We start from the raw sequence: 72,089 nt of genomic DNA on the forward strand, positions 1-72,089 counted from the left end.
TTTTACAGTAAGTACAAAATACAAAATTTCAATTAGTGCCTCCACCTAAACGTTCTAATATAAGAAAGGAAAGCTAAAAAAGAACAGCTTTATTCATCCATCCAAATCAGTCTCACCAATCATACTATTCATACATGCTGTTTCTTGCATACAACACACAAAAAAGATCATAAAAAATCAGACAATCAACCGAATTTACAAGAGCCCCCACAGGGGATATTGTTTAAATGTTATACACAAATGTCAGACCCAAAGTTTTTGTCATTTCTTATCCTTCTTTTGGGGATCCTTCTCAGTTGGATTTTCTGTTGTCTGTAAGTGGCCAACGTACGTTTTGGTGCAAACATAAAACTATGCCACCTTCATCAGGGCCAATAAATATACATTGTTCTTGGAGGTAGGGGTATCTTCAGTCTATTTATTCCGAAGTAACTATAATGTTGCAGGTTACATTAAGGGTTTGTAAATTTTTATGTCACCTGTTAATATTTAGGTGTCCAGGCCAGATAAATATTTTTAACTGCTGTACTCAGAATTTGCAGTATTTAGTTCCATGTGCCAGGTACCTGTATCTTCAGAGTATCAGGCATATCTATTTTCTTCTTCTATATATATAGTTAGAGAGATTCTTGTAGGTATAAGCTGTCTCTCGAGGTGGAAGATCCTCTTGCTAGATATCAATGAGGTGTTTTTTTTTCACAAGTCATTACATTTTCCAAGAATCAGTCAAAACCTCATGCGGATAGAGCTTGCTTCCACTAAAGGTGTCTTCGGACCACCTGGCTGAAGTCGCAGAAGTACATAACAGCGTGCAAGCTCCACTTCATGGAAGCAATCTTTCAATATTCTCATGAGTACTTCGATCAGCAAACTCAAAGAACGCAGCAAAAGATGGACAGGAAAAAACAAGCATCAGCTAATGTGCTGTTTGCCTTGGAGAGGGTTAGCGAAAGCACGGGAATCAATGCTTCCCTGTGGGGATGAAGTGTGCGTGTGAGTATCGGCGCATGCACTATATGTACAGTCTATAACGGTTCATGTGGTTTCCTGTCTGCACATCAGTCCTACAGCTCAACTGTCCTTCGTCGCTCCTCCCCAATCGCTTATTAGTCCTCTCCCGAAGCATTACCCAGCACACCTCCCCTCAGAAATGCCAGCTAATGAGGCATCCTCATGACTGGCTGGTAGGGGACGCGTAGAAAGTTGTCAGCCTCGCCGTTACGTCTGCACTTCTGCATCACATGAAAGGACTAACACCGTGGTGGCTGCATAATGCGTTCGCCATGATCCCATTGTTCTAATAAGGTCACCCTTAGGACCGGATTTGCAAAGTGTTGTCATAAGCAGAATATTCTTGAGCAGAAAGCCAGTGGAAGGGAAGGGAAGGGCATTAAAAAACAGTTTGTTTTTTTCCTATCGTGTATCTGTTTAACTCCTTCCCTGTTGCACTCAGAGGTCCCTCCTGTCACGAGAAAACGACACCGCGGTGGTATGCTGAGATTGAATAGTGCTTGGAAATGAGAAAGTACAAAGGGCCAACTCTGCTAACTGGGTAAGAGGATGTGCTGGTGAAAACAGGGTCACAAGGAACGGGAAACAACTCAATACGCCAATACCGTGGCGGCCATGAATGGTTGGGCGCGAGGCTGGCCGAGGATGCTCAGGCTGTGTCATTTAGTGCAGCACTTTGGAAAGGAGCAGGCCACCGAAGCATGTTCTTCCCTTTTGGCCTTTAACTGAAAGCTCCCTGGTAGCGCCTCGCATTAGTCATCCGCATGGGCTGCCATCCAGTTAGCAGAATGTCCCAAAAATGAATATGCATAAAGTGCATTTGCATACATTGCACCTCGGATTGGCATTATTTTTTCTTTTCCTAGGTATCCTGAAAAAAATAAGTTCTTTTAGTGTTAAACAAATCGCATGGTATGACAGAAGTAAACCAGAAAACTCCATTTATCGAAGCAGCAAAGCAAAAGTCAAACCAGGGTTTTGAGTGGGGCTTAGTTGTAGGGGGAGGGCACGGGGGTGGGGGGTCTTGGTGCGCTTGTGTGTGTTTGTGCGCACATGTGTGTATGTGTGCGGCAGCGAGGGGGGTGTCTCTGTATGTGTGCGTGCGTGCGTGTATGTGTGCTTGTGTGTGTGTCTGTGCGCATGCGTAAGCAGGGGGAGGTGTGGCTGTGTGTGTTAGAGCTTCCCAGGAGGCAGGAGATGTGCACACGCGCACGCGGCCCGCTCCGATCCGATTATGCGCGTGGCCATCTCTTGTCTGCTGGGAAGCTGAGCCGGTGACAATAGGTCTCTGGAGTTCGCGCGGTAATCGCCACGAGACCTAATGAGTTAATAGTATACAATACATCACTAGTACAAATCAGGTAGTACTAGAGTAGACACTAGTAGTTATATGGTCCCTAGGGTCATTCTAGTCTTTGCTTAGTTAGCCCGAGCCATGCAACCATTTTACCTTTGTGTCTTTTATTTTTGCACACATGACGTTACCTCGCAGCTTGTTGTATTAGACACCTTTGAGCCCACATGACCTCATACTGCTACTGTCTAATCGCTGCGTACAAGGTCAACCAAAACATTAACAATCCACTTTTTTATGAAGTTGTGGTGTTAGTCCATATTGCTTATCCATAAAAATGTTACACTTTTTGGCACGGCTGAGAAATGCTTGCAATATACTAACTCGCGCCATTTTTCTCATTACAGACGGAAGATTCTCTTCTACGAACCAGAGCTTTGCAGAGCTTATGATGTAACAACTACCAGTACTAGGTTCTTCGAAGGTGAGGGGTCCCCAGAATTCATTCAGAGTTCTTCATTGAAAATTTTATATAAACTATATTCCTAACAAGGGGATGGTGGTGCTTCCACCACTGTTCAGTTATCATGATTTCCCTTTTTTCCCTATGGACTTCTAGTTGTTGTAACTGTAAGTGTAACAATGTTTATCATTTTAATGTTATGCATTTTCGTGTTGGTGCTACGTAGATAGCTTGTCAATTCAAAATAGAACTTTTGAACTTACATAGACTCGGTGGTATGTGGTGAGGACTTACACGAGTGAGCGATCAAAAGGAAGGTGTGCATATGCATTGCTTCCACGACTGAGAGGTCGGGTGTTTTATGTTCTGGGTTGTCTACTTGTTGGGTATCTTGGGGGGGGGGGTCGGAGAGCTATTAGTTATGACGAGACACTACTATAACTAGTCGGGCAGGGGATTGTGGTGGGTTCTGAACTTCTGATTGAGGTGTGAGGAAGGTCCAACCTCCCATCACCAACATCCTATTTTCTTGTGCAAAGTTCTGTATGTGCAAAATCCCTACAACAGTAGTAGTATGTCCTATCCTATCAAAATAGTAATAAATCTGGATAGGCATTTGTTGGTGGGAATTGTCAAAAAGCCTCAAGATTAACAAAGACTCAAGATCAATAAGACTAGAAGTAGTACAAGAGGACAACGCAAATGACTGGACTCAATGGCTAGAGCTACTGGTGAATCTGAGTTTTATTTAAAAACCTTTTAAATAAAGAGTGGCCAACTGGGCAAGCTTAGCTACTACATATAGACTAATAGTAGTAGTACAGAGAGTCATCATAGCAGAGGCATTGATAACAAGAATTTTGAAACAGATAGTACAAATCGAAGGATAATTGTTGGTAAAAAAATAGCATTAGGAAACGGCAACAATAGTTTGGAAAAAATATGGTGCAGTAAAAGTTATGGAAAAGTATGATGTACCACCTGACCTAGCCCACCTATTCCAGGAGTGCCAATTGTACATTAAGTATGCATTTCCACTTATTTTACTCCTCAATAATGCATATGGTCAATTGGAGGACACATGACTACATTTTTGTATACACCAAATCTTTGGTTGATTGATTGATGCTGAATGATGCTCTGCTAGTGCTAAGCACATTACCACTCATTTCACAAACTAGACAAGGTTCTACTAAAGACTGGGGTACCAGCAGCACGTGACGTAACAGAGGGGGCATCACGCATACCACTAAACAATTACAAACTCATACAAAGTAACTAAACCCAAGTATCAATCCGCCTCTATCTCTTAGTGACTGGACAAAGTAAGGACTAGAGTCAGTATAGCATTACATAACTTAATTTCTATAAAATAAACTCTTACATAATCAAGCTAAGCGGGCGCAAATGCAAAGTTACAAACAAGTAAGATTAGTAGTGCAGAAGAGCACATGTGTCATCATAACAATCACAGAAGACTTTTAAACGTAATTTACCTGTAATGTAAGCAGCAGCATTCTAGCTGGTTGGGAAAAAAAGATATTTGCAATATATAACACAGAGCAGAAGAACAGACACAAAGTAGTAATAATTAGTTACTCACCAAGACCCGGGACCTCCACTCCTAGCAGGTCCAGCAGGTCAGTTAGTTCTGGGTGCGCCGGACCCCAGAGCAGCGAAACACTGCCCGGCGCACCTTCCCCCACCGCTGCTGACGCTCCCAGAGCCCATACCCGGACCCAGGTCTGCCACCTGCTACCAGGGTTAAGGGGAGGTGGCGCTGCATAAAGAAGGTGGCGCCCTGTTGGGCGCCACCTTCCGCAAGGAAGGCGGTCGCGGCTCTGGCTGTCATGAGCCCTGTGGCCCTTTGCCATGGATCTGGGGTAGGCGGGAGCGGAAAAGAAAAGGTAAAAATGTATAAAGTAAGTAAAAGAAATGGAAAAAGCAGGTAATAGAAAAAGAGTGAAAAAGTAGTTAAAAAACACACAAAAAGTAGACAAAAACCAAAAACATACAAACAGGAAAATAGTCAGAGAGATAATAAATAAAATAGATCAAAAAAAGTGTCTAGAAATAAAGGATTGAAAAGATAGAGGGAGGATTCAAAAGCAGGCCCCAGAACCATGCAATAGAGTGAAAAACAAGATGGCCGCGTCCATTGCGACCACGTGGGCAAGTTCGGGCGATATTTCCTCCCGACCCCGCAAAAAGTGTCGCGAACACCTAAAAGCATTCCCGAACAGGAATTATGTATCAGGAGCGGGCGCAAGCATGCATTTCGCGACCCAGAACAGGAAATAAGCAGCGCGAGCGGGTGGGTATTAATGTCTAGAATTGCTCGTACACAGGCATGTAAATCCCAAATGTCCTGAAGATGATCCCATGATTTCCCCCTAGGAATCAAAACATCGTCGACACCTTCATATCATATGCGTCTAACTATTGTGAATTATGTTGTGCAATGGTATTCTCATACAATTGAAGTCTGTTAATTCTATGATTTGCAGACATGTTCCCCTTGCCTGAAAACCCTCCCCAATTTATGTTGTTTATCAGTGGTTGCGAGTTGGACGCACGTTGTGCCCCACTTGTATTTGTACTTGAATCCCCTTCTATGCACTTATTCAAATATTAAAATCTGTCTGACTGGGCAAAGAACATATAATCTATTCAGCATTTGTTTATTCTTTACTCAAAATCTGTAACTGTCTAGGGACCATTGTCTTTAAAAATTGCTTACACACCCAAGGTCCCTTGCGTACTGCCTTTGAGTTCACTTGTTGTTACAAATAGTAAAGCAAGTAATAGTGGCAACCCACCGAAGACGCTGGAAAAAATAGAATGAATAAATGCCGGTATTACACCAAAAATAGTTTGGAAAGAAGACACAAGGCCAGAGCCCACAACTTTAAAAAATGGGTCAAGCCTGCAGCATTAGAGGCATTGAATATTGTATGAATCAAAGCACTGAAATGGGAGGTCAGTATTAAGAAGGGCTTAAACCTCAGATTGGGTATTTGCCACATGAAGGGCGAATGTCTCACGTGCAGATGTGAGAGAAACTTCTTTTTGGGACAACAATGCTCTAATTCTGCTCAACTTATCGAAGTCCGCTCTCAAGGTCAGAATGGAAGGCCAGACAGAGTTATCGAGTCTCCCATGTGGTATGGTGGCAACAGGACATTTTTACAGCAAACCACGCGTTGCGAGACTGTCGCAATGTAAGGGATGCCAGCAAGCATACCGCAGCATTCCTCTTTATTTAAAAGCAGATAACTACTGTTTGCAAGCAGAGTGAAAGTTGGTGTAATATTGGGCACTGGAACGCCTTTCAGAATTCATGCGAGATTTGGGGCCGTTAAGGTACAGCCTCCGTGCAACTGTATATTTTTGCAAACCAAAGAATGGCCTATGGTTGAATCGCATGATTCACCAGTTAGGTAAACCTCTTTTTCATCCCACAAGCATCTCTAAGCGAATGGTAAAGACCACACCTCATGAAGGAATGCACTGCCTAAAGGTTCATAGCAGCTGTTAGAAATGGGATTTCTGGTTGGCTAGAGCTTACGCCTAAGCCAGGCAGAAATCACCATTCTAGTCAGGGCAAGGGAGTTACATGCCAAAGATAACCTCTGCTCACCCCCGTGGTTGCTTGGCACAGGCAGTCAGGCTTATCCCGGAGGCAATGTGTAAAGTTTTTGCACAACACACACACAGCAATACCGTACTAGGCACACCACCACTGGAACTCCACACAAGGTTTTATCAGAAATAGCCTTTGTATTATCATAAACCACATTGGAATAGTAATCACACAATATACACTGTGCCAACTGGCACTGGGCAATATTTACAGGGGATTATATACACATGACAGGGCCACGTGGACCACTGTCAGAACCAATACTTAGTAAACTTAGGAGATGTAGAAAATATAATAAATGTAGAGCACAACCAGTAATTACTGGCAAACACCGTACTCCGCATCATCCTGTAACACTAACAATATTATTGTCAGGACTATACTAAACAAAGGACCTTTACTTTGCACTATAAGTTCTGAAAGACCTCCATCAACTAAAAGTAAGAGAGGAGCTTCGACCTGGAACATGGCCTGGAGAAGTAAGAACTCCAAGATGGCAGACGCCTGGGACGAAGTATCGTTTTAGTCTTTTTTGATCCTGCCTTAGAACTCTGGTGGGGCGCTCAACATAGAATGTTGGTGCACTTCACCTTCGTTCGATAACCGTCTGGTAGCGTGTTCCCTTAGTTGTCCGAGTTAGAGTGTTAGATAGGGTTTTTCCTTTTCCCCTTAGGTTTCCCGGCAGTGCTTACTTGAGTCGGAGTTCGCCAGCAGTAATTCCCCTTTCTGTTCCGTTTTCGAAGAGTTTTGGTAGCGCTTTTCTCCTTGCCCGAAAACGTCCGTGTCTGACTCATGTGCAGTTTCTCTCGAGCTGAAGGGGCCGAGAGATAGCTGTGCGACCTTCCGACCTGTCTTCCTCGCACATAGTGTTTTCGTTTGGCTCATGCGCATTCTCTCTCTCTAGCGAAGTGTAACCGAGAGAAAGCAGCACGACCGGCTGGCTTGCCTTTCTGCCTACATATGAGGAGATTCTGACAGGAGAATTAGAGCACGGCGGAAGAAGAAAGAAAAGAATTGAGAAACGGAACTGCAAATCAGTCTCTAAGCTAAGCGACAAATACGATCTTTGGGTTCCTTATATTGAAAACTTATTTAACTCACCTGAGAAGGTTTCTTTTCTGTAACTGCACCTAAAAGGAAAAGAATTAATGTTTTAAGGTTAAATTACTTTAAAAGGACAAGAGAATAAAGACACACAAGGTTAGTAGGAAATATGTTTCGGAAAATATAGAAGTTAGAGGAATGTTGTTTAACAGCTAATATATTATGTTAATTTTGTGACAGAAGGAAATCAGAACACGAAAGCAAAAGTACAGAAAATAACATAGGAGAGGGGCTTATGCTGAAGGTTATACTGGTGGCTACTCATAGCTACTCATACTAAAGAAGTCTAGGTGAGAGATATTTTAAGAGTTTAGAAATAATGAATGCTGTTATTATTTCGCTCACTGAACGTTCCAACAGAAGCAAGACTAGCAGAAGGAAGAATGGAGCAGAAGCACATAACCATTGGCAGTTTCTTCTCTCTCTTTATTATTTTATCCACTCCCCCTACCCCTTATTGGGAGACATACAGGGCACTGATTTTTCTAGTTGTGCACTGGTGATTCCCGGAAGGGTGGTTTTGGGAAAAGGCATCTCTGTTCCTGCGCAAATCTGTAAGGAGGCTCTGACAGAGTGAAGTGCACATGTGCTGACTTGCGCCCGACCAGAATGGCTGAAGGCTTAGAATTGCAAGGTCTTGGTGAGGCCCTACTTTTAATACAAAAATAATTAGCAGCAGTCAGGGAGGAAAATCGAGGGTTGAGACAAGAAGTCTTAGATGCTAGAAGAGAAACAGTTGAATTGGCAGCGAAAATTACTAGTTTAAATCCAACATCCAGTTTGAGTTTTCCAGATTCAGAAGGAGAAACATTGGGTTCCACTTCTAGGGTAGCAACACATGTGGTACATTCACTATCCCAAGTAATCCCTTTAGCTCCTCCAGAGAGATTCAGTGGGGATCCACAAAAGGCCCAAATCTTTTTAACTCAATGCTCCTTGCACTTCATGTGCCGTCCTTCGATTTTTCCAGACGCACAGTCCCGTGTGGTCTTTATTTTGTCATATCTGAGTCGAGATGCGGCCAGTTGGTCTATGCCCTTGGTGACTCGAGATGATGCTCTTTATAATTTTGAAGATTTCAAAAAAGAATTTTTGAGGATATTTGATCGAAGAAAGCTCTCTCAAGCTACGGATAACTAACTTTTAGAGTTAAAACAGGGAAATAAAGAACTTGTGGCCTACTTAGCTCAGTTCAATAAGTTGGTGGTCGAAACAGACTGCCCAGAGTGTAGAAGGGCTGCGGTCTTCTATCGCAGCTTAAAGGATGAGCTGAAGGATGTTCTAGCCCAGATACCGAATAGACCTACCGACGTTTCTGCTTTGATAGAACTAGTTTTGGAAATTGACTTTCAGCAAAGCGAGAGAAGAGGAGAAAAACTGAAGGAATTTTGGTTTACTACTCCCAGGTTTGACAGAGGTAAGAGTGACTCATCAAGAAATTCGGAGGGTCAATCTGGAACTGAACCAATGCAGATTGGAGTCGTACGGGGGCCTCAATCTAAAGAAGAAAAAGAGAAGAGGCAACAAAATAATCTGTGCATGTATTATGGAGGTAGCGGCCATTATGTGAGAATTTGTTCCAAGACACCTAAGATGTGTACTAAGGAGAAGGAAAACTTCAAGAACCACCAGTAGGAGGGGTTGGACTGGTGGATGCTGAAGAAAAAACCACTCCAGAAGAACACCTCTTAGCTAACACCCTGCAGGCTTCCTCACCGCATTTAGTGATTTCTATGAAATAAAAATTCATAAATATCACCCTTACCGGAGTGTCAGACATGATAGATTCCGGCGCCACTGGAAATTTCTGCGACATCAAATATGCAACCAGTATTGGATTAAAGGCAATTTTGAAATTGAAAAGTGAGCCGGTAAGAGCTGTAGATGGAACAAACCTTTCATCTGGACCCATCACTAGCCATACAGAACCTGTGAAGTTAACATTTGAAGAAGGACACCAAGAGACGATCCAGTACAACTTGATAGATGCTCCTCGGTTTCAGATTATACTGGGTTTGCCATGGTTAACTGAGCACAATCCGAGTATTGACTGGGGAGCAAGAACAGTTAAAATGAATTCTGAATTTTGCAGAGAGAATTGTTTTAATCATGAAGAAGGAATTAAGGAATCAGGACCAGCAACCCTTTAGAGTGAACAAGAAATTTCTGTATGTGTGATTCACACAAGTGAGATTTTATCGGAATACAAGGAGTTTGAAGGCGTTTTTGATGAGATCGAAGCTGAGAAATTGCCACTACATCGACCGTTCAATTGCAGAATTGATCAAGAGCCAGGAGCCCATTTGCCGTGTAGTAGAGTAAACGCCTTGACAGAAAAAGAAAATGAGCATCTGAAGGAGTATATTAGGAAGTATTTGGCCAACGGCTTTATCCGTCCATCCCAGTCCCCGGTCTCCTCACCCTTGTTCTTCGTACCTAAGAAGGAAGGCGAGTTGAGGACTTGTATCGACTATCGGGCTATAAACAAAGTCACCATCAAGAACCGGTATCCTCTTCCTCTCATGTCCGTGCTCTTAGATCAAATGAAAGAAGCAAAAGTATACACGAAACTAGATCTCCAGGGTGCATACCATTTGGTCCGAGGACGTGAAGGAGATGAATGGAAGACGGCATTTCGGACAAACCTAGGTTTGTACGAATACCAGGTGATGCCCTTTGGGCTATGCAATGCGCCGGCGGCCTTCCAACATTTTATTAATAGTGTTTTGAGTGAGTACTTGGATCAGTGTGCTATAGTTTATATAGACGATATCTTGATTTACTCAAAAACAGAAGAAGAACATCCAGAACAAGTGAAAAAAATCCTACAAAAGTTAAAGGAGAATAGTCTGTATGTTAAATTGGAAAAATGCACCTTCAGTGTGAAAGAGGTAGATTTCCTTGGATTTGTGCTTACACCATCAGGAATTTCTATGGATACCAAGAAGATTAAGGCAGTTCTGGTTTGAAAATCTCCAAGCTTTGTGAAGGAACTTTCAAGCTTCATTGGTTTCGCCAATTTTTGTCAGAGATTTGTAAATTAATTTTCCCACAAGTTGGTCCCACTTACTCGATTGTTGAAAAAGGGGGATCACTTTGAATGGTCCGAGGAAGCTGAAGAAGCCTTTCAATCTTTAAAGAAGGAATTTACCACAGCACCAATTTTACTACATGCGGATCCTACCGAACCTTTCTATTTATATACTGATGCTTCAGACTTGGCTACAGGAAGAGTTCTCTCACAAAGACACAAGAAAACAGGACAACTTCACCCAGTGGCGTACCGATCCAGGAAAATAACCTCAGCAGAAATCAATTACACCATTACTGAGAAGGAGCTCTTAGCGATAAAAGACGCTTTTAAAGAATGGAGACCCTATTTATTGGGAGCGAGACACACAGTAACGGTGTTCACAGATCATCAAAACTTAAAATTCTTAAAATCTGCTAAGACCCTCACTCCGAAACAACTTCGCTGGTCATTATATTTTGCTGACTATGACTTTGTGATAACTTTTCGACCTGGGACAAGGAATGGGAAGGCTGACGCTCTGTCTAGAATGGACATGGAAAAATCTGAAGACAATCAAGAAGTTCAGACAATCATTCCAGAACACAAGATCAAAGGAGCAGTGAGTCAAGAAACGATCGAAGAAAAGGTGATCAAGGCAATGTCACAAGAAGAAATGCAAAAGTGGGCTGAGCAAGAACCAATTAGAAAGATTCAGCATGGGTTACCTTGGCAGGAAGGAAAATTATATCTGCCAACTCAAGAGTTACAATAGTTGATTCTGGAGGACAACCATGACAGTCGATTGGCTGGACACAAGGGCACATTAAAGACTGAGGAGTTGATAAGGAGAAACTACTGGTGGCCACAGATGACGAAGGACATTCAATCTTATGTGAAAACATGTGGGGTATGTGCTCGGGGAAAATCGGAGCGACAATCACCCAAGGGTTTTCTCCTTCCTATGCCAACTCCCCCACATCCCTGGCACACCATTACACTAGATTTAGTGGTAGATTTACCCTCTAGCCAAGGATATAATACCATATTGGTATTTGTGGATGCATTTACAAAAATGGTGCATTTTGTTGCCTTAAAGGGGATTCCAACAGCAAAGGAATTGGCAGTTCACTTTAGCATACACATAGTGCAAGCACATGGGGTACATATGGTGATTATTTCAGATCGAGACTCTCAGTTTCTGTCTCGTTTTTGGAAGGCATTCATTGAATGTTTGGGAATAGAAACAAGATATTCCACTAGCTATCACCCAGAGACTGATGGACAGACTGAAAGAGTCAACCAGGAGTTAGAAAAGAATTTAAGCTTGTTTTTACTAGATCAAGAAGGGGATTGGGCAGAGTATTTGTGGGATGCAGAGTTTGCTCACAACAATTCTAAAAATGTCTCTACTGGGTTCTCTCCTTTCTATCTAAACTACGACAGACATCCTAACTCCTCGATAATAGGTGGAGAAATATCAGTTCCCGTAGCAAAGAGAGAAATTCAAAGCCTAGCTAAGATCCATCAAACTGCCATTAAAAATGTAACTTTAGCCAAAGAGAAGTATAAAGAGTACACAGACAGAAAAAGAAAAGAAGGTCCAAAATTGCAAGTAGGGGACAAGGTTTGGTTAAATGCTATGAATTTTAGACTAAAAGGAGATAGGAAGTTTCAACCGAGATTCATTAGACCTTACTCTGTTGAGAAGATAATAAATCCAGTGACCTATCGCTTAACCTTACCACAAGAAGTGAAAATACATCCAGTTTTCATGTCTCCCTTCTGAAGAAGACATCCTCAGATCTAAGAGTTAATCTTCCTCCAAAACAAGTGCAGTTGGAGACAGGGGAAGAGTTTGAGGTTAAAAGAATTTTAGACTCTAACAAATCTAGAGGTGTTCTCTATTATTTGATTGACTGGAAGGGCTATGGTCCAGAAGAGTGATTTTGGGAGAAATGTTCTGATGTTCATGCTCCCCGTTTGCGACGAGCCTTTCATAAGAAATTTCCTAAGAAACCAAGATTGGGAGAGCCTCCTTTGCAAGGGGGTACTGTTGGGACTATACTAAACAAAGGACCTTCACTTTGCACTATTTGTTCTGAAAGGCCTACATCAACTAAAAGTAAGAGAGGAGCTTCGACCTGGAGCATGGCTTGGAGAAGTAAGAACTCCTAGTTGGCGGATGCCTGGGACGAAGTATCGTTCTAGTCTTTTTTGATCCTGCCTTAGAACTCTGGTGGGGCGCTCAACATAGAATGTTGGTGCACTTCACCTGAGTGCAATAACCGTCTGGTAACGTTTTCCCTTAGCTGTCCGAGTTAGAGTGTTAGGTAGGGTTTTTCCTTTTCACCTTAGGTTTACCAGTAGTGCTTACTTGAGTTGGAGTTCGCCAGCTGCAATTCCCCTTTCTGTTCCGTTTTCGGAGAGTTTTGGTAGTGGTTATCTCCTTGCCCGAAAACGTCCGTGTCTGACTCATGCGCAGTTTCTCTCGAGCTGAAGGGGCCGAGAGAGAGCTGCGCGACCTTCCAACCTTTCTCCCTCGCACATAGTGTTTTCGTTTGGCTCATGCGCATTCTCTCTCTCTAGCGAAGTGTAACCGGGAGAAAGCAGCGCGACAAGCTGGCTTGACTTTCTGCCTACATATGAGGAGATTCTGACAGGAGAATTGGAACACGGCGGAAGAAGAAAGAAAAGAATTGAGAAACTGAACTGCAAATCAGTCTGTAAGCTAAGTGACAAATACGATCTTTGGGGTCCTTATATTGAAAACTTATTTAACTCACCTGAGAAGGTTTATTTTCTGTAACTGCACCTAAATGGAAAAGAAAGAACGTTTTAAGGTTAAATTAGTTTAAAAGGACAAGAGAATAAAGACACACAAGGTTAGTAGGAAATATATTTCAGAAAATAAAGAAGTTAGAAAAATGTTGTTTAACAGCTAATATATTTGTTAATTTTATGACAGAAGGAAATCAGAACACGAAAGCAAAAGTACAGAAAATAACATAGGAGAGGGGCTTATGCTGAAGGTTATACTGGTGGGTATTCATAGCTAATCATACTAAAGAAGTCTAGGTGAGAGATATTTTAGGCGTTTAGAAATAATCTATGCTGTTATTATTTCGCTCACTGAATGTTCCAACAAAAGCAAGACTAGCAGAAGGAAGATTGGAGCAGAAGCACATAACCGTTGGCAGTCTCTTCTCTCTCTTTATTATTTTATCCACTCCCTGTACCCCCTCATTGGGAGATATACAGGGCACTGATTTTCCTAGTTGTGCACTGGTGATTCCAGGAAGGGTGGTTTGAGGAAAAGACACCTCTGTTCCTGCGCAAATCTGTAAGGAGGCTCTGACAATTATGCACAGTATCACATTAGGGTTGAAATATATTCTGCACCAACCTCATAAGCCTAAACATATTAGACCATAAACTCGTAAGCATAACTCGCATTAGGAACATAAATCATAGTAGAGTATAATCTCACATACATAAACCACAGTACGCAAAACCTCCTAATCATAAAACCACATTTAGAGGCATAAAACAGGGTGCGTAAATTATAGCAGATAAATCACATTTCCTAGCACCACATAAATCACATTAGGGCCTGGCGCCCTACAAACCTAACAGTGCCCCAGCCAACTGGCCTTCTCAAAGGGGCTCAAATGCCCTATGTCCAAAATTGCGTTCAAAAGTGCGCAATTGCGCATACCTAAACGTGGCAGCTGACGATAATTGCTGTGCAACTGTGAAAGAACTGGGACAGAGGAATGCATCTCACTCCTATCTCCTAGCAAAAATGCCCCCAAAGGAAAGATGGCCTAAATGTTGCAGCTGCCCACTACTTGCTAGGCTGCTGTGAATAGCAAATGTGGGCATGGGCACTCACTGTGTCCTTCGAACCAAGTGCCCAATCATTGCAGCTCTCCGCGCTGGTGCGGCGCAGGTGGGAATAACCAATACAAGGCCCTGGCACATCTGTGCCTCTTCAATGAAATTACCCCATCGCTGCAGCTGCCCTCTGAAAGGGGAGTAGCTGGGATAAACAACCTGAAGGGCCCCTGGCACATCTGTGCCCTCGGGCCCTACTGGGCTCTTAAGTTAGATTGGCCCACATCGTTGGAAAAAATGGCGCGGGCACTAACTTGCCATCTGAGTCCCACTCAGAGACTCTAAGGAAAAAGAAATGGCCCTCAAAGTTGGAGCAGCCCCCTATCAGGCGGGGGCCGCTCAGGACATAAGCAGTGTCACTCTGCCTTGATCGGCATCCCCCCCACATCTAGCCCTTCACTCACCGGCTCCTGGGGGATTCTGCTCTCCTCTCTTCGGGGTCTACGCGGGGCTTCCCTGAGCTTCACAGGAGCCCGGCCAACCAGCTGCATCACCGGATTCCTGCCGGGCCTCCTCTCTAGCAGCAGGACCACGAAGGCGTCATTTGCAGCGTTCACACAGCGCCTGCGGCAGACCTGCCTGTACGCCACCTGAGCTTCCCTCTAGCCTCCTGCAGCTACAGAGGAGGCGGAAATGGAGCCCACGAGGCTCCCTCACACATCGCCAGCCCCACCCACAGTCCGGCGGACGCGTCTATCTTCCTGGTCGCCACTCGATCGCGGAAGCCGTTTCTCTATCCAGCAATGCGGGGTGGGCACCCGCAAATAAAACAAAGTATAAGCGGGGTGGGCACCCATAATTTGAATACAAAAAATAAGCAGGGTGGGCACCCGCGAAATAAAGAAAAATTCAGTGGGCACCCGCCGCTTAGGCATCACGGGGGAATCCCTACTATGTGGATTCCCTCTTAAAGGAGCAGCAGCACAGCGCTGCACAGCCCACATGCTCTTCTGGGGAAAAGTTTAAATAAAATGCTCACAGGGCGCAGGATGCGGCACAAAGTCCTGAAGGATAAAAACATGAAGCAAAAGGTCCCAGGGGCATAGCTGGGCCCAGGGAGGCAGCCCTCCTGCCAGGTCCACCTGGGCCCCAGCAGCAGCACGCCCCGCAGGTTTAGGAACATGTCCAGAACAGCTCAACATCATAGGGTCACAGCCCCTATATTTATTCACCAGAAGTCTTTGTTCTCAAAAGTCACTAGTCACTGATCCTAGCCAGAACCAGTTTGGTGTGGTCCTGGAGCACTTTGTTTACAAGGCTGCATCCTGCCTTTCAGGAAGAGGGGGGTCTGCCATCAGACTCACAGTGGAAGGCGGAGCCATCATTCACCTTGCCAGGCACAGCCCTGCTCAGATCAAAGGGTCACCCTTCCCCATACTCCAACTGCAGATCTCTCTATTTAATCTACGTCTGGCTCAGCCTGCCCGGTCCCACCAAAACCAGACAAGCAATTCACATCAGGCAGGCAGACACATAGCACACAGAAATGCCAACTTCTAAAAGTGGCAATTCTCGCATAGTCATAATAAATCTGCGCACACCGTTGTGTAGCATTTATTCTCCCAATTTCATACATATCAGACTTGACCATACTGCTCCTCTCATAACAGGAATTACCACCGACACACACTGAGCAGGGAATCCCCCATGCATTCCTATGGGAGGGCAGGTCACTCTCACTAAATGTAACACAGAGCGCGCACACTTTACACTGGACCACTGTGCTAAAGTGCCCAGGGGCCTAAAATCACTAACACTACACAGAGAAAAAGGCTGGGAGAAATGCACAAAGTTTAGGGGTGAACCTGCAAAAAGAGCCAAGTCCAACAGCGGCCTAGGGGGTAATGCTTCATACAAGAGGTAAATTTAAATAATGGAAATGGTAAGGTTATTACCCCATGGATGAGCCAGTCAGCAGCTTTAGTTTCGGCTACAGAAAAGGGCAAAGGTTCAAATTTTTCAATGTGTAAAAGCGTGTATGTAGCATCTTTTATGGACATAAATCGCTGTTCGTCTGTTAAGTTAAATGGCATAAATAAAGATGTAGCGTTCAAATAATCCAAAGGAACCTTCCCCATCTTAAGAGTTTGTAATGTCCATGCAAACTGCATAATTGAACGCAATTGATTCTGTCCATGATACAAAACAGACACATCATCTTGCACAATATCAACAACAGATGAAATAATACTGTCCAATGTATAAATGAGGGAGGAAAGTGTGTTAATACTATTATCCACAACAGCAAGGACTTTTTCCAAAGTAGCTTGGGCTATGGCCCTTAACCAAGAAGCAGTCTCAATTTGGGAAAGCTTCCATATTTCATTATAGGTTGCGTAAATAAATCATTTCGATCTAGCACCAGCAGAGCCCTTCATAAAATCTGTCAAATCAATGTCCCCTGATAATAACGACAAATGTTGTTTCACAGAGAACAGTGTCGGTGTTTTAACAAGTTTTGATATGATTTACCAACCGAGTAAGAATTGACCGAATGGGAATTAGAAAAACGGGGATCAGGCCTATCCTGTGTACATCAAAATCAAAAAGGAGGGAGAAGGAAGTGGTTGTGATTAATTCAGCTTCCTTAACACTTAATACAAAAAATCAGAGGGGGAACGGATCACTTGTCCTGGGTCACCAGTGTTTTTGGGCTTTTCTCTTCACTGTACTGATAAAAAAACCTCAATCACGTGCCAAGGATCGGATGGCGGAATATCTTGGTTCTCCGTCTTAAAAGGTACGTGGTAGCATCATCATTGGGTTAGTTGTTATGCTTCCTCCACCCGGAGGTAAACCACTGGTTGATACAGTAGTGATCAGTGATCAATAATAGTGAGTAACAAAATAAATCAAGAAAAAGTGTTCGGGTAAAAAGCTTGAGTGGCCAGAGTAGACAAAACATTTATTAAGTCTGGGTTCATGCTCAATTAAAATGTTGGGCGTGCGTAGGAAGGGGAGTTAGGAGTCTTCCGCACTAATCTCAGTCCATAAAAAGGTCTTCTCAGGGTATTCTCAACAAAAACTCTACAACTTCTACCAGATTTCAAATGGACCATCAGGTACCACACGAACTGCAACACAACTCATGTCATTTACATGATCACCTGCCCATGTAATCTACGCAGTGGTCGAAGTGGGGAAAAAAAAGTAGGGGACCTGTGGATGGAGAATCAGAGGGCGGGAATAACCGAAGATTGAATTAGTGGGCGGAGTCAAGGGTGTGGCCAGAAATAGCAAAACATGCCAATTTTTAGTACATTTAGAATTTCACTGACCAGTTACAGCTTATAACGTTATTTAATTCAAACAATGGATAAACATGTTTATTTGAGGTCTAATTCAGGAAAAAGCAAACACTCATAGGGAATACAGGTTTATGTAAAGCGTGCAAAATATAAGAAGGAACAACATGTTACCTTAATGCTTTTACTCTGATTGTTCAGAAATCCATGATTAATTTTTGCCTCAAACATTGAGGTCATGAATACAGGTCTCCCCCTGTACACATGTGTTAAGCAGGGCTCAGAAGAGAAAGGGACTCTTCAGGAGAATCTAGACTCACGGAAACCCACAAAGGCCCCTTCACATTCATGTCAGCCAAGTAGCAGCTCAATCATAATATAGCAAAAATAATAACTAGTGGACAGAATGTAGAACAATGTCATCCTGGCCAGGTTCTCCCTGGACTGGAAACAAGCATCCTGGGATCGGTTTCGGGCTTTCAGCCCTCGTCAGCCAGGATAGCTTGATTCCAGTGGCATGGCGAACACGGGACCCACGTCTGGGCATACCCGTCCCACTCTAGGTGACAAAAGCAAATATAACAAATGATGGACAGAATTCGGAACAATGTCATACATTCACCCCAGTACAAAGATCTGGGCCTAAATCCATCGTTTTTGCACACCATGCAATTCCAGTTTGGACCCAGCCATATGCAAATCAGTCCTGATCCTGCACCCAATTGGAACAGTCCAGCCCGAACTGCCAGGCCAGGTCCTCCCTGGACTGGAAACAAGCATCCTAGGACCGGTTTCGGGCTTTCAGCCCTCATCAGCCAGGATAGCTTGATTCCAGTGGCATGGAAAGCACAGGACTCACGTCTGAGCATACCTGTCCCACTCGGGGTGACAAATGCAAAAAGAACAATTGATGGACAGAATGCATTCACCCCAGTTCAGAGATCTGGGCTTAAATCCATCATTTTTTGCCCACCATGCCATTCCAGTTTGGACTCAGCCATATGCAAATCAGTCTTGATCCTGTACCCAATGGGAACAGTCCAGCCCGAACTGCCAGGCCATATGTATTCAAGTGTCCTTTAATTCGGGAAGTAAACACAAAGCAGTACCCACTGAACTATGCATATAAAATATTGCTCTGCGCTACCTTAGATGAGTAAAACAGCCACTAGACAAAACATGCTCCCATCTCTCTCCAGCAGGTACATTGGTCACCAAAGTTATCTTTGCACTTGTATTGTTGACCGAAACCTGCTGAATATACGAAGAACTTTGCAGTGTTTTTAAAACCTTCCAGTCGCCCGGGGAAATACCTGCTCCTGCCCTTTCACTGCTCCTGTCCATTCAGTACTCCTGCTCATGCTCGATCAACACTCCTGCTTCGTCAATTCCCCGGCCCCCTCCCTTCTCCTGCCCCATCACTTCTCCTGGTGCTTCACTTCCCTGCCCGTCACTTCTCCTGCCCTGTTCACTGCTCCTACCCAGTTCACTGCTCCTGTCCGTTCACCGCTCCTGCCCAGTTACCGCTCTTGCTCATGCCTAATGACTGCCCCTGCCCCATCACTTATCTGCTTTGTCACTTCTCCTGCCCCGTCACCTCTCCTGCCACATCACCTCTCCTGTCCTATCACCTCTCCTGCCCTGTCACGTCACCTGCCCGTCACTTCTCCTGCCCGGTCACTTCTCCTGCCCGGTCACTTCTCCTGCCCAGTCACTTCTCCTGCCTGGTCACCTCTCCTGCCCTGTCATGTCACCTGCACGTCATGTCACATGTCCATCACGTCACCTGCCGGTCACTTCTCCTGCCCGGTCACTTCTCCTGCCAGTCACTTCTCCTGCCCGGTCACTTCTCCTGTCCTGTCATTTCTCGTGTCCCGTCACTTCTCCTGTCCCGTCACTTTTCCTGCACCGTCACTTCTGCCCCGTTCACTGCTCCTGCCCCATTCACTGCACCTGCCCTGTTCACTGCTCCTGCACCGTTCACTGCTCCTGCCCCGTTCACTGCTCCTGCCCCGTTCACTGTTCCTGCCCCGTTCACTGCTCCTGCCCCATTCACTGCTCCTGTCCGTTCACCGCTCCTGCCCAGTTACCACTCCTGCTCATGCCTAATCACGGCTCCTGCCCCATTACTTCTCCTGCCCTGTCACCTCTCCGGCCCATCACCTCTCCTGCCCATCACATCACCTGCCTGTCATGTCACCTGCCCATCACTTCTTGTGCCCGGTCACCTCTCCTGCCCTGTTGCCTCTCCTTCCCCGTCACCTCTCCTGTCCATCACATCACCTGCCTGTCATGTCACCTGCCCATCACTTCTTGTGCCCGGTCACCTCTCCTTCCCCGTCACCTCTCCTGCCCCGTCACCTCTCCTGCCCCGTCACCTCTCCTGCCCCGTCACCTCTCCTGCCCCATCACCTCTACTGCCCCGGCACTTCTCCTGCTCCGTCACTTCTCCTGCTCCGTCACTTCTCCTGCTCCGTCACTTCTCCTGCCCGTCACTTCTCCTGTCCGGTCACCTCTCCTGCCTAGTCACCTCTCCTGCCCAGTCACCTCTCCTGCCCCGTCACCTCTCCTTTCCTGTTGCCTCTCCTGCCCCGTCACTGCTCCTGACCTGTCACTTTTCCTGCCTTGTCACATTTCCTGACCCGTCACTTTTCCTGCCCTGTCACTGCTCCTGCCAGTTCACTGCTCCTGCCCGTTCACTGCTCATGCCCGGTCAGCACTCCTGCCCGATCACCGCTCCAGCCCCATCACTTCTCCTGTCCCATCACTTCTCCTGCCCCGTTCACTTCTCTTATCCGTTCACTACCCCTATCCGGTCACTGCTCCTGCCCGGTTACCGATCCTGCCCATGCCTAATCACCGCTCCTGCCCCTTCACTTCTCCTGCCCCATCTCTTGTCCTGCCCCGTCACCTCTCCTTTCCTATCACCTCTCCTGCCCTGTCACCTTTCCTGCCCTGTCAACTCTCCTGCCCTGTCACTTCTCCTGTCCCGTCACTTCTCCTGTCCCGTCACTTCTCCTGCCCCGTCACTTCTGCCCTGTTCACTGCTCCTGCCCTGTTCACTGCTCCTGCCCGGTTCACTGCTCCTGTCCGTTCACTGCTCCTGCCCGGTTACCACTCCTGCCCATGCCTAATCACCGCTCCTGCCCTTTCACTTCTCCTGCCCCATCACTTCTCCTGCCCTGTCACCTCTCGTTTCCCGTCACCTCTCCTTTCCCGTCACCTCTCGTGCCCGTTACTTCTCCTGCCCGTTACTTCTCCTGACCGTCACTTCTCCTGCCCGCCACTTCTCCTGCTCCACTCACCTCTTCTGCCCTATTACTTCTCCTTTCCTGTTGCCTCTTCTGCCCCGTCACTGCTCTGCACAGTATCTACTGAAAGGTATATCAGGGATGCTTACCCTTTGCTTTTCTATCATCCCGCCACTCCAGGCTGTTTCTGCAATAATTCTATGTTTTTGTGTAGTACAAGTAGGCTTTCTTCTTATCAAAGTGCCCCAGAACCTCACGCTTTTGTGATTGTGTAACAGGTGCCAAAAGATGCCAACCATTGGCAAGAGGTCTCTGCCAGGAGTCAAAGAGTGAAAAGGAAGTACAACCTGCTGCCACTCATTCCTGCTGTTGCAGAAATTATGCTTTCCTGAACAGCCACAAGGGCAAAAGAGGGTCCTGTAGCTCTACCACCACAATTTTCAGGTTCACAAGTCTTGTAGTGACTAACAGAAGAAGATGCTCGCTTCGCTACTGGATCTTCTTAGGGGAGTTTGAAAGGGGACTTTAAACTCACAAAGGTGCCAAGTAATTGTGGGAAAAACATACCTTGCTAAACAAGAGTGGAAGTAGTCACGTATTCTCCCATTGGTACTCATTAAATATGGTTACAGTCATGAAATTTATAGAGTGCACTTTCACCCGAAGGTATCATGGCTCTAATACTCCGGGGAGAGCAGACATTATGTGTCAGAGCCAAACACTTTACTGAATAGCCAAGTTTTTAAGTGAGCACGGCTGGCGCATTGTCATTCGAAAGGGGCTGATCGGCCTCAATCGGAATGACAATGGGCCTGCCCGCAGTCTGTGAGAGCTCAGGGGGGTCTGCTGCAGCCTCAGGAGTTCACAGAGAAGTGTGAGCAGCCCCTGGAATCTAATGGAGAAAAAAAAGGTGATTGTTTTTAAGGAGGACTATTCTTGCCGTCCCGGGATGCTTTTTTGAGAGTAAGTAGTAGGGGAACGGACTGGAATAATTTTTGAAGTAGGGGCACGCCGTGCTCTTCCATCCCCGCCCACTTCTACCACTGAATCTACGCTACATCGGGATGACTTGTCGCAAAGTCAAACAAAGAATAGGTGAGCATAGAAGCAATGTCAAATGCCAAAGAACGACCACAACAATGAGCAGTCACTACATAGAGGCTAAGCACACGACAAATGACCTAAGATGGGTAGTCCTAGAAACCCTGGCTACGAAAACACACAATGCGGAAAGGGTACGTTTTGAAAAAGTACAGAGATGGGTCCATCGCTTACGAACTAATGAATGCGGACTCAACTATAACATTCTGTGGTTAAGCCTCAACCACTAAAGAATCCCTATCTGACATTAACTAAAGCATTACAGGTGGATTGAGTAACTATACCAAATAATACCATGAGCATACACTGACCATCCAAGAACAGAGCCAGTGTAGGTAAATTTTTTACATTTTTTGCAAACCGCTCTTAAAAATAAAATTCTTTATCCCTCACAAAAGAGACGCCTAGTGACACCTGACTCAGGAGCATGGCGAATCAGACATGGACTATATCTACACAAATGGGTAGAGGATCCTTAGAAAGGAAGAGGGAACAAATCTACAGAATGCCCATTAAAATGACGTGGATACCTCAATAAAACGTTCCTTTTTTCTTTTTCTTCCCTTTTTCCTTATGAATTATCGGAAGATCCTGGCACAATCAGTACAAACAGTACACACTTTGCCATTTTCAGAGACATTTTTTGAAACAACAATCACAAGACCCCTTTTACTGTTATAATGCTTCTTAATTATGTAGAAATCTGGAATTACAACATATGCGGGTTCTCTCTTTATTACATTAATAAGGTCATCACTATTGATAGTGAAGAATGCACAGTCTTTTTTCTATTTTTGTCTATTGGCCTCGCAATAATACAAAAGAACAGGAAACGATCCGACAATGCATCCGGGAATCAAGAGGAAGAGACAGCACAAGTTGGGGAATCGCTACACACAAGGTAGACCTGGCCGCTACTCAGACTCACCACATCAAAACCCTAACGTATTTTGTAAATGCCGCCGGTAACTTTGAAATATGTACATGTTATTTTTTCAGCAGGCACAATTCCTTCTGGATCCACCCGATGAAGTCATAAAGCTATGACTAAGAGGTACGCGCTGAAAGGTGTAAATGGGTGTTACCTTTACGTGACTGTGAAAGTGCAACAGCCATGATTACTATCCTTTACGAGCATGTTGATACTGTTAGCCTACAATGAAACTACACCGTTACAGCTGCTACACACGTTAAAATAAATGTGGCGCAGCTCAAATTTTCCCGTAAGTCTTCCTGCAACTTTTCTGCATGAACAGCCCTCGATAAGACAATACGCCGTTATCGCTGCTACACTGGTTAAAACAAATGCAGCGCAGCTCATATTTTCCCGTACCTTTTTTGCATGAACTCTAATGTGAAATTATTATACACGCTTTACGCATGGGGAACACAATGGCTAAATGTATTTTATATTTTCATCGTTTTCTTCTAATCAAAAGAGGGGAGGTGGAAAATAGATCCATTCATTTTCCAAGTAGATATATGTTGATCAAAGGAGAAAGGATCACTTGTCCTGCTCAACCTTAAGTATACAGGACTAGCAAAGGGTGTCCCAGTAAAAAGACCCTCATGCACGTGATGGGTATGGTGGGTTCGAAGCGGTATATCTTGGTTCTCCGCTTATAGATCACGTGTGTGCATAATCATTAGGTCTATTTTGTTATGCAGCCTCCACCCGGAGGTTCTTACCCAAGGTTGGTGCAGTAGTGACCCAGAGATAAAAATTATTAAAAAACCAAAAACTCAGAGATACGGAATTTTATTCTGTCTGATTTTGGGTCTGGTAAACTCTATTATAGTGCATCTTGTGAACTTGATAATGAGTAATAGTTGCACTTAGAGTAACAAAATTGGGAAAAAAAGGGGGGTGGTTAAAAATTGGTCGACATGTTTCTGCCTTAGTTGCCTGGATTCTAGGGCTTACGGGCATTCATCAGGACCGTTAGTGAAATAACGTGAAGGACTATATAAATAAAGTGCTCAAAATGTGAAAGAAAAAGGTTATTAACCTGTTCCTATGTTTGGAGGTCTTATGGTACCTGTAACGAGTAAACACAAGTTTGCAACACGCATACAGGGAGAGGGGTGTGGGGGGACAAACGTTAAGCAAAGATTGCTTCTCATTTCTATCAATTGATAGACATTAAACAACTATAAAATGACAATACTTTACAAGACCGGTTTTCATTCATGGCAGTGTCAACTCTCTCTTGTACTTTCCTTACTCATGCAGTTGGCTATAGCATGCTTCTAGGTGAATCAGCATGCATGTGTTGGCAGACGAGCGTGAATATATCTCGGTTTGTGTAGCAATACCTGTGCAATTCAAAGGTTGCTATCGGCAGTGATTACGTCTATTTCGTCACTTATTGTGCTTTGAAGTTCACTCGGGTGGTGCAGTGAGTGAGGTAGGTCTTACTTATCAGTGCGTATTCCCTTAAGTGAGGCACTAGACTTGATGTGGGATATACAACGTGATACAAGGTGTTTATAAGTTTTAATGCGGGTGGAAAGATTGGCAGCATTGGTAACACCGCCGCTTCCCGGGTCATTTCTTTACCTCGCGCAATTATTATGCACACTCCCTTCGGTGGTAGAGCTCTTGGAATAGGCTACGGGGAGGAAAGGATAGATCAGTAATTAGAAGGGGCATAGTTTAATACTTGCGGTTTTGTAGAGGGCGTTTGCGTGGTGTATCCTCACGTTACCTGCATTAGTGACCCAAGGATCTGCACCAAGGATCTTCTTAAAAGACTTGGCATTCAGAAAAGACTGGTCTGCCATTTCATGGAAATGTACAAGGGACTATTTAGTCCTAATCATCAAAACAGCTACAAGACTGACAGATGAACTAATGGTGAAAATCCAAATCTTGGAAACAAAAATAAACAGTACGGTCAACATTACCATATACAAAACAAAATTAGACGAAATAAACAAAGAAATGAGTGACTCTCATGAGTACCTGATACAGACCAAACTACAAAAATTAGCAAAAGAACTCAAGAAATTCTCTATTGAAAAGGTACACCCTTACAGTAGCAAAGACCATAAAATTGATGATAATGCCTCTAATTATGGCTCAGATAGCAGTACCTCCAGCATCAATTCAGATCAAGGAAATTACAATTCTCACAACCCTCAACATAACCAGCAGAACAAAAGAGAAAATCGACGTGGACGCAATTCCTGGCGCCCCCCTTTTTTCCAAATGGGCAATCCAGGGATGCCCTTTCAACCTTACAATCCACATTTCCAAGGTTGGATGAATCCATATTTCCAAGGCCCCCAGATGATGAACCACCAATTGCAATCACAGGGAGGGCAGAATTTCCAACAACGCATTCCTTTTTTAGGGAATGGCCGGACATCCGAGAGAACACGGAGAAGAGGAGTGACCTGGTCAGACCAAACCAGACAAGTCCAGACCAGGAGTGTAACAAAGGCCAAAACAGGAACACCCACGAATCCCTCATCATGAATCTCACAGACAAAGTTCTGTCAGAAGATGAAACAAGTGTACTTAATAAGGGTCTGGGATATGTTCCCACTCCAAAACTAAATGTTTTCAAAACAAAGTGCTAAATGGCTGAGTTTTGCCGCAAACTGAAATTGAAAGCGTTTTTCCAAAAAGACCAACCACCTAACAAAGAAGGAGATACAACCCTAAAAAAGAAGTCGTCCTTCTGCCCATTGAACTCTCAAATACCCATAGAGATACAAACATTCGAACAGGCAGTTTTCAAGGGCATTGACAAAATAGCGAATGATGTACAGAAACCATTCCAAAACATCACCAGATCTGAACAACAGGCCCTGAACGCTCTGAAAAATGACCATGATATAGTCATAAAGCCAGCTGACAAAGGCGGAGGGATTGTCCTCCTGACCAGTACAGGATATAACCAACAATGTATGGATCTACTGTCAAATGACAAATTTTACAAGATTCTTACAACAGACCCCACATCTAGGCTCCAAAGGACCGTCGCAATGATGATAGAAGAAGGAGAGACCAACAACTGGATTTCAAAAAAAGAAGGGGACTACCTGAGGACGACCACACCACGTACACCCTACTTCTATTCATTACCAAAGACACACAAAGGGCGGGTACCACCACCTGGACGCCCAATTGTGTCCGGCATAGGTTGAATTCTTGAACCTCTTTCAGAGTTTGCTGATCAATACCTGCGACCACTTGTGCAGAAAACCCCTACATATCTCAAAGATACTAGGGACCTTTTGAACCATCTACAACACATCGATTACTCACCAGACACCATGCTCCTGGTGGGGTTCGATGTAGAAAGCCTGTATACCAGCTTACCACAAGAGAAAACCATGGAAACTCTCGAAAACATACTCTTTAACACTACCTGGCCGTACAAAACTCCCAGACATTTTGTTTTAGAATGTTGCCGACTGGCTCTTATGGAGAACTTCTTTCAATACAGAGACACCCTGTATTTGCAATGCCACGGGACTTCGATGGGCAGTACATTTGCCCCTAGCGTGGCAGGGTTGTATGTGAGCACTTTTGAAGACACATATATCTTGAACCAAACTAACAACCCTTATCATCAATGTATACTGTTTTGGAAACGATACATTGACGATATTTTTGTCATTTGGAAAGGGGATCAACAAAACTTATCAGATTTCCACACATGGTTGAATCAACAGGATGACTGTCTACAGTTTACATATTCTGCAGACAAAAAGAGCATTGACTTCTTAGATGTAACCATCTACGCTGAAGCCAACACCCTCCAAACAAGGACCTTCATCAAGACGACTGCTAAAAACAGCCTTTTGTCCTTTAACAGCTTCCACCCAAGACCTCTACGAGAAAACTTACCATACAGCCAGTTCCTCAGGTTACGGCGTAACTGCAGTAACACTTCAGAATACAAATCACAAGCTAACGATCTCTTTAAAAAACTAGAAGCTCGAGACTACCCGAAAAAAATCATTGCCAACTGTAAGAAACGGGCTAGGAACCAGAATAGAGATGCACTTCTGGAGAGCATTCCAAAAACACCGCAAGAGAAAATCCTAACATGTGTCACCACATATAGTCCAATGACAAACAACATCAAGAAGATTGTCAATATAAATTGGCGCATATTGACATCAGGCAACCTCACCTGGCCAAAACCGAGGTTTGCCAATAAGAGGAGCAGGAATTTAAAAGATATTCTAGTCCATACTAGACCAGCCCCAAAAACACCAAGAGAGAATGTTTCTCTGTGGGGCAACCCAAAAGTGACAGGCCATTACCCATGCGGCTCGTGCTCTGTCTGTGGTCTCACAAGACCAACAAAAGAAATACAGCTCTTACCAAACTTTAAATGGACTTTGAACAACCACACCAACTGCAACACGACGCACGTTGTATACATGATCACTTGCCCGTGCAAACTAAATTACATTGGTATGACATGCAGGAGAGCGAAGCAGAGAATATGTGAGCATAGGAGCAACGTAAAATGTTAAAAGAGCACCACTAAAATGGCCTGGAAAAGGGCCACACTGTATTTGATCTACAATGGGTGATTCTTGAAACCTTATCGAACAAAGATCATAATGCTGAGAGAACCCTATTCGAAAAAAGAACAAAGATGGGTACATAGACTCAAGACCGACAGCGAAGGATTGAATGACAATATACCCTGGCTGTCTTTAGCAAGAAAATAATTATCCTGTAAAGAGGCGTAACCCTCCCCCAACATTCCTAAGACTCGAGAACACCATGATTTATATCCTACATCTCTTCACTGCACCTTTGGTAGTTACACCAGGCCAGACATTAACATACTAATATACCATTGTGGTGGTAATTAAACCTTCATGTTGGCTGTTACATTTTATTGTTCTTATGAAAACCTAACACAGAGGTTTGCCCCAGGGATAAGAATAACGATAAAAACAACAGGGGGGAGCAGCCCACAAATGCTATAACGCACCTGCTGAATCCAGTCCCCCCCCCTCTTTCTATAACCAACCAGGCGGCGATTTAAGAACTAATCTGTCTAAACCGGCGCCTTACTCAATCTGCCAAGAACAACACTCGATCACTATGGTTACATAAACAAAAGGATCAGACCAATAGGAGATCACCAGCTATACAGTTAACGCCCATTAATACGACCTGGAAGCAACACCAACCGCTTCCGGTTCGGTAAGAGCAGCACAGCGCGCACACAGGGAAGCTGAGGAACGGGCGCAATAGGTAACGTGAGGATACACCACGCAAACGCCCTCTACAAAACCGCAAGTATTAAACTATGCCCCTTCTAATTACTGATCTATCCTTTCCTCCCCGTAGCCTATTCCAAGAGCTCTATCACCGAAGGGAGTGTGCATAATAATTGCGCGAGGTAAAGAAATGACCCGGGAAGCGGCGGTGTTACCAATGCTGCCAATCTTTCCACCCGCATTAAAACTAATAAACACCTTGTATCACGTTGTATATCCCACATCAAGTCTAGTGCCTCACTTAAGGGAATACGCACAGATAAGTAAGACCTACCTCACTCACTGCACCACCCGAGTGAACTTCACAGCGCAATAAGTGAAGAAATAGACACAATCACTGCCGATAGCAACCTTTGAATTGCACAGGTATTGCTACACAAACCGAGATATATTCACGCTCGTCTGCCAACACATGCATGCTGATTCACCTAGAAGCATGCTATAGCCAACTGCATGAGTAAGGAAAGTACAAGAGAGAGTTGACACTGCCATGAATGAAAACCGGTCTTGTAAAGTATTGTCATTTTATAGTTGTTTAATGTCTATCAATTGATAGAAATCAGAAGCAATCTTTGCTTAACGTGTGTCCCCCCACACCCCCCTCCCTGTATGGGTGTTGCAAACTTGTGTTTACTCGTTACAGGTACCATAAGACCTCCAAACATAGGAACAGGTTAATAACCTTTTTCTTTCACATTTTGAGCACTTTATTTATATAGTCCTTCACGTTATTTCACTAACGGTCCTGATGAATGCCCGTAAGCCCTAGAATCCAGGCAACTAAGGCAGAAACATGTCGACCAATTTTTAACCACCCCCCTTTTTTTCCCAATTTTGTTACTCTAAGTGCAACTATTACTCATTATCAAGTTCACAAGATGCACTATAATAGAGTTTACCAGACCCAAAACCAGACAGAATAAAATTCCGTATCTCTGAGTTTTTGGTTTTTTAATAATTTTTATCTCTGGCTCACTACTGCACCAACCTTGGGTAAGAACCTCCGGGTGGAGGCTGCATAACAAAATAGACCTAATGATTATGCACACACGTGATCTATAAGCGGAGAACCAAGATATACCGCTTCGAACCCACCATACCCATCACGTGCATGAGGGTCTTTTTACTGGGACACCCTTTGCTAGTCCTGTATACTTAAGGTTGAGCAGGACAAGTGATCCTTTCTCCTTTGATCAACATATTTTCATCGTTGCCAATAGAACGAACTGGCCTAGGCACCTAAGAATAGAATATTTCTAGACAACATCAATACTTACGCCAACACGAAAGGTAACAACGGAGGACACCTCCCATAAATTATACATGCCCACACATAATACATATACACATACACATATACATTTTAACAAAGAGATAGCGATTTCTAACGACACACTTGTAAGTAAACATTTGTATTTGATAAATGAACAATGAGGGAATATTTGCCATCAGGAATGAGTGGAAATTTTGTCATGATAGTAAGGAGGGAATTGCCATTTTCTAGTTTCTTTCTCAATGCAGAACCTGCTATAAATTGGTACATGAGCAGCAATTTACCAAGGGTACAAGACTTTGACACAAAAAACTATATGTTTGTTTATTAGTCCTGTCTTCCTTCATTTTTACAGGTACTGTCAGACCTCACTGTAGTTAGGTTAATATACCTAGATACATATAGACCCTGAAGATAAAAGGTCATTATCACTTTTTTCACTCGTTTTTTAGGTCTTGAAGAAAGCCTACCTGACCCTCCCTGGGCAAACCAAAGGCTGAAACGTGTCAACCTTTTTATGGACTGAGATTAGTGCGGAAGACTCCTAACTCCCTTTCCTACGCACTCCCAACATTTTAATTGAGCATGAACCAAGAATTAATACATTTTTGTCTACTCTGGTCACTCAAGCTTTTTACCAGAACACTTTTTCTTGATTTATTTTGTTACTCACTATTATTGATCACTGATCACTACTGTATCAACCAGTGGTTTACCTTCGGGTGGAGGAAGCATAACAACTAACCCAATGATGATGCTACCACATACCTTTTAAGGCGGAGAACCAAGATATACTTCCATCCGAGCCTTGGCACGTGATTGAGGGGTTTTTATCGGTACCGTGAAACGAAAAGCCAAAAAACCCTGGTGACCCAGGAGAAGTGATCCGTTCCCCCTCTGATTATTTTCTATCCTGTGTATAGACAGGGGCCTTGCCATGGAAATGCTGTAGGCACGAATCCGAGCTTGTTTGCCGGACCAATCAACCTAGGGGGACTAAAGCAGAAATATTAAAAGTAACATTCTGGAATAAGGACGGCAAGTCGTCTATGGAATAATCAGTATGATTGGTCTAGTTCAGATACGCAGCCAAAGTGGAAATGGCTGGGGCATTCATTTGCTTTGAAGTAGCCAATCCAAAACACATAGTCTGATAGACCGAATCATTCAAAAATAAAATCTGAGCAGGAATAAGACACGTGCAATGTAAAGCTTCAGTGCCACTCACCAGCCAGGGTCAGGAAACCCACACAGATTTAAGGGCAATGTTCCCACTGTGTAAAATTAAAAACATTTCTAAATGTTTTAGCTTTATGCAGGAAATGATGGCCATAATGCTGGTACAAAACAAATCAGCATAATTTGCAATATTCAAATACAAATCGTCAGCATCAAAAGCAGCATAGTACTTCAAATCTAAAAACAGAGATTGAATAGCATGTACGTCCCAATCATCAGATCGTATATTGTGCTTCACTCCATCACCCATGGAAACACGAAGTACATTTGGCACGGAGGACCCTAAAGAAGGGTCCCCTTGTACCCTTACACTGGGGGGGAGGCCAGGAAGGCTCAGGCAAAGAAGAAGACGACAACAACACCTGAGAACCCAAAGGGGTCCCCCTGCCCTTACTTGGGGGCGGGGTGTGGCAGAGGGGCCACAAACCTGTTTTGTTCTTTTTTTCTCTTAAATCCAGGAACCGGACGGCGACAGAGGAGAGGGCGGCGACAGAGGAGAGGGCGGATGAAGACAAGTGGAGTAAATGTAGTTACTTACTGTACGTATTTAACTAACGTGACCTTTTCCCTTTGCAGGGAAAAGGTCAATGGGATAGCTTCTGCACTTGTTGTCAAGTTTATTACCAACAAATTACAAATAACAGGGTGTTGTGGAAGGTGACGATTGATGTATCCGAACCAGGAACTACGCCCCGACAAGAAAAAATAAACAAATAATACGAGTACCACACTAAAATGCGTTAGTCTAATGCCTGATGCATTGGTACTTGGCAGGAATGGGGCAAGCCGCAAGGACTAACCCCTTCCCTCCTATGGATTGAGGAACCAAACCGTACAAAATGAGAAAACTCCACGCCTCAACCCCTTCTGGTCGGCCACTTAACATACTATTTTAAGTGTCTAGAAAGCAATACAAAAAATATTCAAAAAAATGTTAGCAACCTCACTGTATGAAATATTTGGTGGCGGTTGTACTTGCGCAAGATCGAAAGCTAATAAACGCAAAAACGATATATTCTGTTGTTCTGATTCAAAACGGGATGGGGTCTTCTGACGTCGGAAGTCTGGTCCAATTTACCTTAGCATCGAAACATACCGGTCCGGTAATATATTGCTAAGAGTTACAGGAAAATAATTATTTGCTGGGTGAAATCGGCAGTGTATTGACTCGAGCATTACTGGGATCCTCAAAATCACAGTCACTCGAATTTGGGAAAGGTGGCTGTTATAATGTAATTATAAACAAACAAACAAATTTGTCAAATATGTTGTTAGCGGAAGAAAACAAGATGCAGCGATTGATGCACGAGCTCATTTTTTTTGGGCTCAAACTGTTTGAAGTCATTGGGCGGGCAGGCGCGCGAGAGTAGTGCACTCTCGAAGACACGTTAAAAACTTGTATTGTTATTATTTTCCACTCCATATTTGGGAGTTACACATCCTCGGTTCTCCCCTTCACTAAGACCCGGCGGGATCCAATTGAACCTCTCCAACTGTATTGTATACACCCCTTGGGCATGCAGACGGGCGGTTATTAAAATGGGATAGACTAGGCGGCCATCACAGAAAATAAGATCACTTTGTTGAATGCGATGCTGATGCCACAAGTACAATTAGCCTTCTTCAAACCAAGACATAAACGCATCATACGTTTGTTTGTAAGTTGAAAAGACGAAATGTGTTAGCGACTTTTGCATTTAAATAATATGTATACATATATATATATAATAGTGATTACCCAGTAAGTATATAATGTCACCTTATTACTTGTTATGGATTAAAGTAAAAATTATTCTTATGCACATAATCAAATGTGCTGAGAATAGGTCCCGGAAACCCATTCCACGACTTAAATCAGAAAACGACTGCTTCATGCTGAGAGCTGCAGTGAGTTAGCGATTTCTATCGTTGTCCTTTTTGGATTTCCATAACACCATTGTGTAGCGAGCTCAAGCATTCTGTTTTCTTCCTAAGCTCCGCTCAGCAACAGGAGGGCTTGCAGTGGCGCCGCGCTGCCATTGGGCACCTTCCTCAGTAGGTCGCGCACTTATTGGGGGACAGTGAGCGGCTCGCGCAACTATTGGCCTAGGCGGGAAAGGGGTGTGCACAGCTGACTAGTGGGCTGTACTGAGTATTTTGTGTTTAGTGGCGCAGCGTTGGCGAACTAAATTTGTTGTTGTCGAGCGGAGGACTCGAACGGACGTGGTGTGAGAGAGACAGAGGACCGGGAACGGAGATAAGAGGTGTAGAGCTGGGTGTGGCGCAGCTGGTTCACGTCAAACGTCTTTGGGGTCGGGGTAGTACCCCTGCAGGCACTTCGTGCGGCGAGAGCCGGTGAGTGGGGGACGTACTGGCTTCGATGAAGTCGCGAAGCCGCCATCTTGTGTGTTTTGTCTATTTCCCTTTGTTTGACCCAGCTGTGCGCACGTCTGTATTCTTTTTTTTAAATTCGATTTTCCTTTACGATTTTCTCTTCCTTTATGTAATCCCAGTTGCGAGGGCGTAGAGTAACGCTGTTTTTTTAAGGAACATGTTAATACTTGTTTTTATACGGTACTGAACCTTAATCTCGTTCAAACGTAGGGTAAAATATTTAGAAAATGTACATATGCGATCTTGTTTCATGTATTAACGCAACCTGCTTTTTTTTTTAATGGGTAACTGCGCACTACATTGACTTATAGTTGAGTCCTGCGGTAAAAATACATCAGTTCGGTATGTGTTTGTTAGGATGGCGTTTCTGTGTATAGAGGTTTAGAGTCGAATTGTTTCTCCTTAAAGTGCATACTGCTTTCATATCCAAGACTTGACTAGCCCATCGACTTACTGTGTGCGTCGTTGGTGACCTGGAAACTAGAGCTGTGCGTTTTAAATGATAGACTCCACTGTTGCCAGGTCAAAGGCTCGTTTTCATTTAGGACGAATGACTGGCAAATAAAAGGCAGCAACTTCTCTGGTGCGGAAATTCTGGAAATGGAAAAGCTAAACCACACCTGGCGAAGAAAGAAACCGAAAATATGACATACATTGCTGGCGATTTTTTCTTCCTATTTAATACTTGGATATTTGGGAAGCAGTCTAGGGTCTCGAAATGGAAGTTCATTGTTCGTAGATGAGTTGGAGTCGAACAAGCAAAAATAAAGTTGTAACTTGGTTATAGTAACGATGACAGGTTAATATGTTGAAACGTGCCAGTTGAGTTTAAAACTCTAGAGAGAACGAAATTAAAGAAATGCCAACATAAGTAAAATATAACTCGCGAAAAGGATGTGCAAGTCAGGGTTTAGGGACTTAATGTTCAATGCTGGGGCTACAAAGCAGTTGGGAAAAGCTTTATTTTAGGTATGCCCAGTTGCTAATTGTCCTTTTCGTTTCAGTTGACTACTCGGTCCAGATCTGGCCCGCTGTGCCGCGAAGGCTCAGATGTGTGTGGCCTCGGCCCCCAGGACCTGCAGACCCCTCCAGCTCATGCAAGCTTCGACCCGCGAAGAACCGAAGGGACCAGGAGAGACGCGCTCTGTATTCCTGGATCACACGACCCGCAGGCCCCGGACCCAAGGCTTGAATCGACCAGCTGAAAGGTATCTTTCGTTTCAAGTTTTTTTTTTAATAAATATACTTCGGTCCGGCTCTGCTCTGGCTACTTTTGCTGATTTGGGACGCCCTGACTCTGTAAACCGTTTCACCCAAAGTTCGTGCACCTCGTACTTAAATCAGGCATCAGTCACTGCCTCGTATCGACATAAATTGCTGCCAGTCTAGTACGATTTAATGGTCCCGCCTAATGTATAAGTTTATCTGCATTGTTTGTATTTATGTACTTAAAGTATGCACGTATGGCAGCGCTCTTACACGCGTTTAACCAATTTGTTCGACAAAGTCAAGCAATTGTAAAAGTATATTGTCCTTAGAGTGAGACGCCAAGATCAGTGTAAGACCGGAAGTGGTCATGGTATTGGGGATTTGCACAGAACAGCTGGGCGGAAGTCCAATTCCATTGTGTGAGTAATTTAAATGTCGGGCTTACAGTCAGAATGGGTTGGTTTCCTATTTATTAAAAAAACACAACAAGGCACGTGCTTTAGTGTTGATATAGTGTACTCTCTGCGCGCCGCCCTTTGTGTGTTATGAGTCCAGGTCTTCCTGTTCCGCCCCCGAACCCATTAAACCAAGATAGAGAAGCGTGGGTGTACTTTATGCCATTTTTGGTAATTGTTAAAACCGAAATCTAGCTCAGTGCGATCAAATAAGGGAATTCAAGAATCTCAAACGCAGCTGTGCTTGTCCACTGCTGCTTGAAACACCTGCAGATCACAGGACCGCCTTTATAATGAGCAAAATGGAGTGCACCCATTTTCGGAGTCGTCAAATTTCCTGCGTGGTTCATATGCTGACTCCGCCTTAGCTCGTGTGAAGTGTGTGCCGAGGTAGGGGAGTTAAACATCTCAGAGAAGTTGTCGATCAGTCATGCATTTCTCTCATTTACATGTTTATCAGATTCGCACGTTCCTACCAGCATCTGGGGCATTAACACATAGAAGGATGACGGCATATTCGTGGACGAATGTGTGCCATGGGAATGACGCTCAAGTTTTGTACAACTGACATTCCCCTAAAGACAGGGTGGGAAACAGCTTAATAGTAGTACAGAGTAAGCCGGTCTGCATTTTATGTGCTGTAAAATAAGAATGGGATCTTTTTTTGTTTACTCTGCAGGTGACATAAAAGTTGAAGATGGGTGGCGGTGAGAGGTTTTGCATTCCAGTTCCTCAGCCTAGGAATAATCGTACAAGGAACCAACCACAGCTGAACAGACAAAAAAACAAGGATCAGAACTCTCCTCATCTGAATGTGCTTCTTACAAATAAAGACCGAGTGCCATCAGCGGTTGCATGGCAGGCCATGCAAAACGGAGGGAAGGGTGCAGCCCACTTCCATAATAATAACTGGGGTCCTTTCTACTCTAGTCCCAGTCCACTATTCATTGGAAAAAACAACCAGAATTATGCTGGAGCCAAGTTTAGTGAGCCGCCTGCGCCAAGCGTTCTTCCGAAACCACCAAGCCATTGGGTACCACTTTCTTTTAACCCTTCTGACAAAGAAATGTTGACCTTTCAGCTTAAAACCTTGCTTAAAGTCCAGGCGTAAAATAACTTTTTCCATAAAGAAATACATTTTACAGGGTTTCTGTTAGAGGTTTTGCATAGGTCATCAGTGTAGTTCAATGTTTTACAGTGTTGCTTAACTGCAAAGGAGCATTAACTCAATCGTGGGCAAAGTAAAAATGTCCACATAGCACTTTCATCATCTCATATACTTGTGCGCTGTGCGCATTGCACTGAGATGCTCGCTTGCAGTAACAGCTCCCCCTAAACAAAATTCATGGCGAACAATGCTTGCACTTAACGTAGCAGTTAAAGAAAATCTATATAATAATTAGAAGTGTTCTTCGTAATATGTTTGCTTTTAAAGGCACATTAGGCCGACCATTTAGTGCTGTTTCTGTCAGCTTTATTGGTTTTGTGGGTCACCGTTGCTCTGAACTTAATTGTATTGGCCTTCTATTTGTTGCCGTTGTGTTCTTTTGTATTAGTCAAACGTGAACTATACAAGCAGACATCTAGATACTCTTAAATTTGCACATCCCATATGTTTACATATTTCATTTGGGCAACCATTTGCTATTAAAGATTTGTCTAGACAAATCTTTGAGTTGCTTGTTTCTGAACCTGCTCCCCAGATGTGCCAATTTATAAATTCTTTGCACTGCCATGGGACTGCCAAACTAGGGGCTTCTTTTGAGCTACACTGTAGTTTCCAAACTTTGCTTGATAAGTGAAGCAATCTTACATTGATTCCCTGTAAAATAGATTTGTGTAGCTGGAGGAAGACCTCAAATAACTGTGGAAAACGAGAGCCATGTAAATAAATGTAAAACTTGTAGCATATGTAAATTTATGCAGGGCTTTTCCTGCAAAAAGTATTTTTAGTACAACTTCTGAATGTAGAGCTGTGCTGACAACATGGCTTGATGAAATATTTTGTGTAACAAAATATAAAGCACATATGTTATGATGTTGCACTGTCCTGTACCAGTGAACATGCACGTTTGTTTTGACTTATTGTAAACAGGCTTTATAGTGAGTTCAAGGCAAAAAGATCACATTGGAACATTTTCACAACATAATGCTGCTGAAACTCATTGTGTATGTAGGAAGATGAATCGTGTTAATGTCCAGCCATAATTGTGACCAGGAATTCTTTGTGGAACTCTAGGTTATACATTGAGGGGCGCTTCATTTTCTGTACTAGCAAGTGAAAGTTTACTGCACTGTTTTAATGTTAATGCTGTGACGCCGTTTGTAAACGGTACTATTTCAGAATCAGGAAAGAGCGTTATTAGTGCTGCTGTCATCAATTGTCAGGCATTGTGCTAATTTCTTTGTGTTTATACTTAAATACACATATCTACCCCCTAAGTGACTTGCAGAATTGAGGTTTGTCCATCTAGCTTTTTGATGTATAGTTAGACCGTGGCGTTTATATAGCCCGTCGTGGAGCATGTCTAATGTGCCCCAGTCACTTACATTTCTTGTTGAAGCATTCCAAATTGTGGGTTTGCAAACCAATGCATGTGAAGAGTAATATCAGCAGTAGTGTTCCGTGTGCAGTTTACGGTCAGAGATTCAATAGGTATAGGAAACATCTTCTACATTCAGAATGTGCAGCAGCTATACTGATAAATTACCAATGTTAAACATTTGGGCATACTTGCAAATTGTCACAGTAGATTCAAGGGAGCCTGAATGGATGCATTATGTTAATTTTTGAGTTTTTATTGTACAGATCCATTCCTGGCCCTGAGAGAAATGTATAGCCTAATCTAGCAGTTTAGTACTGCTGTGGCGGGAGATGTACACGAGCCAGTAGCAATCAGTGTATTGCTGCTTGACTTGTAAACACTTTATTTTTATTTTTTTATCTAGACATCTTATCCAGTGAATGAGAACTCTACCGGTGATTTTTTTTATTCGATCTAGGGCATAGGACCTAAAATGTACACCATTCATCAGAATGCCCCACAAGTTCTCCTCCAAACTATTTGTGCTGCTAAAGGGTTTGGGGAGATATCCCAAGACACCGGTGGAAAAAATGGTTTTCATTGACATGAATTGTTCATTGGCAGATATTGTAGTTAATGACGGACTAAGTGGCCCATTAAGAACAACATCCCATTTATTGTCCACTTCTCCGCTGGTCATATTATGGGCCTGGGTTTGTCATAAAATAATGAATCCCTTGGTGTAGACATAAATATTCTATTTTGTCTAAATCACCTGATATTTCTTAGCCAAACCAGTACGTGGTATGTGAGCAGTAACAAACTAGCTAAATGAGGGGGGGGGGGGGTGCTGGGTTAAAAACAAAAGTTGATACTGGCAAGTAAGTGGTCCACACTGGTCATTATCACTTGATAAATGGTTAGGCCCTTAGACTGTTGGTCCAGTTTTATCTCCAGGAGGAGTTTGCAGCAACAGTCAAGGGGTCCTTGTATGCACTCTTTGCAACAGACCTACCTGACCCAGCTTGCAATTCTTTACTATGGTGTCTAAAGACACACCAATGAGACCGTATGATAAATGATTAAGAATAAAATAGCTGATCCTGTATCATGATACATATAAAAGTATATTGAGAAGCGCACATGGGTGTCCTTGATACTGACTCGTGTATCACAAGGATTCTGTGCGCAAGGCATTATTTTTTCCCTGAGTTTCTGCCCCTTTTACCTGACTGCACGTAGTACCTGAAAGGTTTATGCTGTTGCAAGCAGCATAGTTTAATCTACGTGTCACAGCTTTCTCTTGGATAACAGGGTCTCTCAGGAGAATAGGCGCAACAAAGGACGTTTGTGTACAGCAGTTTTTTTCCTCTGGTGAAAGACATTGGATGGAAAAACTGCTCGGTACGACAATATTTGGGTATAAATTAAAAAATACGACAGGGAGGGGCAGTTGTGAAGCCTAATTGGCAATTTTTACTGAAAGTTAAATTTTTATTTGGAAGATTAGTAAAGTGGATTCCACTTCAAAGCATTAAGTCGTCCCACCCAGTATCAGGCTACAGATTTGCGGTAATCCGGAAACCTGTACCAAAAATCTTGGAATGAACGAAGCAATTCTGTAGCTTGATGTTATTTTAAACTAAACAAGTTTAAGGGTAGATATAAAATCGAAGATACCCGTTTTATAAAATAAAGTTATTAATACACTTGTTTTTAAATTGAAATACCTCGTTGCTTAAAAGGTAACCAGATTAGTTAAGGTAAAGACAGCAGGAATTGAGCTCTTAAGAGAAATATGAAGACACCCTGATGTCTTCCATTTATTTTCTTACGTTTGTATCCTCTAGAGAAGTGCAACTCAATGAAATTGGATGAGTCGCGTTTTACTTTGGCGAGATGGTGGTTTTAAAGGAATATTAAGCGCTTAATGCGCATTTTCACTCGCTGTAACCTCGTCCTTTCAGTTTTTGAAAACATCTAACGTGATGGTAGAGCACTCAGTTGGACAGCGGTTTCTGACCTGTCTGACCCGTATGTTTCGTATGTTATTTCACTTCTGCAAACATGATCATAAATATGATTTTTCCAACTTTAAAATTGGCATCTAAAATGTATTTCAATTTGTGAAGTATGAGTTTCAAAAGCGTCAATTGGAAACAAAATAAATGAATTATTTTCCCCAAAGAAGGATTGTGTTCGTTTTTTTATTTGTAAAATTGTGGTAATCTATTGTAATTGTATTTATATAGCACTTACTACCCTAGACGAGGTGTTGAATCGCTTTTTTGGTGAGTAGCACGCTACTCTGGAACCCATAAAGGATTAGTATAGTGAACTATGAAATTAATATGAGTAGTGGATATGTTACTCTGTTATTGGGTTTGAAAAGGATGGTAGATGGGTGGAAGTGGGAAGGGTTTGCATTTCTGTTTTCTGTGGAATTGATTAGAGGTGAATTGACAAGCTGCTAGATATTAGTTACGTTTTTGGACATACCAAGTTTCCTTACAACTGATTCAGACGAAGGCTGAAGGAAGCTAATCTTTCGTCGGACTTCAAAAAGCAAAATATTTTTTACGTTTACTTTGCTTGGGTCTCTTAAATGCGGATATATATATATATATATATATATATATATATATATATATATATAATATATACACACACAGACTAGTTAAAGTTTTTGTATTAAAATTAAAGCAACTGGTGCGTTTGTCATATCCTAAATCCCAACACTGAGCTTGCTTTTACTATACCAAAGACCCATAAATCGAAAGAAGTCCGTGTTAGCTAATTGGGCAAAGAAAGAGCCTGCCACACACCAAGGTCAAAAAAGTTGAGCCATCGGTGTTGACGATGGGTTTCAAAGGCTGATCTTCATGAGTCACCCAGAAATTATCCTTGAAATGGCACTTATAGCCTATGAGCCTAGAGTGTAAAATAGAATGACTCTTGGAGCTGAAAAATAGAGCCTACAGGTTTAAGAAAAAGGTCCTTGCCATCTCAAAAGGGTTAACGGCAAAGAATTTGTGATATCTACATTGTTGGGAAGTAGACCTTTTTGAAGTTCACTTCTTCCAGGTCAGCCCCAATAGCATCACAAAAAGTTTGACTCCACTGTGAAAGCCGATCATATTGAAACTTAGTTCAAACCTTGTTAATCATCAAAACCTGGTAAAGTTTGTCATGGCTAAAAAGTATCAATCCGCTTGATCGTTTCTCATGAAGAATTAATTAAGAACGTAGATTGAGTCGCCAAAACGGGAGTGTGAAATGTAAAGTACTAGGTCATATTCGCCGAATGGCGGCTTTCCATTGGAGTGGACGATGATGTGGCCCCTCCTACCCCCACAGAGATACCCTGGTTATGATCACACTAGTGTCCTCGACCCCTGAGAGGGGAATTTTGATGATACTGTTGACACTTTAGATGGCTCGATCGGAGGTGAAGGTTTAACTGGTACTGGACCGGATACCCTTCTACCTGGCTCGGACCCCATGGCCAAATGAATGAAGAGCATTGTAACCCAAGTTGGGAATCCAAAATCCCTACTGGTTACCATAGAGCTGAGAGCGCTATCCAGTTCACCACAATCAAACTCTGCCCTCTGGGATAACATAAGTGGACGACTTAGTGACCTGCTTGATCTTAAATTATGTCCTATGCACCACTGCCTCAAAGCCATTAAGGACCGTCTGGAAAACGTTATCAGTAACAGTGAGGGGTGTAAACCTGACCAATCTAAAGAGCAGCATATGGTAGATGTATGGTCAACTCAATCAAGTCTGCACCGATCAATGACAGAGAAATGCACAGAAGGGGCTATGAAAACGAGCAGTGACCTGTCTCCTCAGGAACACCGTAGCCCTAGAATCCGGGTGTGAAGCCGTTCTGTGCATTTGCCCTGTGTCCTTAGCCACTCTACCTCAGTTGGGAGACCAATTTGCGCAGCATCCAATCCAGTGATTAACTTACCACCAGCCTCTTGTCCATATGTGGTTATGCTTGCCAACGCTTCAAGCTGCCCCTGGTGTAAGAGTGAAAGCTGGAATGAAAAAGTTGCCATACTTGAGCAATACAAATAAGAGATGTAACCAAAACCTCTTTGACTAAATTCTCTGTGCGAAGAGATGGGGGGGATTGTAGCCTCTACACAGTCAGTTTCATGGAGACTGTATAATTGTAAACTTCTGAGGTCTCTTGTTGCTCCGCACACAAACTTGGGCCAGCTGAGCAAAGTCAGGAACAGTTAAGATCCCTTAGCTGGGCTTTTTCAACAAACCTTTAGTTTCTACTATTTCCCTGTACAATACAAATCCAATCATGGTGTATGTAACAACCCCGGTTTGTTAACGGATTCATGGTACACTCTGGCCTGGAGTATATTGACAGTGGAAAGGGAGCATGATTGAGCTGACTTTGCAGGGATGAGGGACTCTAAATATGTGGACACTATGCACTCTAGCTGTAAGATGACTCTCCCTCCATTTGTATCGGGAGACCTGGGGGAACGCTGGGTGGGAGGAAATTACGCAGATCCCAGAACTTTCCCTCACAAATTTGAGGAAAAGGTGATTTTTTTTTTTTCAGCGAAATTTGAGGTTTGCAGGGGATTCTGGGTAAGGGAATGTTAGGAGTCCCACACAAACCATACCTCGCTGGACTCCCCCGGGTGTCTAGTTTCCAGAAATGTGTGGGTTAGTAGGAGCCCGCGGGCTAAAAACTCAAGGGGGGCCCCTTGCAAAACCAGGTTGGTTTGTGATAAGTAATTTTGATGTTGCCTCAATAGGTTTTGGACCCTTGACTGTCTCTGGTCCTCGACCCACCCACATGAGTCGGGTACCATTTTTATCAGGAGATCTGGGGAAACTGGGTGGGCAGAAATTTGTGGTTCCACGCAGATTCCAGAACTTTTCCACTCAGAAATGTGAATTTTTTTCCCAGTGAAATTTGAGGTTTGCAGGGATTCTGGGTAGGAGAATGTTGGGAGTTCCACGCAAGCCATTCCCTGACTGGACTCCCCCGGATGTCTAGTTTCTAAAAGTGTGTTGGTAGGTTTTCCTAGATGGCCGCCGAGCCCCGGGCCAAAAACTAATGGGACCCCCCTTGCAAATATATATCAAAAGGAGGGGAAGTGGATCAAATCAAGATCCAAGGGCTCAAATTACCATTCGTGAAAATTTCAGAATGGAAGGTCCAGCCACAGTCAGAGCCCAAAGGGACAATGTCGAGCAAAGATAGACTATACTGTTCCTACAAATCAGAAGTAAAGAGAAGTAAGATGAGGTAAAGGTATGGTCACAAGGAGGGTAAGGGTAGTGCTCTGTGGAGGACTACTCTGGGTATCCACTATGTTGGTAATAATGGCCTCACACACCCTTGCGAGTGTCATGCTTCATCATTGGCGTTTGCTCCTCGTTGGGCAGGCGGTGCAATGCCCAACGGGCTCACCTCTGGGAGGGGCTCTTTAGCGGAGATCTTTTTACCAACTGCCTACAGGTGAAGTGTGGGTGAGGGGCCAGAAAGGAAGGGATAGTGTAATACGTGAGTTAAAATGTGGCACAAGGTACCGGAGATCAATTTATTCTGGTGGTCCCTTGCCACATGTAAAAACAGTGGGTAGCCTATGATTGCTGGAACTTATGATTCCTTATCACAATCTAGGGCTACAAGATATTTCGTGAGGTCAACATGTTTCTCGCCTATGCACACTGGCTGCGATTCTTCAGGACCTAGCGGTTACATCTATCTCTAGTATAACGTGACCTAGACTAGTGTCAGTTTAAAATAGTTGTACTACCTGTATGGGACAGCTCATGCCTAAGGAGACAAAAGAGATCATTACCATGATTTAGTTACAACAACCCTTTTAGTGACCGTGAACACGCAGTGCTGTGCAAGGTGCAGTGACACAAAAGTAGTGACATACCAGTGTAACATTAGTGACCAGTATGTGTTAAATTATATCACAGTGCTACATTACACTGCACTACTAGGTTAAAACCAAAGGTAAAGATTTAGGAATTAAAAACAGCAGCAATTACTTAGAACTCTTATATACAAACCTATAGCAAGGGTAAAGAGTTTACTCACCTAAGGTCAAGGTGTCTAGGTGTCAACAGTACCCGGTAGGTTTTACATCAAGGGAAAAGAACCATAGGGGTTTAAGGCTGAAGGGGGTTAAACACAGAGGCAATCTGTGTGAATCACATTCATTATCTCTTTTCAAACAAACCCCTTTTAGTGTTGGGAGGGAATAGATACAGCACAGTGGTGTGTGTTGTGTAATATCAAAACATTTATTTGCTGTAGGATGTTGTTTCTTTTGATATCCCATAGACTATTATTGGGTTGAATTTGAAACTTTGTATGCTATACTCTGTTGAGTGGTATAGTGCAACTTACATCTAGGGTTTATGTAGGGAGTGAGCCTAAACTGTTGCAATCGTATCTGCACAGTATCTATTCAGAGGGGTGCATTATAATATCCCCTCTCTCCACCAATTATAAAATGGTATTATACCAGTGTTCCCTTAGTTGATGGAGCAGATTAGTCTCTCCTGTTGATGCCCGCTTTGTGAGTGGTATTCGCGCTTAACTGGGGCCAAAAGCGGGTCATTTGCAGGGAGAGAAATGTTAGTTCCCGTGTAGCGCGCTGCTGCACCACTAGTCAGGCAGATTAACGGGTGCACACTTATATGCCGATCTCGCTCGGGCAGCGCATAATTGTTACACTCTATGTTAGAGCGCGGGGTCGTAGTGTAAAGTGCTCTTATCTTTGGTTAGTCAGATGGGTTTCCCGGTGCCCTTTAAAATGCCGGTCTGTTTTACATCGCGGTTGCTGGGTCGCGATCAGGCAGCGTTTACTTACGCGCGGTGCTAGACAAATAAATAAAGTGCAGGGAGTCCCTGCCCGGTCTAGGTGTCTCAGCATCGGAGATCTAAATTGCTACGCGCTTAATAGTTATACTGCGGTATAAACTATCGCATCTCGATGTGCGTGATGCGATATAAAACAGGGTTGCACTTACTTCAAAAAGCCTTGGTAAACACACGATTTGCCTACCCATCTCTACCGGGGTCCGGATAGTACCGAGACCCCGGGTAGGAGTCTAGTTAAGTGATTTGTTTGGGGCGTGATCGAGGCAGTCTCTCCCTGCAGGTCATGTGACACCCAGTGTTTAAATGGAGGCCATCTTGGAAGGGACACTTCCTTATTGAAGCTGTTACAATGTAGGGTGGAGGAGTTGGTAAAAATTATATATAGAGGAGTAGGAAGTATAATCCGTAGTCTAGGAATAATGTTTATAATGTGAGTCTCGTGAATAATTCCATATATTCCAAGTCAGACTCAACCATAAGGGAAATGTCCTAACGGTGTATTATAAATTCCATATATTCCAAGTCAGACTCAACCATAAGGGAAATGTCCTAACGGTGTATTATAAAGGACGGGTCATGTTCTGATATAACCGATACAGTTTTGGAGTGATAGAATTATCATTAAGTAAATTCTGAATTAGAAATCTCAATTCATGGGATCTAATTACAAGGTGTGTCGTCAATATTCAATATGTTCCGAGCCATACTCAACCATAAGGGCTTTATCATGATTGGATATTTAGCTGGTGTATTCAAGGGTGTCATAGTGTACTCCAAGGTATGTCTTCATTGAGTCCCCGCCTGTCTGAGGACAGCCTATGTATCCACCTCTGTTCTTTCTGAAAAAGGTTCTGTTTTGATTTGTTACTCGGTGTGTCAAGAATGAGCCATCTCAGTGAGTCAGCAGTGTGGTTTAGGTCTAAAAAGTGCCTGCACATTTTTGTGTTTGTTTTTTTGCAACGGAAATTGCTTCTGTGTTCCGAGATGCGGATCTTGATGGGGCGGGTGGTCATGCCCACGTATTGAAGATCACAAGGGCATCTGAGTAAGTAGATGCAATTTGATGTATTGCAATTGGTATGGCATCGCAGTTCCCACCGGAATGTCTCAGTGAGTTGGATAAACTTAGTGATACTCGTAAAGGGGCATACACTGCATGAACCGCAGGGATAATGTCCCTTTACTGGTGGGAGTTGCCAGAGTGTGTTCTGCCTGTGGGTTTCCACTTGTTTTGGCCTAGTGTGCACTAAGATGTCTTTGACATTTCTAGACCTTTTAAAGGCGAACCTCGGTGTCGCAAGATTGAGGTCTCCTGTGCTGAGAATCTGCCAATGTCTCTTTATTATTTTCTTGATTTCAGTAGAGGCTGGGGAGAAAGTTGTTACACAAGTCAACAGATCTTTGTCTTGTTGTCTAGGGGTGTTATAATCCAAGAGGGCCTCTCTGTGATTATTCTGTGCCACCAGCTAAATATCCAATCATGATAAAGCCCTTATGGTTGAGTATGGCTCGGAACATATTGAATATTGACGACACACCTTGTAATTAGATCCCATGAATTGAGATTTCTAATTCAGAATTTACTTAATGATAATTCTATCACTCCAAAACTGTATCGGTTATATCAGAACATGACCCGTCCTTTATAATACACCGTTAGGACATTTCCCTTATGGTTGAGTCTGACTTGGAATATATGGAATTTATAATACACCGTTAGGACATTTCCCTTATGGTTGAGTCTGACTTGGAATATATGGAATTATTCACGAGACTCACATTATAAACATTATTCCTAGACTACGGATTATACTTCCTACTCCTCTATATATAATTTTTACCAACTCCTCCACCCTACATTGTAACAGCTTCAATAAGGAAGTGTCCCTTCCAAGATGGCCTCCATTTAAACACTGGGTGTCACATGACCTGCAGGGAGAGACTGCCTCGATCACGCCCCAAACAAATCACTTAACTAGACTCCTACCCGGGGTCTCGGTACTATCCGGACCCCGGTAGAGATGGGTAGGCAAATCGTGTGTTTACCAAGGCTTTTTGAAGTAAGTGCAACCCTGTTTTATATCGCATCACGCACATCGAGATGCGATAGTTTATACCGCAGTATAACTATTAAGCGCGTAGCAATTTAGATCTCCGATGCTGAGACACCTAGACCGGGCAGGGACTCCCTGCACTTTATTTATTTGTCTAGCACCGCGCGTAAGTAAACGCTGCCTGATCGCGACCCAGCAACCGCGATGTAAAACAGACCGGCATTTTAAAGGGCACCGGGAAACCCATCTGACTAACCAAAGATAAGAGCACTTTACACTACGACCCCGCGCTCTAACATAGAGTGTAACAATTATGCGCTGCCCGAGCGAGATCGGCATATAAGTGTGCACCCGTTAATCTGCCTGACTAGTGGTGCAGCAGCGCGCTACACGGGAACTAACATTTCTCTCCCTGCAAATGACCCGCTTTTGGCCCCAGTTAAGCGCGAATACCACTCACAAAGCGGGCATCAACAGGAGAGACTAATCTGCTCCATCAACTAAGGGAACACTGGTATAATACCATTTTATAATTGGTGGAGAGAGGGGATATTATAATGCACCCCTCTGAATAGATACTGTGCAGATACGATTGCAACAGTTTAGGCTCACTCCCTACATAAACCCTAGATGTAAGTTGCACTATACCACTCAACAGAGTATAGCATACAAAGTTTCAAATTCAACCCAATAATAGTCTATGGGATATCAAAAGAAACAACATCCTACAGCAAATAAATGTTTTGATATTACACAACACACACCACTGTGCTGTATCTATTCCCTCCCAACACTAAAAGGGGTTTGTTTGAAAAGAGATAATGAATGTGATTCACACAGATTGCCTCTGTGTTTAACCCCCTTCAGCCTTAAACCCCTATGGTTCTTTTCCCTTGATGTAAAACCTACCGGGTACTGTTGACACCTAGACACCTTGACCTTAGGTGAGTAAACTCTTTACCCTTGCTATAGGTTTGTATATAAGAGTTCTAAGTAATTGCTGCTGTTTTTAATTCCTAAATCTTTACCTTTGGTTTTAACCTAGTAGTGCAGTGTAATGTAGCACTGTGATATAATTTAACACATACTGGTCACTAATGTTACACTGGTATGTCACTACTTTTGTGTCACTGCACCTTGCACAGCACTGCGTGTTCACGGTCACTAAAAGGGTTGTTGTAACTAAATCATGGTAATGATCTCTTTTGTCTCCTTAGGCATGAGCTGTCCCATACAGGTAGTACAACTATTTTAAACTGACACTAGTCTAGGTCACGTTATACTAGAGATAGATGTAACCGCTAGGTCCTGAAGAATCGCAGCCAGTGTGCATAGGCGAGAAACATGTTGACCTCACGAAATATCTTGTAGCCCTAGATTGTGATAAGGAATCATAAGTTCCAGCAATCATAGGCTACCCACTGTTTTTACATGTGGCAAGGGACCACCAGAATAAATTGATCTCCGGTACCTTGTGCCACATTTTAACTCACGTATTACACTATCCCTTCCTTTCTGGCCCCTCACCCACACTTCACCTGTAGGCAGTTGGTAAAAAGATCTCCGCTAAAGAGCCCCTCCCAGAGGTGAGCCCGTTGGGCATTGCACCGCCTGCCCAACGAGGAGCAAACGCCAATGATGAAGCATGACACTCGCAAGGGTGTGTGAGGCCATTATTACCAACATAGTGGATACCCAGAGTAGTCCTCCACAGAGCACTACCCTTACCCTCCTTGTGACCATACCTTTACCTCATCTTACTTCTCTTTACTTCTGATTTGTAGGAACAGTATAGTCTATCTTTGCTCGACACCCCCCTTGCAAAACCAGGTTAGTTTGTGATGGGTAATTTTGATGTTACCTCAATAGGTTTTGGGCCCTTCCCTACCGCAGGTACATGGCCAACCACACAAGGTAGGTACCATTTGTATTGGGATACTTGGAGAAATGCTGGGGGGTTGGAAATTTGTTACTTTCTGCAGCGTGAACATTTGGGCGCAATGCAAGTAAAATGTGAGTCACATTTTGAGGTTTGCAGGACATTGTAGGTAAGATAACTTGGTGGGATACACAAGAGACATTACCATGTACTCCCATCAGTGTTTAGTTTATGACGATATCTACCGTTGGTAGGTGTTTCTTAGATGAAATCTACACATTGTCAGAGAGACCAAAAAAGACTCGACTCGTGAGCTGTAAAGCCACGTCAAGGCACCAGCCGCTTTACAGGTTATTCACACACCTTTCATACGTGATACACTCAAGACCATTCACACCACCAGTCATGAAACCAACACATTACAATATTCACAAAAAGGGACATGGTACACCATGCTTGAGACAAAAAAGACAAATATTTCTACAGAACCACCTATTCCTCAAGCACACATTCATACTGGTTTGATTTGACACGAGCCTGAGGGATGGTTCAGTATAAACAGTTTAATTAACCCGAGATTTCACAAAAATGAAATGCATTAACAATTGAAAGGACGAGAAACTGAACCATTGATTCATAGCTCGTGAGCTGTAAAGCCACAACAAGGCACCAACCTCTTTACAGGCCTTTCATATGTGTGACCGATACAAAACCATTCACACTACCAGCTGCGGGCCAAGCACATTAAAACACTCACCAGCAGACCGCGCCATTCAAGGGCCCATCACTTTCACATGCCTACATACTTGACACCGCAACCACACCAGCTCACGGATTGCGTGGAGTGGTGTTTGGCTAGCAGTGTGTGTAGTGTCCAGCAGCAAGTCACTACTAGCACACCGCCAGCCAAGCGCCAGTCCACGCACACCGCCAGCCAAGCGCCAGTCCATGCACACCGCCAGCCAAGCGCCAGTCCATGCACACCGCCAGCCAAGCGCCAGTCCATGCACACCGCCAGCCAAGCGCCAGTCCATGCACACCGCCAGCCAATCCCCAGTCCACGCACACCACCAGCCGAGTGCCAGCCTACACACACTGCCATCACATGTAGGATTTTATTTATACAAAAAAGAAAACTCAAACAAATTGCAAATAGATACAAATCAACTAACACAACATCTGAAACTTCACAGATTGCACAAATGCCAACCTTGAAACTGAACAAAAAGTATAAAGCCATAGAGACCAGGCAGTTCACTTTAACACTCGTGGATGCTCCCAAAAATTATTTTGCGTGTGGTGCATTTCAAAACCAGCAGGAACACACAGCCCAGGGTTAGAACACTCTGGGCAGTACATACGAGTCTCCTTCCATGTACCTCTTTGCCAACAAACTACATCTTCTACTGGGAAAATCTTTTGAAGATGTGGGAGGAATGTGATCAGGAAAGTGGCGATCTTTCAATCTAGCCACATCCTCCACTCCAACTCTAGGAACACTTGCCTGTTCCACTACGACAAGGCTGCCCATTACAGATTCCTGAAACTTAGTAAAAGTCATCTTTGATTCTGGACAAGAATCCTTGAATACAACAAAAACATTAAAGGTTGCTAAGTGGAAAAGGTGGATAGCCAACTTCTTACACTTTTCTTCGTAATGCTTACTTTTGGTATAAGGTTCCAATTTCTGATCTACTCCAACACCACCCGTGTGCCTATTATAGTCTAAAATGCACACAGATTTGTGTGCTTCCGCAACCTGATCCCAAACAATCACAGGGGAAGTGCTTTCATCACAGATGGTAGTTCGCATGTAGCCATCTTTCCTGTCAAACCTTCACAGCTAGAAGTTCCTCACAACGCACTGTCCCCTCACAAGCTTTCGATCAACAAGTTCTTTTGGGAAACCTTTACGGTTAGAGCAGATTGTGCCACAAGCAACAGTGTCCACTTTGGCCAATTCCCTGAACTGGTTGGCCAATTCCCCGAACAACTGCACACCAGTGTAGAAGTTATCTACATATGATGGTGGCCTTTGTTAAAGTCTTCTACCAAGTTCCCACACAATTTTCTTAGTCACTCCAAAAGTGGACGGACAACCAGGGGGGTTAATCCTGGATTCCTTACTGGTCTACACCCTGAAATTAGAGACATATCCAGTCCTACTGTCGTATAGCTTCATTCCATAGTGTGCCCTCTTACTAGGAATGTATTGCCTAAAAACCAAGTGGCCCTTGAAGACCAGACTCACCCACTTAAATTTCTTTCCCGACTGTTCCCATGAGGCACAGGGTCCAGGCTGATTTGCATATGGCCATGTCTGAACTGGGGTGGTGTGGAGTGCAAAAAAACGATGGATATAGGCCCAGATCTCTTTACTGGGGTGAATGTATGACATTGTTCTGCATTCTGTCCAACTGTTTTTGCATTTCTTTCCCTGGAGCATAGATCACAGAAAATCTATCTACAAAGTGATCAATGACCGGCGAATCTTAAAAAGACGGTCACAATCAGGGTGATCTTGTGGTAAAGCTAAACCATTATCGACAAAATGCAGCATCCGAAGCAGAAGCACATGCCTATCATGACTCCCGGAAATATCCCCCAAATCTACAGCTAGGAAGTTTGCAAAAAAGGGTCCGTTTTCACAGAGAAAATGTGGTGTGTCTACTTTGCGTTTTGGGCCGTTTAATGTGGGCACAAGGCCTACCCACACAAGGTTTTCGTTGCAGTGACGATAGCGTTCCATGCGCGTGGTCTTCATAGCATCGAAATGCAAAAATTGGCCTGGGGAAGTTGGGTAAGCTCTTCCCCACCTTCAAAGGCAAAAAAAGGGAAATCCCTCTGCTGTCTGCAGCAGAGTGAGGTTCTGAGCATGTGCTCATGACAGAATGGTTCCGTCATGAGCACATTAGGACTGGTGCTCATGACAGAACCATTCCGTCACAAGCACCCAAAGGGCTAAGCTCTCCTTCTGTGTCTCCATTGCATAATTATACACAAGGCCTGGGGTAGCCAAGTTTCTGAATATTGCCCAATTGTATCTGTCGCTAGCAAGGAAGGCCTGGTGTCATCTTCCTAGTTATGGCAACACTAAATAGAGACTCGTAAGCTCAATTGTTGCTACCCTGGCTTCCAAGTTACTCATTAAGATTGGCATACTTTGGTTAATTACAACAATATTGTGTTTTTTGCAGGAAATGTTGGCGCGGGATGATTTTTGTTTTGACGGGTACACATGTTTCAATCTTCTTGCAACTCCTTCCACTGCACGTAGAGCTTAAGGGTGGTTTGGCCGCCTGGTTTGTTGTCTCTCTGAAGTATTAAAAGCAAAGTGGCTTGCGTCTGTAATGCTCTTCAGGTGAGTTAGATTGTATATTAGTAGCACAGACTGCATTCCGTTTATTTATTCGCTGCCAGAGAATGTAGGTACATGCACTCCAATGTGATCACTGAGCAAGGGGGTTATGTTCCACTCCTGAGAGGTGTATATTTATGAAACTGTTTTCACAAGGAAAGAAAGAATGTGGCACAATCTGTGACTGTATTTAATGTCTACACCTATACTGTCCAGGCAACGTTGCATCTTAGTACCATGTTAGCACTTAAATATTGCGGTCAACAACGGACAGTGATCAGTTAATTTTTGCAGTGAGTCTGCCATTGCACAAAAGCACATTTTTGTATTTTAGGTTTAGCGTTAGCCAAGGCCTTTTTATCTTACTAAAATCAAATACATGTTCATAGTGGATTTTTAAGTCTGCCCATTTCATCCATTGCTTTGTATCCTTCTGAGATAAACACTTCTGATCCTAACCATTAGCATGCTAGATGTCTTGAATAAGCGAGTATAATGCTCGGTCTGTACAGTTTTGAGTCAAAACATTAACCCCATAACCATGTAACGCAAATCTAGTGTAATGCCACATGCTGTTCTTGGTTATTGTTGTAGCACTCCGCTTTAATGTGTCCTCAATCATAGTCTGTAGGCCTAGCCTGGTTGTTGCATGTGATTGCAATAGTGCAGGTATAATGTGCTTTTTCTATGGGGCTGGTGGAGAATACTGAGGCGTTACACAATTTGATTGTTAGTAGTCAGACATTACCCATGTGACTTCAGAACTTGTTACTTATAGGTTCATCTATGGTATCTCCTTGGTTGGTGAGCTCAGAGCTATTTTGCAGTAGCCCAGAGTGAGCTACACTATTGACCGCATGCTGCGCCAGAAAAATGGTGCCCGACCTGTATGTATAACGGCATTGCCATCAAAACCTTTCTAACCAACCACAAACTTAAATCTTCGGAGTAGAACATCTGTTTCATACCACCCTATGCAAAATTGCTCCATGCACAATTTTTTGCATTAAATACTACACATGCGAGGTGATAGCCCGCCCCCAAAAGATGGCTACTGCTCCACTTTTAGTTACATTTTCATATGCTGCAGTTGAGAGAAATTTTATTGGAATGTCCAGTACTTTTCTTTATATTCTGGAAGTACACCACTGGTGACTGTAAAACATCCTTTTTATTTTTTAGGTCTCACCTGTCAATGCGCATGCGCATTGAGCTTGCGAGACTATGGGGGCTTAAACAGACTTTAACCAACTTGCAAGGAATCGATGGCGATTCCTTGCAGTGCCCGTGAAATTCAAGCTCAATGCGCATTGACATTAAAAGCGCGTGCACATGCCCCCAGCCGCCTGCCTTGCACGTCTTTTCCCTCAGCCGCACTCCTCCCACACCCCCGCTCCGCCCCCTCCCCTGCCTGCCGTGTCGCATTTCTTCAGGGCACCTCCCCTCATCACTTCCCCAGCAGCATCTGTTCCCCAGCCTGCCGAGAGCAGCTCTTCCTGCTCCGCCCTCTCCCCACTCTCTCTCCCCTCACGACGCTCCTCCCGCTCCGCCCCCTCCCCACTCTCTCTCCCAGCACACCTCCCCCTCCAGCATACAGCACGGAATTCAGCAGGAAGAATTGAGTCCAGGTTCCGTGGACTATTCTGCTCATTGCCTTTTTCAGGAAGATTTCATTATGACTGCTGCCAAGAGGTCCTTCACTATTAAAGCAGCTGGTTAATCCTCATCCCAAACTTTGATTCTTTCATTAATGCAACTAGCGTTCTCGTCTTCCCTCCCTCTGTCTAGGTCTATATACTGAATGTTCTGTTATTAGCGTATTTCCTCCACTGCAAATTAATTGCCCATCAAATTACTAACAATAATATTTTTGACATATAGCGCTTGGAACTCCGCCAGCAGCTCTTCCCCTCCCCACTCTCTCTCCCAGCACACCTCCCCCTCGCTCCGCCCCTTGTTTAAAGCTTGTTATTCTGAATGTCTGTCTAATTTTACCCCGTGTACAGCTGTTTATTCTACGGGTAAGCGACCTTGGAGACTGCAGCCCATGTCTGCTTGCCTTCAACTGTGTTTTTACTGTAATATATGGACTTCGTGGGCTTTATTTGATTCGTGTTCGGCTCTGTCTAGTCTGTTGTTCAAATGGGGGTTGTTTACAGTTCCGCAGGTAGCTGAATCTTTTCCTCCTGCTTGCATCACCTAACACGCCCTCATTGCCCAGTTGGAGGTGGGGAGCGGCGGGTGTTGATGAAAATGATCTGATAGCTTCTGATGGGCTCGTCACAATTCGGCTTCGTAGTGTATTTCCTCCACTGCAAATTAATTGCCCATCAAATTACTAACAATAATATTTTTGACATGTAGCGCTTGGAACTCCGCCAGCAGTTGTTCCCCTCCCCACTCTCTCTTCCAGCACACCTCCCCCTCGCTCCGCCCCTTGTATAAAGCTTGTTATTCTGAATGTCTGTCTAATTTTACTCCGTGTACAGCTGTGTTTATTCTACGGGTAAGCAACCTTGGAGACTGCAGCCCATGTCTGCTTGCCTTCAACTGTGTTTTTACTGTAATATATGGACTTCGCGGGCTTTATTTGATTCGTGTTCGGCTCTGTCTAGTCTGTTGTTCAAATGGAGGTTGTTTACAGTTCCGCAGGTAGCTGAACTTTTTCCTCCTGCTTGCATCACCAAACACGCCCTCATTGCCCAGTTGGAGGTGGGGAGCGGCGGGTGTTGATGAAAATGATCTGATAGCTTCTGATGGGCTCGTCACAATTCGGCTTCGATAGTTTTCAGTGACACAGCCATGGCTTAGTCTTCAACTATAAACGTATCCATGCATCCATTCACCCACCCATTCACATTTGCATCCATCCATGTGTGCATCCATCCACCATCACCTCCAAATCCACCTCCACCACCACATCCACCACCACATCCACTATCACATCCACTATCACATCCACCGCCACATCCACCACACCCACCACCACTACATCCACCACCACCACTGCATCCACCACCACTGCATCCACCACCACTGCATCCACCACCACCACATCCACCGCATCCCGTACCACATCCACCACCACATCCACCACCACATCCACCGCCACATCCACCGCCACATCCACCGCCACTACATCCACCACCCCATCCACCATCACCACATCCACATCCACCACCAAATCCACCACCACATCCACCACCACATCCACCGCCACATCCACTGCCACATCCACTGCCACATCCACTGCCACATCCACTGCCACATCCACCGCCACATCCACCGCCACATCCACCGCCACATCCACCGCCACATCCACCGCCACATCCACCACCACATGCACCACCACCACATCCACATACACCGCATCCACCACCACCACATCCACATCCACCACCGCATCCACCACCCCATTCACCACCACCACCGCATCCACCAACACCACATCCACCACCACCACCACCACATCCACCACCGCATCCACCACCACATACACCACCACTTCCACCACCACATACACCACACCCACCACCACCACATACACCACACCCACCACCACCACATACACCACACCCACCACACCCACCAACGCATCCACCAACGCATCCACCAACGCATCCACCAACGCATCCACCAACGCATCCACCACCACCGCATCCACCACCACCGCATCCACCACCACCGCATCCACCACCACCGCATCCACCACCACCGCATCCACCACCACCACCACATCCACCACCACCACCACATCCACCACCACCACCACATCCACCACCACCACATCCACCACCGCATCCACCAACACCACATCCACCACCGCATCCACCAACACCACATCCACCACCGCATCCACCAACACCACATCCATGACCACCACCACATCCACCACCGCATCCACCAACACATCCACCACCACCATATCCCCCAGATCCACCACCACTACCACATCTATATGTATGTGTGTGTGTGTGTGTGTGTGTGTGGCTCTGTGTGTGTGTAGGTGCAAATGCAATGTTCTTGGATTTTCGTCACAATAAAATACACTGAACATAATCTTCAAAAGTTATTTACAAACGTTTAAGGTATTGCCATTATAAATTACAATAACTTTTATTTAAGTAATAATTATTTACAATAATAAAAGCCATTGTTATTTGTAATATCAATACAACTAAGTCACGTAAATACAACACACATTGCATTACAAATGCTATAGGTGTCACATTTGCGAAAGTTAAAACTATTGACATTGTAACTGACAAAGCTATTAATTTTGCTATTTTCAAAACCAACACATAAATAAAGTGTCATTTACAATAACAATTGCTCAAACTTTCCTAATGCGAGACCTATTGCAATTCCAATGCTTGTTTTTTGTGTTCTCATTTGTCATTACCCCCGTGCAAGAGACGACCGACCACCACTGTGTGCCCATCAGTCCAAGCCCCCAGATCGACATTAGTGCTTTGACCCATACACAAAAAACGTATTGGCAGAAGATGGAGACCTACACAGAACAGGGTGACATACAAAACTCCATCAAGGTGTATTTCCACCTGTTGGACATCAATATAGCTGCGGAGGGCCCTTGCTATAAGTCTGTGGAGCAGGAAAAAGCATAATCATAGGACCCGGAAAAAAAAATACCCTGGATATCCTTCCTCCACTTTGTCAAAAGATCCCAAAAGACAAGCTTTTTCCTACTGCAAGACCTGGCCAAGTCCACCCTGGAAACTTCATAAAGGGGCGTCAGCCACCCAGCGTATGTAGGAGGTGAAGGGTCAACCCAGAACTTACAAATCTGTCTCCTTGCCAGGAGAATTGCGTAAAAGAGAAAGGATCTGGTATGCCCAGAGATGTTTTCATCAGTCCCAAAGATGATCAAGGGAATAGTTATTCTCAGTGTAATATTAAGAATAGAGCACAGGGCATCCTTCACTTCTCCCCAGAAGAGACTGATAGCAGGGCAGTCTTTAAACATATGCACATCCGAAGCTTCGGGCAAGTCACATTTATTACATTTCTTTCCTGGCTGAAATTTAGCTAGCTTTTGGGGAGAGAGATACGCTCGATGTAACGTAAACAGGTGGTTTCGCCTCAACCAAGCTGGTTTCACGAATGGATCCAACCACTTCTGCTCACATTTGGCACCCATCTGCCCTCCCCATAACTAATCTGGGAGTTTAAAGTCTCCATCTATCTCTCCCAGAATCGCCCAATACAAGCAAGAGACCTCCTTACCACCCCCTACCCTTGTTACCAATAGATTTTCCAGGTTACTAAATTTACCCAGCAGGACCCCCTTCCTACTTAGTGCATGAGCCCAGCTAATAAGTTGCATATGTTTAAATCTAGAGAGGCCAGGCCCGACTTTCTCCCGCAACTCCTCCCAAGATACCATTGAGCCTCCTGCCAGCAAATCTCCCCATGTCAAAATTTCGGCATCCTTTACCGGGCACGCCAATCTGTCTTTGAGGCAAGGTGTAAGGCCTGGCGAGTGCCACAAAGGTGCTACATTTGAGAAATAGCCAGGCCCAATAAGTGTCCTAATTGTGGTCCAGCTACTAGCTTGCGATTGGAGAATTTTTAATTTTACTTAAAAAAAAAATTCTGGTCTCCGAACTTAGAGGAAGCAGTCAGGTGGAAGATCAGCGCCTTCAAGCATGGCACGAAACATCTTTCCCCTAGAGCTATCTGATGGAGTTTTTAGGAGCATTCTGGAGTAAGATAGCTGAAATGCACAAGCATAGTATTGCAGGTCGGGTAGAGTTAAGCCTCCTTTTTCCCTCCTTCTCCTCCACTTCTTCCATGCCAGTCTAGTGGATCCATGTCTCCAAATAAAGGAATTTATCTCTTGTGGGCATTTAGATGATTGCTTAGTATCAAAAGCCATCGGAATGGAGTTAAATAAAAAAGTGTATTTTAGGTAGAATAGACATTTTTAATAAATTGGTCCTCCCAAAGATGGATAAAGGGAGATGATTCCATAACTTCAGCGGTTTCTGACTCTTTGTTTACTAGCTCCAAATTGTGAGCAGCCAACTTACTGAGATCTTGAGTGATTCTAATGCCAAGATAACTCATCGAAGTCGCAAGTACCAAGTGCGAGCCGGAAATGTTCCAGGCCATGATTTCCGTTTTATTAGCATTAATCTCTTATCCGGAAATCTTGCCAAACTCCTCTGCCCTCTTGATCACTATGGGAAAGGCCCGATCTAAGTCAGATGTCATAATAAGAATGTCATCTGCATATAGGACTACCCGCTTATCCCACCCTCCAAAGCTAAATGATATATTAGCTTCCTCTCTAAGGATCTGAGCAAACGGCTCAATATAGAGGTTAAAAAGGAGGGGGGAAAGCGGGCAACCCTGCCTTGTACCCTTTGAAATATCAAAAGGCTCCGTCAAGGAGTTATTTACGGAAAGCCTGGCAGTTGGAGCTTTATATATAAGCGATATCATACGGCAGAAGTTATCAGGCAAATTAAATTTTCTCATGACCGCTGCTAAATAAGCCCAGTGGTCCAGCTACTAGCTTGCGATTGGAGAATTTTTAATTTTACTTTAAAAAAAATTTCTGGTCTCCGAACTTGGTCGCAATAATTTTTTTTCCCTTAACTCTTTTTTTTTTTTAATATCCTTAAGACAGTCATTGTATTAAGGACCGGAAAACTTTAACATTTACCCCTTTTTCTTTGTTTTAAACTCTCACCAAGCAACGCGTATCGACTCCTTAGAGATTTCCTGCACCACCCCCCGACCCCGAGTGAGATCCCTTAGTGATTCCAGCATCTCGTCAGCCTCGAGGGGAGATCTAAGATTGCGCATCTTGTTGTTATACATAACTCGCTGGAAGGCAGGAAACCTCATCTGCACTGTCGCACCCAAGGTTCTAAATTTTTCCATTCTCTGCCCTAATTCCCACTGGCGATCCAGAGTGGTCTTAGACAAGTCCGAGCGAATCTCAAACAAAGTCCGGACCTTTTAGCGTCTTAGCCTTTAGGGCCAAATTCAGAATTTTTTCCTTAAGCGCGTAGGTAAGAAAGTTAACCAACATTTTTCTGGGCTTCGTCCTACCAGGCTTTAAGCGAAAGAGGTCCCTGTGAATCCTTTGGATATCCTTCTCCAGAAAGTCCAGTGTCTCGTCCAAATTTAGTGAGTCCTTTAATAAGCCCATAACAAAAGATTTAATATCGCTCCCCTCTTTTCCCTCACGGAATTTCAGGAGTCCGAGATTATTTCTTCTCGAAAAATTCTCCAAGGACTCAACCCTCTCGCGGATCTCATCCCCTTCTTTTTGCAGATTTTGAATTTTTGATTCAGTCGCTCCCAAATTAGCCTTCAACTCCTCCACGGACCCTTCCAGTGACTCTGTCCATTCATTCAGGCGATCTACTTTCCTTTCCAGGGCATCACATGCAGCCCTAATCTCTGTTTGGTTCTCTGCGGGGACCCTAAACCCCTGCTTTATATCTGCCTTCAAAGAGGTTAGCAGAGCCTCAATCGAGGTGCAGGCGATGCCCACACCCTCCTCAGACCCTCTCAGTTCTGGTGGAACAGGGATTTTGAACATTAGATCCTCTTCTAGCTCGCCCGAATGGGTCTGAGCAGGTGTCTGGACTACCGCTATATCCGGAGGTACCATGGAGTCTGAGTGTCCTGTACAAGCCAAAAGGTAACTGACTCAGCTAACTCATCTGCCTCGACTGACATGACTACCTCCGCTATCTGGACCGTACTGTCCGCCTTATCTGCAGTAGAGCCCGAGCTAGATAGGGCTGAAGATGACATGTAAGAGGTTGTATTTATGGGAAGCTGCCTACTTAGGTTCAAATGACAACCAGAGTTTTTTTGGTTAGGAAGATCACCTTGGAGGGATTGGTGTATATTGATGACCTGGGGCAGTACTTTAAAGAATGAGCGCAGCGAGGGGGTAATACGGGGTAATTTGATGTCTCCTTGCCCTTCTTAGCAGCTGCTCTTTCAGGCTGATTTAATTCGCAATGCTTCCCCCACTCTCCTGGGGTGTCAGCCTTAAGCTGCTATTCTCGATTGCAGCAGCTTGCTCAGCTACAGCCACTTTCCCCCCTTCCAAGTTTCACTCCAACCCTCTGTCGTTAAAGCTTGGGGACAGTTGCTGTTCTTACTGCCCTTGCCTCGTTTGATTTACCTTGATTGCTTTTTACTTCCTATTTAGGACTCTTAGACTTAGCGTGCTCTCGGCTCCAATAGCAGAGTCAACCCAGCCTGTCTCACTCGTATCACTACTCACAGGTACTCCAGCCATTTCTGACCCTCCAGACATCACCCTCCGACTTTCTTCCACGCTAGTTGAGACGAGCTCATCCACCGCCAGAGATACTGGAGGCGCTGCAAGACCGGAAGCCGGGGGACCCAGGGAAACAGCCGCAATGGGAAAAAAATCGCTTATACTCGGTGCACCCACGGGCTTGCCTCGGTCCACGCCACCAACAGCACTGCCGCCAGCACTCCTCCGGGGGAGACCACGGAGGAGACCACGGGTCGCCGCTCTGCGGCCACGCCTCAGCTCCACGGCTGCCCGCTGCCAACAACTCAGCAGGGAGAGACTGCGAGCGAGGACAGGGGAGACAACGCGGGCCTGAACCGTCTCCTCCAAACACATCCGCGGGCAGCCCGGAACACAACAAAGTAAGTTTCTTAGTTATATTAACAAAGCACTACCCCCACGCGTATCTCATCTAGCAGGGCAGCATTACTCAGGGAAGAGAAGAGAAGAGTTCCGATGAGGGCGAGCGCTGCCGCTCAACACGCGGGTGCCATGTTTTCCCCGACGGTAAAACATCCTTTGTCTTGTTTTTTTAAATTTAAAATGAATATAGCCAGTATCTTGCTCACATACAGCCCTTTAACTGCTGCCACATACCTCTCCCAGGTGCGGAGACCTTTTTGGCTATTTGGGGTAGTTTGTGCTTCGGGTTCCATATTAGTTTGCCCATATATGATATCAATGCTAAACGTGGGACCTTTTTTCCAACATCCATGGGATTTTAAAAGGGCTCAGGGTTTGTAGATTCTCCGGGAGGAGACCGATAAAATAGGCAAACTATTGCTAGATTTTGAGTTTATTGGGGGAAAAAGTGCTCTGGATAGACTTTTTTTCTCTCTCCTAAACATAGCATTAGCGAATGGTTTACTGTGCTAAAGTCACCATCTTCCCAGCTTTCATGAACATGCAGAGTAAAATTTAACTACCCCCCCCCCCCCCCCCCCCCCCACACACACAGTTTTGGCATTCATTCTCAAAGTGGTAGCCCATCATCATATATATAGATATTGCACTTTCATCTTCTATTTTTTGGTGGAAACCCATGGGTGACTCAGAAAAGCTGTAGGTTACTGAAAAGGAGCCAAAATTCTGAATTCAGCAAGGGGTCATGTAGTTCCCTCAATGGACAGCATCGCACCCGCCTGCCGAAACTTTCTGCCCAGCCTCTCATCTTTGTGAAATCCCATGATAAATGCCAAGTGAAAGTAATGTGTAATTTTCTATCTGTAGAACTTTGAATAAACTTGATCTCTCTGGGGTTCTAAAGCTCAGTGTTCTGCTGAAAGAGTCAAAGGTGATTTACATTTACCTTCTTATGGGCTAAATAGCACCTATTTTAACCCTTTCGATGCTGATGACGAGCTCAGCTCGTCATGATGCACGGTTGAGCTGTGCTGATGACGAGCTGAGCTCGTCATGACACCAGCAAAATGGCAATTTCCAGCACAGGACGGGAAAACTGCTAGCAGCCAAGGTGTTAAGAGGCATCCAGTCACGACTGCACGTTTCAGACAATACTGATTTTTCAGTCAGTATAACGCTAAGCATGTTAATACCCACACTTATAACGGAAATCTTGAAACTACAAGTCCCAAAATGACTAGTACTAGTGGCGGGAATACCAAAATGGGCCTAAAGTCTTGTGTTTGGAGGACTAGTGGGACGCTGTGCAGTTGATTAGCTTCCAGAAACGTACTATTAACAAATACTGTGCTTAAACCCTGACTGTGAGGACTTAGTAAATCCAAAATTAAGTCCTGAAGGTTCATAAATCGTAATGGCATTTTTCAACCAAGCCTGTGGAACAGTTATCAGTATCTGTGACTTGCTCATCTGTAGATGAACCGCAACTGCGTGAGAATTTGCCTACCACATGTCGTACTGCGCACTCTGACAGAACTCTCGAGTTTCTCAGATGCATGTGTGAGCAGTGCAAGCAGAGAAGTATTTTTTCATTGCATTTTGGAACTTTTGGACTCAATTCTATAATGGGATAAACGGAACTACACGTCCCAGAATGCAAAGCAAAAACCTGGCCTGCATGGGTTACTGAAACATAATCTCGGATAAATTCAGAGCTCTATTGTTATACTTAGAAATGTGTGGACTGTATGAACTGTCACGGAAAAGGATGTAAAACACAGCCCTGCAGTTTTGAGAGACTGCGAGTTAGTCCATAGAGCTGTCAACTTACGCTTTACTGAGGACACATTGCAGCTATTTCTGGGTTTTATTCAGTCACTGGAATTATCTGGCAGTTGAGGTCCAAATTATGGGACAGGGTTGAGTAAATTATGCGGCAAGAAAGACAAATTATGCAGCATAATGTGGCACATGTTTTGATAGTTTACTGTACAATCAAATCAATCCACTAGATGCTTCCATTCAAAACATAATTTGCTATCTCTTACACCTACAACGCTATAACTTAGCATACACATCTATACGATTGCATCTCGCTGCAATAGCAGCTTATCTACAAAACAGACAACACTTGTCTTTGTTTAAAGTGCCCGCTATCAAAGCATTTATGGAAGGACTCAAAAGAATCATTCTTCCTAGAGTCCACACTCTCCAGTTTGGAACCATAACATTGTCCTTACAAGACTTATGGGCCCACCATTTGAGCCTCTGCACATATGTGAACTACAGTTCCTCTCTTGGAAGGTAGCCTTCCTTATAGCCATCACATCTCTTAGAAGAGTTGGTGAGCTACAGGCACTAACCATACAAGAACCATTTTTACAAATTCATCACAAGAAAGTGGTTCTTAGGACTAATCCAACATTTTTACCTAAAGTTGTTTCTGCCTTTCACCTCAATCAGTCTGCTGAACTACCAGTGTTTTTCCCTCAATCAAACTCAGTGGCTGAACATGCTCTTCACACACTAGATGACAAAAGATCAATACTTTATTACTAGGCTTTCTTGTTTTCAGTTTCTATTTTTGGGAAATTCTGGTGGTGTTTCTTCAGTGTTTTCCAGTGATTTCAATACCTCAAAAAACCAGTGCTTTTCAGTGGTTACTCATTTTTGCGCCATAAAAAACAACTGAAACTGTGTTTTACCGGTGTTTATGGAACTCTTTGCTTTTATTGTTGCTTTTTCCATTTTTCTTCAGAAATTGAATATTGCTCTACATTTCAGAAGCTTAATACAGTCATGAAATTCTTTCCATTGTCCTTTGATTCTGCAGCTCAGATTTAACAAGCATTTGCAATGCAATAGGTCGCGCATGTTTGTGAGTTTAAGATATTGGCATTGTAAATAACAAAGCCTTTTATTTATGTTTTAAAAATGAAAACAAAAATAAAAGGCATTGTTATTTGCAATGTCAATAGCTCAAACTCTCGTACATGCGTGACCTATTGCATTGCAAATGCTTGTTTTAAATGAAAGCGTGAATTGGTCATTCAGCAAGTTGGAAATTACAGTCTGTAGTCCAGAGTCGCTACCCCTCTCCTGCTCAGAGAGTGTTGCAGTATCATCGATATAGTGCCCTCAAACGTGTTGTGTGCGTGAAGCGCTGTTTGGCACTTCATTTGGTGTCTTTCAAAGAATGTCTGACTGCGCATATATTGCATTTTCTGCGTTGTTTACGCGTGGGTACCATTGGCCGCCTGTGCCATAGTAGTCAATATCTAAATATGGTGCCCCTCCCCCAGCTCACATATAGCTCCAATACCTTCGGGTCGAGTTCCCCCTATATAATACTGCTGTGGCTGCTGAAGTGAATGGAGCGTGAGGTCTATTGTGACTGCAAGGTGTCTTAAATACAAGTGTACTTCAATTAAAGCCCTGTTCTGTACAGCGCTTAGAAACTGCAGAAGTGCAGTGTGACATGCCACATAAAACAAGCTACAATTTGTATTGTTATTAAAGTGAATTGATACTTGGAAGAGACGTTCACTTTACTTACACTCTCTGAAGAAGAGACAGGTCCGCTCATGAGCCTTACAGTGCATGTGAGGCAACATGCTAGCCTTTTACAAAGCACTAAACTTATGAGTAAATGCAACAAATTCTGAACCTTAAAAATCAGGTTTTTTAAATATTAGTACATTTCACTCCTTAGGTCTAAAGCGCAAATATTATAAACCAATTTGGTTCCTTTAAAATGGAGCTATTTAAATGCCGTTGATTGTATATAATCTTAACTACCCATTTTCTTACTTCTTAAAGCATTATTATGATTATAAATAAAATAAAGATATTACTTTTAGCCAATGTCCAAATATCAGAAGATGATGATGCATTCTTCCATCTTGCAGAGATGTTCCCTTTAGAGCTAAATATACGTTCAATTGACATAACTAACGTTTTCCAGATTCCTAAAGTTATACATGACCAGGACTCTGCTAATGTTAGTCTTTAAAACGGTAGCAGTCTCAGTATTAAGAACACAACATAACTCCCCCATTCTTCATTAAGGGCGAATAGTGCAAATGAGAAACGCAGGCCTAAACCAAGCAGGGCCAAGAGTGCTCATATTTTTAATGAATATCTTTGCTATTTTACAAATATATTTGACATTTATGGCTAAGAGGATCCTTCTGTAATGAAATCACATCTCTGAACAAGCTAACCGAGTCTAGAGACAGTTTTATACCGTGGGCAAGGTGGAGTCAGGAACTCTCACTAATCTAACAGGAATTAAGTGTTTTTTTTTAAAAGATGAGAGTTGGTTCACACCTCTGTGCCATAAAGAACCACAACAGTAATAACCCTTCTCGCAGAGACAGTGGAACAACATTTATCAGCCAGACCGATGTATCGTAGTAATGCTGAAGATTACGGGCGAGTAAGGAGGGGGCAGGAGGGACTGGAAAAATCAGTAGGGGCCTTAAGTGGTTCGGGTGAAATGCATAGACCGCAGTCCGAGACAAAACAGTCCAATCCTCCATCACAATACAAGTTACTTTGAATGTGATTAATTTCGACAGAGTGATGTTGATTTTTATAAATGAAAATTATCGAAGCCGAAATTCCTTTCTGGCTTTACAGGGAAGGCCTTCCACAGGAGCAGGGTAGAGCACCTTTGGGGCTTCTCTGCGCACGTTTTGTGAGGGTATGCAGCGAGTACAAGGAACACACTCGCCAGAGAGCCCTTTTCTCCCGCTCTGCTTTTCATACTCTGGGTCTGTCAAGATGAAAGTCTGACGGTGGAAGCCCGGAGCCGTTTTAGCTCTGTGTTTAGTGCGTGCTGAATGTTTCCCGAGTCCGCCTCCATTTAACTTTCTCTGATAGGGTGAAATTGGATAACGCAGCGAGTTAAACACTAACGTGCCGGACGTCCTGGCTGCTTGCAGGGCCCCAACCCCCGAGGACAGAAGTGGCAGAGACCCCGATGACTGAGTCTTTCAGGCGCCTGTTACGTCTCCCGCTATACATCCGGGATCTCTTGATATCTCAGAAACACAACTCTACAAAGTGAATTTGACAAATAACTGCATGTTGTTCAATAAAATAAAAATGCATTTAAAACACCAACCTTTCATCTTAAAAGGTGGACTGAGTCTGGAAGGCTGAGGAAGGTGTCGGAGATGGTCTTTTTTGTGGGTTTAATTCCTGCCTAATCAAACTTGAGCGTGCAGCCTCTTTCCCTGCCGCCCACTCCTTTATTAACAACAAAGCCTTGTTAAGTAAATGGTCGTTTGAAAGACTTGTGAATTACTCTAGTGGGGACGGCAGACCACAACAGCTCCTCCCACCACGTGAGCCAGGCAGGGGGCCTGGTGTTGCACTGGCCCTTGGGCCATTCACACCTCGGCTCCCCATGTGCAGAAGCAGTGTTTTCTCCTGCCAACTCCGCGCCAGTCCACCACAGGCCAATGGTTTATAATACTGTGGCTCCATCAAGTGGCCAAGTGGCGCAACAACTTTGAAAATCAGTGACACCCGGTTTAAACCAGGTCAGCTGATTTTCAGCTTGGTAGTGTATTGTTGTGTACCGTCGGTTTTAAACGAATTCCGGACAGCCTTTTTATTACATTAAAAGAACTAAATCTTTTAGGAAAATCCAACAACCCTTTGTTGCTTTTCACCACCGCAAAAATGCAATCCCATTTAAAAAACTGGTATTGCACGATGGATAGTTAAATGCATCCAAATATTCTACATTAAAGCTAAACGCACATTAACTATCCCCCCTAGAGAGCATTCCACACGCAAACATGGGGCTTCTATGACATTCTTAGGGAATATACCCTTAGATGACATCTGTAAGGCTGCAACCTGGTCTACACCACACACATTCACAAAACACTACTGTGTAGATGTGCGTGCAAAACAACAAGCTAGTGTGCACCAGGCTGTCTTAAGAACACTTTTTCAAACTACTGCAATGGATACAGGTAAGCCAACGCAATGGAAATAACTGCTGTATAGTCTATGCTAAAGCATATGATCTACAGCTCATATGCTTCGAACAGAAAATGCTTCTTACCCAATATGCATCTATTCTTGCCATGTAGAGCTGTAGAATCATATGTGCCCATGCGCCTCTCCTGGTACTTTTATCCGATGCAGTATTATCTTACTTAGATACAACACACATGGACATCTCTTTCTATTCCTACTAATGCCAACATCACCCCTTATGGCGAAAACAATCGGGGGATGGAGTCGATGCCCATGCGCACTATCACCATAAGGAGGAGTCACCAACCTTGTGACTACAAACACTTCTTTGAAAAAAAACAAAGTGCAAACATCCGAGCCCAACACCAGATGGCGATCTATGCGAAAGCCGCTGCATCTACAGCTCTACATGCCAACTGGGTAAGTAGCATTTTCCTTATCCTTAAAGCAGGTAGTGAAATATTTTCCCACCAACTCAAATTATTTTGACCACAGACTAATCTCAGTATGGCTAGGAAGGTTCATGCAAAGACCAGAGGACTATGGACCCAGAACTGTACATTAATTACATGGAGTTTAGCGCCATCTTTGTTGAAAAGCAGACCATGCTTCATTCTGGGGAGGGGGCAGTGGTGTGTGAAGCGAAAGTAGGTAATGTCCTTACAGACGTTACCATTGCACTGTTCAATCTAGAGAAGCACAAATCTTTCATTCTGTAGCCTAGAGGGTCACATTTTCAGTTAGTCCATGGATGAGAATATTTTCCTAGGAATAGCGGGGAGACAAATTTCCTCAGCAACCTGCTCCCCATAAGTGGATTATCATGCCATATACATTGTTAGACACAAAATGGTAACGTACCATTGAAGAGCTAGGGAGGATTGGTTGTGAATCATTAACAGACTAGCTGTAAAGACTACTGTTGCAGGTAGGCAACTTTGTTGCACTATATCATTTTTTGTTAGATTTACATGCTGTGCATTGACTCTTTTGGGATGTGGATACATGCTTGGAGTGGGATAGAAGAGATTAAAATGTAGGTACCCCTTCCATGTGGAAGGACATTCTGGCGCTACTTTTATTACTTGATATGTAAAACACCTGTATAAAACTCGCAGTGCATCCTCAAGACCAACCCCAAACACGAGGCCGAGGCCATGTGCATGCATGAGCAGGACCATCTTATCAAGGGTTTCATGCAGTCCATGAAATAGGGATACAATTGCGCCCCTTATGGGTGCATGAAAGCTACTACTACAGTCATGCCCTTTGTAAAAATTCTGTGGAGATCATTGTTTTAGGGGCAATGCATCATATTTGTGTTCTTACATCTTGCTGTCACTGTCAATGTAACAATTCTCTTGTGGGCTGTAAGCACAGTGCGCCTTAAATATCCAGAATGGGCATCAAGTCTTCTGGAAAAAGCGCTGAAAATACCGAAGGATGAAAAGGCATTCAAAAGGTGTCTGGTCTGTCAGGAAAGAATCCGAAGCTTCTCAGGAATGGCACGGTACTAATAATGGACCCACCTCCAGGCACCGCTGGTTTCCTAAATGAAACTAACACATGATCCTGGAGATGCCAGGTAAGGGGAGGAAGGAGGAGGGAAAGGGACTGCTGGGAAGGAGCCATGGAATCACTATTGTAAAGCATCGTATGTCCCAAATTCAACAATCATCTAAAATTCCTTCAATAAATGTACTGAAAATCTTTCCTTCCTAAGGGAAATAGGCTTTCCAGAATAATATCCTTATTTATCTTTCAGGAAATGTAAAGAGAGGAAAGCCTTGATATGCTTGTTCTTTTTCCACAATTTTTCTCCCATTAAGAAAAATTACATATACCTTGAACCCTTCTAGCTATGAATATGTCTTTGGTTATCTTCTCACAATTGAGTAAGATTTCCTCAGTGTTGTCAAATAGTTATGCCTTAATTTCTTTACGACTGCCCTTACATCAACGCTTGAATTCACTGCATCTTTAAAACTCCAAACAAATGCACTTTTCCTCAGCGCTTGATGCTTCATTAATACTGGTATAGTTCAGCTGGACTGTGCTTCTTAAGTAATGTCAATTATACTTTGATCTGAGTTTGTATTTTGCAATAAAACTGAATTACTCAGATTACTGTAGTTAAATAATTAAACTTTCAGCGTTCTTGGAGCTTCTGAACATTGTAGTCTTATTTTCTTGAAATAGCTAATTTTTGTAAAGACTTTTAAATGTTTGAAACTGTTAAGTGTTGACTGTTAAACAGTATAAATGCAATTTTGAAAAATTCTTTTGCAAGATACGATACATAGAAAAATGCTGGCATATACATTTCCTAACAAGTAGTACAATGAAAAGTTTGCAAAAATTAACCACGTTCCAAAATATAGTATATTATTGATAGAAAAAATATATTTTACTAATTATGCAAAGTTAAAAAGGTTAAAATATTATGGGAAGATTGCATCAGCAACAATACAAAGATGTCCTCTACAATTATTTATACATAAAATGGTATCTCCAACATATGCAACGTTTCAAGTTTTGAAACTGAATACAGTTAACAGTGTTCACTGGCAAGAGCGATAAAACCATTTCATAAGGGAAATCAATTGTTCAGCTATCATGCAAAGTTCAACAAGGGCAATTGTTACAAAAGGGACAATTGCATGATGGATTGTAACTGGCCGTGAAAAATCCATTCGCAATTGCGAGGGAAATTTTAACAGGTTGAGCTATTTTCAGCATTTACTCGTCAGTGCTGCTGAGTTAACTTAAGCTGAAAGGAACAGGTGCTCTGTTCATTCAAAAAGTGAATGAGCAATAAAAACGACGTTAAATTGTGTTTTTGTCTTGACACATTTGTTGTCTGTTCAAGGACAGAGGTCAAATGTCAGTTTGCCTTTTTACTAATTGTTGCTTATCTGTTCCTGGAAAATGGTGTTTAATTTTCGTTCTATTTTAATAGTTAGTGCTTTTTGTCAGGTGAGTTATCGGACAATAATTGTGAAACAAAAGACTGTAGTGTCAGTTTTTTTTCTTCTAACAAAACATTTAAACAGCTTGTTAACGAATAATACAAGTATTGAAAAATATATCAGGAATTATGAAAGAATTTTGTTGTAATTCAGAAGTGTGATGCGAACAAAGATTTTTATAGGAGCAAAAGAAATCAGATCACTTTACTTGGTGATGAGCAAATGACAAATATTTGCAGAAACTCGATTTCCATACATTGTACTCTATATAGTTTTAAAACCACGTCAGTAACAAATTCTGCCATGTAAAATCTGCTGATTGCAAATGACACTGTGCTGCTACTTTATTCTTTAGTTATGCATTTATTAAAAATTACAGTTTTTAAACATGGTTTGAGAAAATATTCCTCCCCCCATTTGATGACAGTTCAGTTAATGAACTGAGGCTGGTCCGCCGCCATGTGTATCCTATATGTGGCTAGATTTGTATTATATATGAAGCAAAAGTTGAGTCTATTAAATCAAGCAAAAGAGTTTTCTGTACAGTAGACATGCTGAACTTGTGTATTTGAAGATGCTCTCATGTGTGATAAAGAAGAAAATTGCATCTCCGTGAATTAAAATGCTTGTCTAGTATCACATAATTTGAAACCAGTTTATGGGTCACAAGCATTATAATTAAGGCTCCCCGTTTTCTGTTTTTACTGATTTTAAAGATAAATACAGAGAGAAAACCATTTATTTTCTTGTCTGTATTTATTTTTAAATGTGAATAAAACTGAAATTGGGTGCTTTTTGAGTGATTCTAAATACAATTTTGCCATGACTGCCAGGCCAATAACTGTGGATTGATAGGTAAGGGGGTTAAACAATGGAATTTTAGTAAAGAGACAGCAGTAGATATGCACAAGGCTGATACTGGAATCTGCATATTTTCATATAAGTGTATTGATTTATCTGCTGCAGATGTTCATATCACTGAAACCTGGCAGGCATTAAAGCATGATTGCATATTTATTGGTTAAATAAATGTGTAAATATACCAGTTTCAGCTTTATTTTTTTCACAAAACCCATAATAAATATTGATGAATAGAGATAAAGTTGACAAAAGATAAATATGGATAAACACAGACGGAAGTGTCAAAAAAATAAATATTATAAAACTGGGAGCCCTAATTATAATTAGGTTGAGTAGAGTATTTAGTCACCTGATCTGCAGGTCTAGTAATATTTTTAGGCTTTTTCTCAGCTTGAAAAACTTGAACCTTATGCCCAAAAGCGCATTTGAAAAGTGCATCTGCTAAATGGGCATCCCCACATACCTTTACCAAACATTATTGTGTGGATATACAGATGACAAAGGAAGAGCAGATGGGAAAGAAAGTACTTCTCCTCTTGTTCACAAATTCTTCCTCATCTCACCCCTGCAATTCCAGGTAGGGGGAAACAGCTACTTAATCAAAAGCACAGCATGTGAATCCAGAAAACGATTCCTCCTGCAAAACGAAATGGTTATGTAAAGTACTTGACAGGAGTCTTCAGTTGGTTTATGGGTTTGTATTACAAAAGAAGACCAAAGATACGTTCATATGTATTAAGGGCTTAAGGAGACCGCACCAACGGACACTATGGTGTTCCAGCCCTTCAACCACACATTCCAACTACAATACTACATGGAATACAAGCACAGGCAAAACAGAAGATTCCACATCAAGCCTGTAAAATAAGAGCATTAATAAAACACAATGACAAAGGGATGACACCCAAACACCACATATCACCCCCTTTAACCCCTTCGGTGCTTGTGTCAGTCAATGGCCGACGCAAGCACTACCTCACTGGTGCTGCTACGTACGTTGGACGTGGGAAGCCCCACCCGCTCATTAATTCTCCCGCACTGCGGAGGAATTCCCATCGCGGTTAAGGGTTTAACAAGAAAAAACAGAAAAGCAAACTCATGGTAACAGAAGAGAAATGGAGCAAAAAATAAAAAATGTAAACATTGAATCTACTGGGCACCCTCTTTATTCTTGAGCTCCTTCTAATAGCCAAGTAGCTTTAAACTTTCTTTTGTTCACCAGAACAAATGTCATTATTCTTGCTCTTTGCCAAGCGGGAAATATTACACCACTGACCATTGTCAAGTTTCATAGCTTGGCCTCTAATTCTAACGATACATGCAGGGTCTCTGACCTTTGACCTCCCCTTTTGCAGCAATAAAGGCTCTTGGACACAAACCCAATTCCCAATAGACAATTTGACTTACCTTCTAGTAACAGGAAGGTTTGACCTTTCATACTTGCGACGACTAACTCCATCACTCAAAAATTTGGCTTTAACAACTTCTTTAACCACAGTACACTCCTTGTCCAAAGCTTCCACTTTCCAAAATGGGTTACGTGTGGATACCACTTTTCTTCCTCTCATTAATTCAAAAGGTACAGAACCCAACACAGAATAAGGAGTAGTTCTGTATGTCCGCACAACATCTCTGACACCAGTCTCGCAATCTACTCTCGCCCTGATCGCACTCTGTATACATTCAACCAAAACTCTGTTGAATCTCTCAACGTTTCCATTGGCTTGGGGATAATAAAGAGAAGTACGCAAGTGCTTAACTCCCATTTGCGCCAAAACTTCTTGCATGCTAACTGAGGTAAACTGAACCCCATTATCGGTTAACAATTCTTCAGGAACATCTTCTCTACTACAAACAACCTTAAAGAAAACGAATCACAGATTCAGTGTTATGTTCCAAAACACCTCTGACTTCCACTCATCTAGAGAGATGATCGATCAAAACAAAATATTTCATGCAATTAGGAAGGATATGAAAAGGTCCTACAAAAATCCAGAGCAACCCTTTGCCAAACATTGCTCGGTTACAATACCGGCTTCGGACATGGAGAGGAT

The 72,089-nt window shown here is 43.4% G+C and overlaps 1 protein-coding gene across 2 annotated transcripts; it reads left to right on the forward strand.

Annotated features, from left to right (window-relative positions):
* The first annotated feature begins 13,120 nt into the window (after positions 1-13,120).
* On the forward strand, positions 13,121-39,541 carry PNRC2 (proline rich nuclear receptor coactivator 2). 2 transcript variants are annotated; one of them, XM_086951361.1, is made up of 3 exons: positions 13,121-13,251; positions 34,170-34,373; positions 35,509-39,541. In XM_086951361.1, the coding sequence occupies exon 3, from the start codon at positions 35,527-35,529 to the stop codon at positions 35,938-35,940; it is 414 nt and encodes a 137-aa protein (XP_086807487.1). In that variant the 5' UTR covers positions 13,121-13,251; positions 34,170-34,373; positions 35,509-35,526; the 3' UTR covers positions 35,941-39,541. The 2 variants fall into 2 exon arrangements, with proteins under 2 accessions (XP_086807487.1, XP_086807486.1); XM_086951360.1 differs by lacking the exon at positions 13,121-13,251 and adding an exon at positions 32,942-33,126.
* Positions 39,542-72,089: the final 32,548 nt, after the last annotated feature.

The sequence above is a fragment of the Lissotriton vulgaris genome, unplaced genomic scaffold (genome assembly GCF_964263255.1).
Source record: "Lissotriton vulgaris unplaced genomic scaffold, aLisVul1.2 SCAFFOLD_354, whole genome shotgun sequence".
Lineage (NCBI taxonomy): Eukaryota > Metazoa > Chordata > Amphibia > Caudata > Salamandridae > Lissotriton > Lissotriton vulgaris.

Coding starts and splice junctions, on each gene's coding strand:
- PNRC2 (XM_086951361.1), top strand. CDS start 35,527: ATGGGTGGCGGTGAGAGGTTTTGCATTCCAGTTCCTCAGCCTAGGAAT.